This window comes from Bubalus kerabau, chromosome 6 (genome assembly GCF_029407905.1).
Source record: "Bubalus kerabau isolate K-KA32 ecotype Philippines breed swamp buffalo chromosome 6, PCC_UOA_SB_1v2, whole genome shotgun sequence".
Taxonomy (NCBI): Eukaryota; Metazoa; Chordata; class Mammalia; order Artiodactyla; family Bovidae; genus Bubalus; species Bubalus kerabau.
In genome coordinates this window covers 397,633-469,721 of record NC_073629.1, presented here as the reverse complement: position 1 = coordinate 469,721, position 72,089 = coordinate 397,633, and the positions used below count along the sequence as shown (strand labels likewise).

The 72,089-nt window shown below is 44.9% G+C and overlaps 2 pseudogenes; both read right to left on the bottom strand.

Moving 5' to 3' along the window:
• Positions 1-47,778: 47,778 nt before the first annotated feature.
• LOC129656717 (uncharacterized) lies at positions 47,779-47,897 on the bottom strand (annotated as a pseudogene).
• A 1,866-nt stretch (positions 47,898-49,763) lies between these two features.
• Positions 49,764-49,882, bottom strand: LOC129656727 (uncharacterized; annotated as a pseudogene).
• Positions 49,883-72,089: the final 22,207 nt, after the last annotated feature.

Here is a 72,089-nt window from a genome sequence, read left to right as displayed (position 1 = left end):
TGGCAGAAAGTGAAGAGGAACTAAAAAGCCTCTTGATGAAGGTGAAAGAGGAGAGTGAAAAAGTTGACTTAAAGCTCAACATTCAAAAAACTAAGATCATGGCATCCGGTCCCATCACTTCATGGGAAATCGATGGGGAAACAGTGTCAGACTTTATTTTTGGGAGCTCCAAAAGCACTACAGATGATGATTGCAGGCATGAAATTAAAAGATGTTTACTCCTTAGAAGGAAAGTTATGACCAACCTAGACAGCATATTCAAAAACAGAGACATTACTTTGCCAACAAAGGTCCGTCTAGTCAAGGCTATGGTTTTTCCAGTGGTCATGTATGGATGTGAGAGTTGGACTGTGAAGAAAGCTGAGCGCTGAAGAATTGATGCTTTTGAACTGTGGTGTTGGAGAAGACTCTTGAGAGTCCCCAGGACTGCAAGGAGATCCAACCAGTCTATTCTAAAAGAGATCAGCCCTGGGATTCCTTTGGAAGGAATGATGCTAAAGCTGAAACGCCAGTACTTTTGCCACCTCATGAGAAGACTTGACTCATTGGAAGATACTCTGATGCTGGGAAGCACTGGATGCAGGAGGAGAAGGGGACGACAGAGGATGAAATGGCTGGATGTCACCACCGACTCGATGGACATGAGTTTGAGTGAACTCTGGGAGTTGGTGATGGACAGGGAGGCCTGGCGTGCTGCGATTCATGGGGTTGCAAAGAATCGGACACGACTGAGCAACTGAACTGAACTGAACTGAGGAATCTTTTATAATTATGAGGTTACCAAGGTCAGGATTTTCTATTAAGTTAGTGAAACCAAGGCAATAGATAGTGTTAGGGGTTATTTTGTGTAACCTGGGTCTGCCCAGGATGCATTTGTGCTAAGTCGCCTCAGTTGCTTTTGACTCTTTGCAACCCCATGGACTGTAGCCCACTAGGCCCCTCTGTCCATGCGATTCTCCAGGAAAGAATACTGGAATGAATTACCATACCTTCCTCCAGGGGCATCTTCCTGACTCAGAGATCAGAACTCGCATCTCTTATATCTCCTGCATTGGGAAGTGGGTTCATATGGTGCATGTTGGTATGCATATGTCCAGCTTTATAAGATATGGTGAAATACTTTCCATAAGTAGTCCTATCAGTTGATACTAGTGCTACCTTGGAAGTCCAAGTATGCCTGTTCCCAGTTTTGACATCAAGTTATGGGTAAATATGCCCTGGAAAATAAACCTAAGTACCACAGTGTATCTTATATACTTGTAAACAATGTTTTATGGATAAAGTTTTCACTTTCTCAAAAAAGATGATATATTTCAATAGTTTGAATACATCAGTGTTAGTTTTGAGGGGGTAGATGTAACCCAACCAAGTATCATTCTGCTTTGATACAGAGGGATCTACCTTTTCCTAAAGTTACTGCAATGCAAAATAAATAAATCAACTTTGACAGCATCACAGAGAACTCCCCATTCCTTGCTGTCACAAGTAGCTAATGCTGGCTTGTATGGGAACCACAATCAACTTTCCCTAAATGATCTTACTACCCTAGTTTCAGGCTTCCCAGGTGGTGCTGGTAGTAAAGAATATGCCTGCCAAAGCAGGAGATATTAGAGACCTGAATTTGATCCCTGTCAGGAAGATTTCCCCTGGAGAAAGAAATGGCAACCCACTCCAGCATTGTTACCTGGAGAATCCCATGGTCAGAGGAGCCTGGTGGGCTGCAGTCCATGGGGTCACAAAGAGTTGGACAGGGCTGAAGTGACTTTATCACATAGCATCCTAGTATCAGTCCTGAAACATTTTGGTGTAGTTTTATCTCTTTCTGAAACTTTGATGAAAATGTCCTACAGTATACACTATTCTGTATCTGCTACTTTGCTCATGTTAAGTGAAGTGAAGTCACTCAGTCATGTCCAACTCTTTGTGACCCCATGGACTGTAGCCTACCAGGCTCCTCCATCCATGGGATTTTCCAGACAAGAGTACTGGAATGAAATGTCATTTCCTTCTCCAGGGGATTTTCCTGACCAAGGGATCAAACCCAGGTGTCCTGCATTGCAGGCAGATGCTTTATCATCTGAACCACCAGGAAAACTTGCATTTATTTTCATTTTTGAAGGGTTTCCCCCAAATGTGAGGTTTTCATATTTTATCTAGCTACTCTGCTGTTTATGAACATAGCTGTTTTTCATTTGAATGATTTTAAAATGCTCTTATGACATTCTTGTACATTTCTGTTGGATATATGTCTGGGAGTAGGTATGCATATGTCCAGCTTTATAAGATATGGCAAAATACTTTTCATAAATAATTCTACCAGTTGACAGCTCAGTCAATAGTAGATGAGAATTCCCATTATTTTACATTCTAGGCAACTTTGGTACTATTACTGTCTATTTTTTGTACGACTGACCGTTCTGATGGTTGTGTAATATTATATCACTGTGGTTCAGTTTACGTTTCTCTGATTATTAATGTGGTCAGTAACTTTGCATTATTTTTAGGTTCTCCTTTGAGGCTTCTCTTTCATTTTTCTATTGGTTGATTGTATTTTTCTTAGTGGCTGTAGCAGCTCTTTGTTATGGATTCAGATCCTTGGTCAGTTAAGCTTTTACTTTCTTCATGGTGTTTTTTTTTTTTTAAATTATTGTCTGTTTTTATTTTCATTTGTTGTTTTTAAATATTTACAATGTTGTGTTGGTTTCTCCTGTATAATAATACAAATCAGCCATAATTATACATACATCATGTTCCTCCCAAGCGTCCCCCATCCCGTCCCCCCAGGTAACCACAGAGCACAAGACTGGACTCCCTGTGCTAGGCAGCAACTTCTCACCAGCTATCCATCTTACACCTGATAGAATATGTATGTTGACGCTACTTTCTCCATATGTCCCACTCTCTCCCTCCCTGACTGTGTCCTTAATTCCATTCTCTACATCTGTGTCTCCATTCCTTCCTGCAAATAGGCTCATTGATATCATGGTGTCTTTTGATGATTACATTTAATGTAGTCTAAATTATCTGTTGCCTGCTCCTTAGTTTGTGTATTGGGTGCTCTGTTTCAAAGTCTTTGCCTACTCTGCAAGCAACCAGATATCTTCCTCTATTATCTTCAGGAGCTTTGTTGTTTAGATTAAATCTATAATTATCCTTGAAAGAATGTTTGTGAGGCACAGTTCGTATTGTATTATCTATCTGTATAGGTGAGAGTCTGCTGTGTGAATCTCTATTCTACTGTGTGTTTGTGTATCCTTGTAAAAATGCTATCATGCTTAATTATTATTGCATTGTAAAATGTCTTGATGTCTGGAATAGTCTTTCTGCTTTGATATTTTAGAAAATTAATTAATGTTTGGTTATGCTCGGTCTTTGTTGATGCACATGGGCTTTCTCTAGTTGCAGTGAGCAGGGGCAACTCTCTGTGGTCGTGTGTGGACTTCTCACTGTGTTGACTTCTCTTGTTGTGGAGCACAGGCTCTAGGCATATGGGCTTTAGTAGTTGCAGCAAAGAGGCTCATTACTTGTGGCTCATGGACTCTAGATCATACAGGCATCAGTAGTTGTGGCTTTAGTTGCCTACAGCATGTGGCATCTTCCTGGACCAGGAATTGAACTATGTCTCCTTCATTGGCAGATGAATTCTTTATCCACTGTACCACCAGGCAAGTCCCTTTGATTTTTTTTAAAGATTACCTTGGTCATTTTAGACTCTTACATTTTAAAATCAGTTTATCATATCCCACTAAAAGGCACTGGAGCACTTGGGACATCAATTAGAATTTTATCAGATTTAACTGTCAGTTTGGAAAGGAGTGAGTAACTGAGATTCCAAATCCACAATCATAATAAATTTGTTTATATACACCTACATCATTTTTATTTTCTCACTGAAGTGTTTTTTTAATTGAGTTGTTATTGATATATATTAGTTTTTTGCCTTTTATACTGTGGAAAAAAAAAAAAAGATGGTTGAATGGCATCACTGATTCAATGGACATGAAATTGGGAGAACTCTGGGAAATGGTGACGGGCAGGAAGGCCTAGCATGCTGCAGTCCGTGGGATCACAAAGGGTCAGACACAACAATAACATATTAGTTTTAGGTGTATAACATAATGTGATATTTATATAAATTATTAAATGATCACCACAAGTCTAGCTAACATTCATTAACATACATAGTTAAAAAATTCCTTTTTTTCTTGTGATGAGACCTTTTAAGATCTGTTAAGTACAGTTACTTATATTTTGTAACTGTAAGTTTGTACCTTTTCACCATCTTCACCCATTTCACCTACCTTTCACCCCCCACCTCTGGTAACTATCGATATATTTTCTGTGAGCTTCTTGAAAAAAAAAATTCAAGATATAAATGAGATGATATGGTATTTGTCTTTCTCTGTCTGACTTATTTCAGATAACATAATGCCATTTGTCTCAAATGGCAAAATTTTATTATTTTTTTTAATGGCTGAATGTTTCACTGTATATATAGACCACATTTTCTTTATCCATTCATCTGTTAATGGACAGTTAGGATGTTTCCATATCTTGGCCATTGTAAAAATGCTGTTATGAACATAAGAGTACAGATATCCTTTTGAATCTTGCTGTTAAAGTGCTTCCCTCAATATGTCAGCAAATTTGGGAGACTCAACAGTGGCCACAGGACTAGAAAAGGTCAGTTTTCATTTCAATCCCAAGGAAGGGCAATGCCAAAGAATATTCAAACTACCATACAGTTGTACTCATTTCATATGTTAGCAAGGTTTTACTGAAAATCCTTCAAGCTAAACTTCAAGAGTTTGTGAAACAAGAACTTCCAGGCATATAATTTGGGTTTCAAAGAGGCAGAGGAACTACAGATCAAATTACCAATATTCATTGGATCAAGGAGAAAGCAAGAGCATTACAGATAAACATCTGCTTTTATTTCATTGACTACATGAAAGCCTTTGACTCACTCTGTGGATCACAACAAACTGTGGAAAATTATAAAACAGATGGGAGTACCCAGACCACTTACCTGTTTCCTGAGAAACCTGTGTAGGTGTCAAGAAGCAACAGTTAAAATTGGACATGCAATACCTAAATGGTTCCAAATTAGGAAAGGAGTAGGACAAGGCTGTGTATTGTCACCCTGCTTATTTAACCTACCAGGCTGGATGAATCACAACCTGGAATCAAGATTGCTGAGAGAAATATCAGCAATCTTAGACATGCAAATGATTCCACTCTAATGGCAGAAAGTGAAGAGGAACTAAAGAGCCTCTTTATGAGGGTGAAAGAGGAAAGTAAAAATGCTGGTTTGAAACTCAAAAACATAAAGAAACTAAGATCATGGTATCTGGTTCCATCACTTCATGGCAAATAGTTGGGAAAAAAGTGGAAACAGTGGCATATTTTCTTTTCTTGGTCTCCAAAATCACTGTGGATGGGGACTGCAACCACAAAATTTTAAAATGCCTGCGCCTGGGAAGAAGAGCTATTATAAACCTAGACAGCATATTAAAAAGCAGAGATATAAGTTTGACAACAAAGGTCCATATGGTCAAAGCTATGGTTTTTCCAGTAGTCATGTATGAATGTGAGTGTTGGACCATAAAGAAGGCTGAGAGCTGAAGAATTGATACTTTCAAATAGTGGTGTTGGAGAAGACTCTTTAGAGTCCTTTGGACAGCAAGGAGATCAAATCAAAGGAAATCAACCCTATATTTATTGGAAGGAATGATGCTGAAGCTGAAACTCCAATATTTTGGCCACCTGATGCGAAGAACTGACTCATTGGAAAAGACCCTGATGCTGAGAAAGATTGAGTGCAGGAGGAGAAGGGGGCAACAGAGCATTAGATGGTTGGATGCCATCACCAACTCAATGGACAAGAGTTTAAGCAAACTCCAGGAGATTGCAAAGGACAGGGAAGCCTGGTGTGCTGCAGTCCTTGGGGTTGCAAAGAGTTGGACATGACTTAGCAACTGAACAGCAACAACAATTCATTTTCTTCTAATATTCAGAAGTGGAATTGCTGGATCATATGGTAGCTCTATTTTTAAAATTTTTGAGGAGTCTCCATACTGTTCTCCATAGTGGTGGAAGGCTGTTGTTGAATCACGTGAAGACACTGGGATTCTTGGGCCCTGGAAGAGAAGAATTCAATCCGGGGCCAGAATTGAGACTTGGTCGCTCAGAGCTTTTGTGTAATAAAGTTTTATTAAAGTATAAAGGAGATAGAGAAAGCTTCTGACATAGGCATCAGAAGGGGGCAGAAAGAGTACCTGCTTGCTAGTGTTAACAGCAAAGTTATATAATCCAAAGAATGTCTGGAGATTGTAAAGGCCTCATAAGACCTACTCCCATAATTTACATTTTAAGATAACACTGTCCTCAGGCAAGATACATCCTTGTAAAGACCCGGTCTACTCCCATAATTTACATTTTAAGATAACAGAAGGTTTAATCCATAGACTGTCCTTAGGCAGGATACATTATTGTTATATAATCCTAAGGAATGTAGAGAAAGAAAAAAAGTTTGTCATTTCTTCCTCCTTGAGAATTCCAGACCCCTCTCTCCTTGGGGACCCCTAGACTCCCTATCAACCTGCCTAGGAACTGACTCTCTCATTCCCCTCTTTTCTTTTAGGAGAATTATGTTGCCTAGGGAAAAGGGGCGTCATTCTCGTTCCATAACTACTTCCGAGCTGACAAGGGGCGTTGTCCCTAAATTGGTGAGGGAACATATTCTCCTAATCCTCATATTGAGGATATCTGATCCAGGGGCCCCAAATAGTAGTTGGAGGAAGCTACAGCAGTAGCAGGAGTTTGAGCAACCATTTGTAACTTAAAAGCTTTCATGCAGCTGGAAACAAATCCAGTTATACAGTTACAGACGCAGGGAGCAAACAGCAAAAACACAACATTCAGAATCAAAATTAAGTCACATGATGTCCATAAAGTGCAAAGTGTTGCATCAGTCCATTTTAGCATTGATAGATGTCATCAGATGAATAAGAGGCATCACATGTGATTGTTGTCGAAGGTATTTAGACTTGGAGAAAATCTTTTCCTTGAAGTGGAGATGTCCACCACGGGAAGCCTTCCACTGACGAAGAGGGGAGTGCTCCACAGACCCAGCAGTTAGACCGATTGTGGAATGCAGCATAGAAGTGAGCCCAGGACAGGAAGACATTGTCTTGAGGATCCAACGGCAGACTCAGGATATTTGGAGTCAGCAGAAATAGACTCATATAGATTATCAGGCCCATCCGCTGCCCTTTGCTTAACTCTAGAGCTTGGGTCAGGGCCACAAGCTCTGCTAACTGAGCACTGGTTCCCTGGGGGAGAGATTTTGCTTCCAAAACCTGTTCAGCAGTCACCACGGTGTAACCTGCTTTACGCTTTCCATCCTGAACAAAAGAACTGCCATCTGTAAATATTTCCATGTCAGGGTTGTCTAATGGGGTATCCTTTAGATCCTCCCGAGCTGCATAGTTTAAAGTTAGGAATTGAGAACAATTGTGATCAGGTGTTTCATTTTCCTTCTCAGGAAGGAAAGTGGCAGGATTTAAATTTCCACAAACTTTAAGCTTAGTTACTGGTCCTTCTAACAACAATGACTGATACTTAAGAAGCCTACTGTCTGTCATCCAAATATTAACCTTAGAATTTAATATTCCACTCACATCATGAGAAGTCAGTACAGTAAGGTTTCATCCATTAATTATTTTTAAAGCTTCAGGTGCTAATAAAGCCGCTGCCCCAATTACTCTTAGGCAGTGGGGCCACCCACGTGAAACTACATCTAATTCTCTGCTTAGATATGTAATAGGTTGCCGGTGAGGCCCTCGGGGTTGTGTCCCAATACCACACCTTTTCTTTCAGTGACAAACAAATTAAATTCTGACCCTGTGGGCAAGCTCAGAGCTGGAGCTTGCAGGAGAGCAGTCTGAAGAACCTTAAAAGCCTTTTGAGTTTCTGGAGACCAAACCAGTTTGTCGGTTTGGGCCTGCTGAGTTTCAGCTATAAGTTTATATAAAGGCTGGGCAAGTTCCCCGTAACCCGGAATCCAAATGCGACAGTAACCTGTGATTCCCCAAAACCCTCTCAATTGTCTTAAAGTCATAGGTAGGGGATGATTTAGTATAGGTTTAATTCTCTCAGGGCCTATGGCCCTAGTCCCTTCTGATATGATTAGGCCCAGATATCTAACCGATTGTTGACAAAGCTGAGCCTTTTCTTTTGATGCCTTGTAACCACAGCCTGCCAGAAAGTTTAAGAAATCTTCTGAGGCTCGTGAACAAGCTTCCTCTGTCTCAGCACAGAGCAAAATATCATCTACATATTGTAACACCACGGCTTCAGAGCTATTAAAGTTTTGTAGATCCAGTGACAAACTTTGTCCAAATAAGTGAGGACTGTCACAAAATGCCTGGGGCAAAACTGTCCAGGTTAACTGAGAAGCTGGCTGTATAGGGTATTCAAAGACAAATAGAAATTGACTTTCTTCCGCCAAAGGCACTGAATAGAAGGCATCCTTTAAATCAATTACTGAGAAATATTTGGCCTGCTCAGGAATTTCTGACAATAGAGTATAAGGATTAGGCACCACGGGGTGTAAAGGAACTACAGCCTCATTTATTATTTGTAAATCTTGAACTAGTCTCTATTTACCATTCAATTTCTTTATACCCAAAATAGGAGTGTTGCAAAGACTGTTACAGGGAATTAATAGTCCCTGCTCCTTTAAATTTTTGATGATGGGTTTTAACCCTTCCTTAACTTCAGGTTTCAGTGGATACTACTTTTGGAAATATGTGTGGGTCTTTGAGCTTAACAACTACAGGAATAGCATTTTTTGTTCGACCCGCAGATTTTCCATCAGCCCATACTCTAGGATTTACATTTTGTTCAACTAAAGGGAGAGAAAGGAAGGGCTCCATATTCATGAAAACAGAGGCATGGACCTTGCTCAGTATATCCCTTCCCAAAAGGGGTGAGGGAGATTCTGGCACGATCAGAAACTCGTGTGAAAACAGCACAGAATCCCAGTTGCAAGATAAAGAATAACTGAAATAATACCTTTTGGCTCGTCCAGACAGTCCCATTACGGAAGTGGATTGGGAAGAAAGTGGGCCAGGGGCTTCAATAAGCACAGAATAAGTTGCCCCCGTATCTAAAAGGAAATTGACGGATTGGCCCCCCACAATTATTAATACCCGAGGTTCCTCAGGTGTAATTAGGACGGGAGCTTGTGTGGGGACCCCCAGGCACCTTCAGTCCTGATTGTCTTGAGAGTCCGACCCCTGAGACCTACGCCTCTGGGAGCAGTCTCTCTTCCAGTGTGGTCTTTTGCAGACCGGACATGGAGCCGGGGTGGCTTAGAAGCCTGAGGGCAATCCCGCTTGAGGTGCCCCTCCTTTCCACAGTAATAGCAAGCCCATCCCTTTTCACCTGGGCCCCTCTGGGCATTTTTCTCAGGCTGTTTAATAACGTTTTTCATAGCCATGGCAAAGGCTTCCGCCTTTTCCTTTGTCTTTTTTGGCCTTTCTTTCTTTTCCTCATATTCCCTACCATAATAGACTGTCTGAGCTAGTTGTAACAGAGTATCTAAAGACTGATTTGGTCCATACGCCCATTTTAATAGCTTATGGTGGATATCTGGAGCCAACAGAGTGAAGAATCTATCCTTTAAGATCACGTTTCCCTCTTCACTTTCAGGATCAATCTCAGTGAATCTGCGAAGGCCTTCTTTCAGTCTATCTAGGAATTTACCAGGAGCTTCCTTCTCCTCCTGTTCTATGTCTGCCAATTTGCCATAGTTTAAAGGCTTATAATGCACTTGCCTAAGTCCTTCAAGAATACATCTAACAAAATGACTCTGATCCCGTTTTCCTTTAGCTGTGTTGTAGTCCCAGTCTTGGAGAAGGCAATGGTACCCCACTCCAATACTCTTGCCTGGAAAATCCCATGAATGGAGGATCCTGGAAGGCTGCAGTCCATGGGGTCGCTGAGGCTCAGACACCACTGAGCGACTTCACTTTCACTTTTTACTTTCCTGCATTGGAGAAGGAAATGGCAACCCACTCCAGTGTTCTTGCCTGGAGAATCCCAGGGATGGGGGAGCCTGGTGGGCTCCCATCTACAGGGTCGCACAGAGTCAGACACGATTGAAGTGACTTAGCAGTAGCAGCAGTCCCAGTCTGGTTCTATAGTTGGGACCGCCTGATTCCCAGTGGGGAGGGCCACTATCTCGTTCTCCCTCTTCCCTATTGATTCATTACCAAGCCATTCATCTCCATAAGCAACCGCTTTTCCCAAAACTCGAGTCTTTGACTCGGGAGTCAGCGTTTGTCCCAAGATATACATCACATCCTTCCAAGTGAGGTCATAAAGCAGAGTAACACCTTTAAAAGCTCTATTATATTTTTCTGGGTCATCTAAATAGTCTCCCAGATCCTCCTTGGTTCTTTGTATTTCTTGATAAGAAAAAGGCTTATTAACTCTCACAGACTGACTGTTTCTCCCTGTGGGTGTTTCATAAAGAGGCAACAGCTTGTGTGGCTGTTCCTCAGTCTCTCTGGCTGTTCTGCGCATATGATCCCAGGGATAGATTGGAGAAACCTGCTTTTCTTTTTCTCTTTATCTCCTGTCCTCCATCTCATCTCTTACTTTGATGGTCTGAGTTTCTACTGAAACCAGAGTAGTCTGAGGTCGTACTGAGACAGGAGTTGTTTGGACCTCCATGTGGGCAGTTTGAATCCCAGTTTGGAGTCCCAGGTACGGGGTCAAAGTAAGAGGACAGGAGGGAGCTGAAGGTTTCATGCCCAAATCTATACCCTTTAGGACATAAGTCTGGCATATTTCACAGAGAGAAAAGGGGCAACACATATGCTACTTCTACCCATTTCCCTTGTTCCTTACAGAACCTAATAGTAGAACAGTATTATACTTAAGAGACCCTCCAATTGGCCACCGTTCGCCATCCTCCAATGGATACCGTGGCCATGCAGCATCACATAGGAAGACCAGGTGTGTCTTCTTTAAGCCCTGGGGATCAAATCTATCCCAGTTTTTCAGGATACAGTTCAAAGGAGTGAGGCTGGAATTGTTAGCTCCCATCTGTAAGAGAGAAAAAAAGCGACCAGTGCCATTTTTTCTACCGGAGGCATCCCTCCCTGCTCTAGATGGGGGTGTAGACAGACGTTACTCCAAAAGCTTTTCCTTCCTGGTCGGACTTAGTCTGTCCCTTACCAACGCAGGTGCAGTCCACATCCCTCCCGGTTCTACCACCGAGATGGGGTGAGGATGTACCAGAGGTAGACTTGATAGCATCCCTATTTGACGTCCAGCTGTTCACCTTTAACCTTGTTTGCCTCTGATGTCACCGGGGTGAATCAGAGTAACCTTCCGGAATGCCTCCCAAGCTAAGATCACTGTGGGAAGCATTCGTCACCTGAGTGCCTGTGCACGACCCTGAGTATTTCCTGACCACAATAAGATCGACACGAACATAAAACTGAGATGTTCTTTCTAAGCATCACCACACCAGTATAACAGCCTCCTCTGATCCACTAAGAGCTGGCATTACCAAAGAAAAAAACCCATTGCAGTCCCAATCTGAGTAACCTTTAACCTCAGAGATGTTCTGGGAGCTAGAGCTCCATCTAGCTTCCGAACTTTCGATTCCTAGCGAGGCTAGGCACTTTATTGACTACCAATCCAAGTTTGGGACCTAAGCCACAGTACACAATAACAGTATAGATCACAAGTCCCTTGAAAGTCTATGATCTGATAGATTAGGTTAGTACTTCTAATTCTCAAGGAGTTATGAAATGGTCAAAGAGACCTAGAAGTTTGGCCGAGAAAGGAGAGTTTGGTCCACATGCTTTGCCCATTTCTGGTCGGTTCCCAAGGGAGACATTGGGTGCCTCTTGGCATTGGCAGGTCGGTATAATGCCCCGACAGGTTTCTGCCATAAGCCTTATGAGATCACCATGGAACCGCAGAGCAGGGCTCCTTACTTGCTTTACGCAGGGCATGCCATTCATTCACACAAGCACACGGTAGAGTTAGTAAAGCACAGCAGAAAACGTGTTCGCTAAGAGAACAAAGAACTAAAGCTCCAAGCATCCTTACCTTGTCCTGAAGGATCCCAGATGAGCCCCCAAGATGAAAGGTTGTTGTTGAATCATGCGAAGACACTGGGATTCTTGGGCCCCAGAAGAGAAGAATTCAATCTGGGGCCAGAGACGAGACTTGGTTGCTCAGAGCTTTTGTGTAATAAAGTTTTATTAAAGTATAAAGGAGATAGAGAAAGCTTCTGACATAGGCATCAGAAGGGGGCAGAAAGAGTACCCACTTGCTAGTGTTAACAATGAAGTTATATAATCCAAAGAATGTCTGGAGGTTGTAAAGACCTCATCAGACCTACTCCCATAATTTACATTTTAAGATAACACTGTCCTCAGGCAAGATACATCCTTGAAAAGACCAGGTCTACTCCCATAATTTACATTTTAAGATAACAGAAGGTTTAATCCATAGACTGTCCTTAGGCAGGATACATTATTGTTATATAATCCTAAGGAATGTAGAGAAAGAAAAAAAGTTTGTCATTTCTTCCTCCTTGAGAATTCCAGACCCCTCTCTCCTTGGGGACCCCTAGACTCCCTATCAACCTGCCTAGGAAATGACTCTCTCAGTGGCTGCACCAATTTACATTCCCACCAGCAGTGTAGGAGGTTCCCTTTTCTCCACAGCCTCTCTATCACTTATCTCTTGTAGGTCTTGATGATCACCATTTTTAGAGGCTTTGTGTGATATCCCATTGTGTTTTTTATTTGAATTTCTCTGATGATTAGTAACGCTGAGCCCCTTCTTTTATACCTTTGGCCACAGATGTTGTCTTTGGAGAAATGTGTATTTAGTTCTTGTGCCCATTTAAAAAAATGGTTATTAAGTTGTATGAGTTCTTTATTAATTTTGGACATAAACCCTTTATCTGATACATGGTTTGCAATTGATTTTTCCTGTAGGTTGCCTTTGTGATTTTTGCTGTGCAATAGCTGTTAAGTTTAATGTAATCTCCCTTATTGATTCTGCCCCCTGCTTTTTTGGTGCTTTTTGTTTCATGTCTATAAAATCATTTCCAAGGCAAGTGATGAGGAGCTTCTTCCTTATGTTGTCTTCTAGGAGTTCTGTGGTTTCAAGTCTTATATCTAAGTCTTTGACCCATTTTGAGTTAATGTTTCTGAGTGGCATGTGATAGGGATCTGGCTTTATCTTCTAAAATTATTTATTCAGTTTTCCCAATACCATTTGTTGAGGGCACTATCCTTTCCCCACTGCCTGTTCCTAGCTTCCTCATGAAAATGTTAATTAACTCCATATGTGAAAGTTTATTCTGGATTCTCTATTTGGTTCTGTTGGTCTGTGTGTTTATTTCTATGCCACTAAAAGGAAAAGGAGTTCGTCAAGGCTGTATATTGTCACCCTGTTTATTTAACTTATATGCAGAGTACATCATGAGAAATGCTGGACTGGAAGAAACACAAGCTGGAATCAAAATTGCCGGGAGAAATATCAATAACCTCAGATATGCAGATGACACCACCCTTATGGCAGAAAGTGAAGAGGAACTAAAAAGCCTCTTGATGAAAGTGAAAGTGGAGAGTGAAAAAGTTGGCTTAAAGCTCAACATTCAGAAAACTAAGATCATGGCATCCGGTCCCATCACTTCATGGGAAATAGATGGGGAAACAGTGGAAACAGTGTCAGACTTTATTTTGGGGGGCTCCAAAATCACTGCAGATGGTGACTTCAGCCATGAAATTAAAAGATGCTTACTCCTTGGAAGGAAAGTTATGACCAACCTAGATAGCATATTCAAAAGCAGAGACATTACTTTGCCAACAAAGGTCCGTCTAGTCAAGGCTATGGTTTTTGCTGTGGTCATGTATGGATGTGAGAGTTGGACTGTGAAGAAGGCTGAGCGCCGAAGAATTGATGCTTTTGAAGTGTGGTGTTGGAGAAGACTCTTGAGAGTCCTTTGGACTGCAAGGAGATCCAACCAGTCCATTCTGAAGGAGATCAGCCCTGGGATTTCTTTGGAAGGAATGATGCTAAAGCTGAAACTCCAGTGCTTTGGCCACCTCATGCGAAGAGTTGACTCATTGGAAAAGACTCTGATGCTGGGAGGGATTGGGGGCAGGAGTAGAAGGGGACGACAGAGGATGAGATGGCTGGATGGCATTACTTACTCAATGGACGTGAGTCTCGGTGAACTCCGGGAGTTGGTGATGGACAGGGAGGCCTGGTGTGCTGTGATTCATGGGGTCACAAAGAGTTGGACATGGCTGAGCGACTGATCTGATCTGATCATGAAAGTATTTTTTTTTCTTGATTTTATTTTTTAAAATATAAATTTATTGATGTTAATTGGAGGCTAATTACTTTACAATATTGTATTGGTTTTGCCATACATCAACATGAATCTGCCATGGGTGTACACTTGTTCCCAATCCTGAACACCCCCCCACCTCCCTCCCCATACCATACCTCTGGCTCATCCCAGTGCACCATCCCCAAGCATCCTGTATCATGCATCGAACCTGGACTGGTGGTTCACTTCATATTTGAAATTATACATGTTGCAATGCCATTCTGTCAAGTCATCCCACCCTATCCCTCTCCCATAGAGTCCAAAAGACTATTCTATACAGCTGTGTCTCTTTTGCTGTCTTGCATACAGTGTTATCGTTACCATCTTTCTAAATTCGATATATATGCGTTCAGTTCAGTTCAGTCGCTAAGTCGTGTCCGACTCTTTGTGACCCCATGAATTGCAGCACGCCAGGCCTCCCTGTCCATCACCAACTCCCGGAGTTTACTCAGACTGACGTCCATTGAGTCAGTGATGCCATCCAGCCATCTCATCCTCTGCCGTCCCCTTCTCCTTCTGCCCCCAATCCCTCCCAGCATCAGAGTATTTTCCAATGAGTCAACACTTCGCATGAGGTGGCCAAAGCACTGGAGTTTCAGCTTTAGCATCATTCCTTCCAAAGAAATCCCAGGGCTGATCTCCTTCAGAATGGACTGGTTGGATCTCCTTGCAGTCCAAAGGACTCTCAAGAGTCTTCTCCAACACCACACTTCAAAAGCATCAATTCTTCGGCGCTCAGCCTTCTTCACAGTCCAACTCTCACATCCATACATGACCACAGCAAAAACCATAGCCTTGACTAGACGGACCTTTGTTGGCAAAGTAATGTCTCTGCTTTTGAATATGCTATCTAGGTTGGTCATAACTTTCCTTCCAAGGAGTAAGCATCTTTTAATTTCATGGCTGAAGTCACCCTCTGCAGTGATTTTGGAGCCCCCCAAAATAAAGTCTGACACTGTTTCCACTGTTTCCCCATCTATTTCCCATGAAGTGATGGGACCGGATGCCATGATCTTAGTTTTCTGAATGTTGAGCTTTAAGCCAACTTTTTCACTCTCCACTTTCACTTTCATCAAGAGGCTTTTTAGTTCCTCTTCACTTTCTGCCATAAGGGTGGTGTCATCTGCATATCTGAGGTTATTGATATTTCTCCCGGCAATTTTGATTCCAGCTTGTGTTTCTTCCAGTCCAGCGTTTCTCATGATGTAACCTGCATATAAGTTAAATAAGCAGGGTGACAATATACAGTCTTGACGTACTCCTTTTCCTATTTGGAACCAGTCTGTTGTTCCATGTCCAGTTCTAACTGTTGCTTCCTGACCTGCATACAGATTTCTCAAGAGGCAGTTCAGGTGGTCTGGTATTCCCATCTCTTTCAGAATTTTCCACAGTTTCTTGTGATCCACACAGTCAAAGGCTTTGGCATAGTCAATATATATGCCTTAGTATACTGTATTGGTGTTTTTCTTTCTGGCTTACTTCAGTCTGTATAATAGGATCCAGTTTCATCCACTTCAGTAAAACTGACTCAAATGTATTCTTTTTAATGGCTGAGTAATTCTCCACTGTGTATATGTACCATGGCTTTCTTATCCATTCATCTGCTGATGAACACCTAGGTTGCTTCCATGTCCTGGCTACTATAAACAGTGCTGTGATTAATATTGTGGTACATATGTCTCTTTCAATTCTGGTTTCCTCAGTGTGTATGCCCAGTAGTGGGATTGCTGGGTCATAAGACAGTTCTATTTCCATTTTTAAGGAATCTTCACACTATTCTCCATAGTGGCTGTATTAACTTGCATTCCCACCAACAGTGTAAGAGGGTTCCGTTTTCTCCACACCCTCTCCAGCATTTATGACTTGTAGACTTTTGGATAGCAGCCATTCTGACTGGCGTGAAATGGTACCTCATTGTGATTTTGATTTGTATTTCTCTGATAATGAGTGATATTGAGCATCTTTTCATGTGTTTGTTAGCCATCCGTATGTCTTCTTTGGAGAAATGTGTGTTTGGTTCTTTGGCCCATTTTTTGATTGGGTCGTTTATTTTTCTGGAATTGACCTGCAGGATGTGCTTGTATGTTTTTGAAATTAGTTCTTTGTCAGTTGCTTCATTTGCTATTATTTTCTCCCATTCTGAAGGCTGTCTTTTTACCTTGCTTATAGTTTCCTTTTTTTGTGCAGAAGCTTTTAATTTTAATTAGGTCCCATTTATTTATTTTTGCTTTTATTTCCAATATTCTTGGAGGTGGGTCATAGAGAATTCTGCTGTGATTTATGTCAGAGAGTGTTTTGCCTATGTTCTCCTCTAGGAGTTTTATAGTTTTTGGTCTTATGTTTAGATCTTTAATTCATATGATTATCTCAATAGATGCAGAGAAAGCCTTTGACAAAATCCAACATCCATTTATGATAAAAATTCTCCAGAAAGCAAGAATAGAAGGAACATACCTCAACATAATAAAAGCTACATATGACAAACCCACAGCAAACATTATCCTCAATGGAGAAAAATTGAAAGCATTTCCCCTAAAGTCAGGAACAAGACAAGGGTGCCCACTTTCACCACTACTGTTCAACAGTTTTGGAAGTTTTGACCATGGCAATCAGAGCAGAAAAATAAATAAAGGGAATCCAAATTGGAAAAGAAGGAATAAAACTCTCACTGTTTGCAGATGACATGATCCTCTACATAGAAAACCCTAAAGACTCCACCAGAAAATTACTAGAGCTAATCAGTGAATATAGTAAAGTTGCGGGATTTCAAATTAACACACAGAAATCCCTTGCATACCTATACACTAATAATGAGAAAATAGAAAGAGAAATTAAGGAAACAATTCCATTCACCATTGCAATGAAAAGAAAAAAAATACTTAGGAATATATCTACCTAAATAAACTAAAGACCTATATACAGAAAACTTTAAAATACTGGTGAAAGAAATCAAAGAGGATACTAATAGATGGAGAAATATACCATGTTCATGGATTGGAAGAATCAACATAGTGAAAATGAATATACTACGCAAAGCAATCTATAGATTCAATGCAATCCCTATCAAGCTACCAACGGTATTTTTCACAGAGCTAGAACAAATAATTTCACAAGTTGTATGGAAATACAAAAAAACCTCAAATAGCCAAAGCAATATTGAGAAAGAAGAATGGAACTGGAGGAATCAACCTGCCTGACTTCAGGCTCTACTACAAAGCCACAGTCATCAAGACAGTATGGTACTGGCACAAAGACAGACATATAGATAAATGGAACAAAATAGAAAGCCCAGAGATAAACCCTCGCACCTATGGACACCTTATCTTTGACAAAGAAGGCAAGAATATACAATGGAGAAAAGACAATCTCTTTAACAAGTAGTGCTTGGAAAACTGGTCAACCACTTGTAAAAGAATGAAACTAGAATACTTTCTAATACCATACACAAAAATATACTCAAAATGATAGTATTTTTAAAAGCATCTTTAGAGGTTTATTCTGTGTGGTTGGAGAAAACAATTTATTTTCATATGTTGATTTTGTATTCAGAATTTATTATTTCTAATTGCTTTTCTGCCTTCTTTGAAATGTTTATGCATACAATCATGTCATCATGGATACATCATGATACAATCATGAATACATCATGATACAATCATGTCATCATGAATAACAGCAGTTTTATTTCTTCTCCAATCTCTTGTTTGTGTTGTTTGTTCAACAACTTCTAGACTGAATAGGAATACTTGTTAAATGGGTGGATTGGTGATAATGACATTGTTTCCTCATTTCCAAACTAACAAGGACAAACATTTCACCCTTTTATCAGATTAAGCAAGTTCCCGTGTATAGTCATCCCTCCAAATCCATGGGTTTTGCATCCACAGTTGGTTGAGTCTGTGGATCAAAAATACTTGGGAGACAGATGAATGGATAAAGAAGTTGTTGCACATATACACAATGAAATATTACTCAGCCATAAAAAGGAACACATTTGAGTCAGTTCTAATGAGGTGAATGAACCTAGAGCCTATTATACAGAGTGAAGTAAGTCAGAAAGAGAAAAATATAGTGTTCTAATGCCTGTATACAGAATCTAGGAAAATGGTACTGAATAATTTATTTACTGGGCAGCAATGGAGAAACAGACATAGAGAATAGACCTATGGACATGGGGAGAGGGAAGGAGAGTCTGAGATGTATGGAAAGAATAACATGGAAGCTTACATTACCATATGTAAAATAGATAGCCAACGAGAATTTGCTGTATGGCTCAGAAAACTCAAACAGGGGCTTTGCATCAACCTAGAGGGTGGGAGGGGGAGTGAGATGGAAGGGAGGTTCAAAAGGGAGGGGATATATGTATACCTATGTCTGTTTCATGTTGAGGTTTGACAGAAAACAACAAAATTCTGTAAAGCAATTATCCTTCAATAAAAATAATAATAATAATAATAAAAAAAAGCATACTTGGGAAAGAAAATTCCAGAAGTTTCCAAGAAGGAAATTTTGAATTTATTGAATGCTAGTAAAGATTTACATAACATTTCAATTGTATTTACAACTATTTACATAGCATTCACACTGTATTAAGCATTTTAAGTAATCTGGGGATGATTTATTGTATATGGGAGGATGTGCATAGGTTGTAACCTGCACCATTTTATAAAAGGGTTGTGAGCATCCATGTATTTTGGTATCTGTGCGGGTCTTGGAACACAGGACAACTGTATTCCTAGTTTCCTGAGAGTTTCTGTCATAAATGAGTGATATCTTTTATCAAATGCTTTTCTTATTATCTCTACCAAGAAAACTTTTTCTCCTTTATTTTATTAATATGAAATATTACATGGCTTTAATTTTAAATGTTAAGCCTACCTTATCTTCCTTAGAATCAACTCAGATTGTGATATATCATTCTTTTAACGTTTCACAGAATTCAGTGTGCTATTATTACATTGTATATTTTGTTCATCCATGTTCAGGAAGATTCTTGGCCTGTATTTTTCCTTTCTCATAATGTCCTTTTTAGATTTTGCTACCTGGGTTGTGTTGGTCTAAAAAAATATTGATAAGTTGAGGAATGTTCTCTCTTCTTCCTGTTCTCCTTTGGAAGAGTTGGTATAAGATTAATGCTGTTTGTTCCTCTAATATTTAGGTGGAATTTGTCCATCTAGCCACCTGAGACTGAAATGTTCTTTTATGAGGCAGTTTAAAATTTTTAGTTTAATGTCAGTTATGGAACTATTCACGTTCTTCTGTTTTATTCTTCAATTTTTGTAAATTTCACTTTTAAAAATAATTTATTTCATCTAATATTTTTAAATGTTTGGGATAAAGTTCTTTTAACATTTGATTGTCAGTTTTTAATGGCCGTTTCATTTCTAACATTCGTTAATTGTGTTTTTCCCTGATAATTCTTGTCAGAGGTTTTTGATGCTATTAGTTTTCTTTTTTAGAGCACTTCTTTTGAGGTCATTTTATTAGTACTTTTATCTATTTCCTTCCTTTTCTCTTTGAACTATCTTGCTGGGGAATTTTCCCCTCCAAATTCTTGAAAAATTTTTAACCTGGATGTTTAACTTTTTAATTTTTCAAACTTTAAGCACTTTAATATATGCATTGAAACCTAAAAATTGTTAATTCAGTTAGCATTCTTATTACTAATGCTTCATCAGATTTTTTTTAATTTATTTTTTTATTGAAGGATAATTGCTTTACAGAAGTTTGTTGTTTTCTGTCAAACTTCAACATGAATCAGCCATAGGCTTACATACATCCCCTTCCTTTTGAACCTCCCTCCCCTCACCCTCCCCACCCCACCACTCTAGGTTGGTACAGAGCCCCTGTTTGAGTTTCCTGAGCCAGATTTGTTATTATTTCATTTTTCACCTGGTGGTTTAAAAATGGTATACTCTTACCATTATTTTTGTGATGATTTTAAAAATAAATCACATGCTTTAGCTTTATTTTGGTACTTTTACTTGATTACAGGCAAATTCAGTGAATAGAAATAAGCAGTTTACTAGAGAAAATAGTCAAAGCATTGGCAATGAAAATTTTAACTGAATTAGGGGAAAAAATAGATGAATACAGTGAAAATTTTAACAAGGAGCTAGAAAATATAAAAAAGACCTAATCAGAAGTAAATAATTCAACAAGTGAAATTGAAAACAAACAAACAAACAAAAAAGTAGAAGAAATGGAACAGCAGACTAGATGATACAGAAGAATGCATCAATTATCTGGAAAGTAAAATAATGAAAATCAATCAGAATAGTAATGAGAAAAGGAAATTCTAAAAACAGAAAACAGTTTATGAGATTTCTAGGATAACATTAAAAATACTAATATTCACATTGTATGGGTTACAGAGGAGGAGAGAGAGAGAAAAGGAGATCAAAATGTATTTGAGGAATTATGCTGAAAACCTCCTGAATCTGAACAAGGAAACATATACAAGTACAGGAAGAGCAGAATGTCCCAGACAAAATGAATCCAAGCAGACCAACAATAAGACATATCATAATTAAAGTAGGAAAAGTTAAAGAGATAATTCTAACAGCAACAAAAATAAAACAAGGAAGCACATATAAGGGAACCCCTGTAAGACTATCAGCTGATTTGTCTGCAGAAACATTGCAGGCCAGAAGAAAATGGTATGATGTATTCAAAGTGCTAAAAGGGAAAAACCTAGACCCTAGGATACTCTACCCAGAAAGATTGTCATGAAGCAGAGATAAAGAATTACTCTGTCAGGCAAAAACTAAATAATTCATTAATATTAAACCTACCATAAAAAGAAATAGAGGAAAACAACAGAATGGGAAAGACTAGAGATCTCTTCAAGAAAATTAGAGATACCAAGGGAACACTTCATGCAAAGATGGGCTTGATAAAGGACAGAAATGGTATGGACCTAACAGAAGCAGAAGATATTAAGAACAGGTGGCAAGAATACACAGAAGAACTGTACAAAAAAGATCCCCATGACCCAGATAATCATGATGGTGTGATCCCTGACCTAGAGCCAGACATCTTGGAATGTGAAGTAAAGTGGGCCTTAGAAAGCATCACTACAAACAAAGCTAGTGGAGGTGATGGAATTCCAGCTGAGCTATTTCAAATCCTCAAAGATGATGCTGTGAAAGTGCTGCACTCAATATGCCAGCAAATTTGGAAAACTCAGCAGTGGCCACAGGACTGGAAAAGGTCAGTTTTCATTCCAATTCCAAAGAAAGGCAATGCTAAAGAATGATCAAACTACTGCACACTTGTACTCATCTCACATGCGTAAAGTAATGCCCAAAATTCTCCAAGCCAGGCTTCAGCAATATGTAAACCGCGAACTTCCTGATGTTCAAGCTGGTTTTAGAAAAGGCAGAGGAACCAGAGATCAAATTGCCAACATCCGCTGGATCATGGAAAAAGCAAGAGAGTTCCAGAAAAACATCTATTTCTGCTTTATTGACAATGCCAAAGCCTTTGACTGTGTGGATCACAATAAACTGTGGAAAATTTTGAAAGAGATGGGAATACCAGACCACCTGATCTGCCTCTTGAGAAATTTGTATTCAGGTCAAGAAGCAACAGTTAGAGCTGGACATGGAACAACAGACTGGTTCCAAATAGGAAAAGGAGTAAGTCAAGGCTGTATATTGTCACCCTGCTTATTTAACTTCTATGCAGAGTACATCATGAGAAATGCTGGACTGGAAGAAGCACAAGCTGGAATCAAGATTGCGGGAGAAGTATCAATAACCTCAGATATGCAGATGACACCACCCTTATGGCAGAAAGTTAAGAGAAACTAAAAAGCCTCTTGATGAAAGTGAAAGTGGAGAGTGAAAAAGTTGGCTTAAGGCTCAACAGTCAGAAAATGCAGATCATGGCATCTGGTCCCATCACTTCATGGGAAATAGACGGGGAAACAGTGTCAGACTTTACTATTTTTTTGGGCTCCAAAATCACTGCAGATGATGACTGCAGCCATGAAATTAAAAGACGCTTACTCCTTGGAAGGAAAGTTATGACCAACCTAGATAGCATATTCAAAAGCAGAGACATTACTTTGCCAGCAAAGGTTTGTCTAGTCAAGGCTATGATTTTTCGTGTGGTCATGTATGGATGTGAGAGTTGGACTGTGAAGAAGGCTGAGCACCGAAGAATTGATGCTTTTGAAGTGTGGTGTTGGAGAAGACTCTTGAGAGTCCCTTGGACTGCAAGGAGATCCAACCAGTCCATTCTGAAGGAGATCAGCCCTGGGATTTCTTTGGAAGGAATGATGCTAAAGCTGAAACTCCAGTACTTTGGCCACCTCATGTGAAGAGTTGACTCATTGGAAAAGACTCTGATGCTAGGAGGGATTGAGAGCAGGAGGAGAAGGGGACGACAGAGGATGAGATGGCTTGATGACATCACTGACTCGATGGATGTGAGTCTCAGTGAACTCTGGGAGTTGGTGATGGACAGGGAGGCCTGGTGTGCTGCAATTCATGGAGTTGCGAAGAGTCGGACACGACTGAGTGACTGAACTGAACTGAACCATAAAAAGAGTCTTCTCTAAGTGTAAAAGAAGTAAGAATTTATAGGAAAGGGAAAATCCAACTAGGAAAGGCCAACATATAGTAAGAACTGAGGATCAAGTGCTTAAACCAAGTATGAAAAGAAAAACAAAAGAGTGCTAAAATCAACTGTAAGTACAATAAATAGTGATGAGATAAATGTGAAGATCACCAAGATGACATCTAAAACACAAACAGTAGGGGAGGGGAACAAAAAATGTAGATCTTTCAGAATGTGTTTTAACTTACATGACTATCAATTTAAAACAAATTGTTACAGTTACAGGAAAATACATATGAACCCATGAAAGCCACAAATCAAAAGCATATAATAGATACACTAAAAAAAGAAAGAAATACAAGCATGCTACTGAAGAAAACCATCAAACAACAGCCACAGGTGAACTGTAGGTGTAAAGAAATGGATGTGTGCTATACTTTGTGACACCTTTTTACATTTTTTGCCCTCAGTCAAACTTTTGATGTTTGGCAGGAGAATGCACTTGCTGGAATGTCTAGATACACTCAAATACAGACCTTTTGGCCTTGACAGACACTTGAGCTGGGGCAGTGCTGAGAACGGAGAGGGAAGTGCCCAGACTAAAATGATTGCCACATGTAGGGCAGCACATATCCACTCACTTATGGTCCTCGGTGCATCAGTGGGAAGGCAACCATGCCTCCCAGTGAGTAATTGAGACTCTGCTTTAACTACAGGATGAAGGGGATGAGGTTTTCCTGTACAACAGCACTGCCACAGAACCCAGCTCTCCTCTTTAAGTAGAAAAATTTCAGCGAAGCACTCTTAGACTGCCTTGCTCCAGTTACTATCATTTTGTAGTGTGTGCTCTAAACTATCAGTTACAACTCTGAGTTATTTGGGGGTTATTATGGTTAGGTAGTTAGAATAGGGAAACGGGGTTCAAGATGGTGGTCAGAAGGAGCAGTGACTAGAAGGAAAAAAAGAAAAGCCCATGAAAAGGGGAAGCCATGGACCTAAGTGGGAACCTCTGGCAGAAAAGGCACCCAACAGGCTCCCTTCCCTGAAAATATACCCTCTTGCCTGATTGGTTTTGGGTGTATGTATGTACTTTCCCCTATTTGTATAGAGTGTAACCAGTCAGGCCCCAGGAACCTGCTCAGGGGAGGGTACAAGGGAAGAGAGAAGCCGAAATGACAGGGCCACTCCTGGGGGTGTTGTTCTACTCTCAGGCCTACAGAGTGTATTGCTTGTTGCTTGCCCAATACATCCTTCTTGCTTGAGATATAACTGGTGTGTTGTTTCAACTCTTTGCCACAAGGAGACAAGAACTGAAGAAGAAGAACCAACCTGATATTGTTTATAATCCAGTAAAAAGTTAGAGGAAATCTGCTAAAAGAAACTTTCCTTTTTTTTTTTTTTTGAGAAAAATGGGTTTATGGCCCATTTATGTTGCTTTTACACTGTGGTTTTTAATCTTCTGATCTTCCTAGGGTAGGAAGCTTCTGTTTGTTTTCTTTAATAGGAAGAAATGATCCAGTTCAACAAAAGCCAAAGCAGACTTTAAAAATTTAAGAAGTGGAGTAGTGTCAGGGAAGCATGTTCCTATTTTTACTCAGATATATAACTATGGTTTAAGTCATTAAAAGATAATTTTTATTCAGCCTGACCCTTGAAATTCCTTAATACTCACTGCGTGTCTGTTACATATTCAAATATGAGGGGAAAAACAAGGGGTGATAGGGTATGGTTGGTGACTAGGGGCAAGGAACTTACATATCCTACTTGGGAAGATAACATACATTTCTGAAATGTTTAACAGAAACAAAATAGAGAAAATGACAAACATGGCTGGTTGAGAAATCCCACAGGGCAGTTTTAATTGAATTCACAGTGTAGTGACAGTTGGCACAAATACTCAGGGAACTTTGCTGATTACAGTTTGCTCAACTAGCTTCTTTTAGTAAGGCAAAGATTTTGTGTTCATTCTGTAGTAGTGTTGTGTACATATATAACAATTTTTTCTTCCTCTAAACAGGATTTTTTAAAATACAGGAAATGTGTGGTTATTCTAATCAAACACAGATAAAAAAGTTAAGTGCTAAAAGGCAAAATTTTCCAAAAATAAACTCAAAATGGATTAAAGATCTAAACATGAGACCAGAAACTATAAAACTCCTAGAGGAGAACATAGGCAAAACACTGTCCGACACACATCACAGCAGGATCCTCTATGACCCACCTCCCAGAATATTGGAAATAAAAGCAAAAATAAACAAATGGGACCTAATTAAACTTAAAAGCTTCTGCATAACAAAGGAAACTATAAGCAAGGTGAAAAGACAGCCTTCAGAATGGGAGAAAATAATAGCAAATGAAGCAACTGACAAACAACTAATCTCAAAAATATACACAGAACTCCTACAGCTCAATTCCAGAAAAATAAATAAACCAATCAAAAAATGGGCCAAAGAACTAAACGGACATTTCTCCAAAGAAGACATACAGATGGCTAACAAACACATGAAAAGATGCTCAATATCACTCATTATCAGAGAAATGAAAATCAAAACCACAATGAGGTACCATTTCACGCCAGTCAGAATGGCTGCTATCCAAAAGTCTATAAGCAATAAATGCTGGAGAGGGTGTGGAGAAAAGGGAACCCTCTTACATTGTTGGTGGGAATGGAAACTAGTACAGCCACTATGGAGAACAGTGTGGAGATTCCTTAAAAAACTGGAACTAGAACTGCCTTATGACCCAGCAATCCCACTGATGGGCATACACACTGAGGAAACCAGAATTGAAAGAGACACGTGTACCCCAATGTTCATTTTTTTTTTTAAAGAACTATTCTAAATAAATTCTATTTCAGCACAATGAAATTGTTGAAGACTGTCACATCACAAAAGAAAAAAAAATAATGTTTAGGGTTTTTTTTTTTAATTGTTTTAATGGTTAGTATTTGGGAATGAAATTATTGTTACCCTTATAGCTATTTTTTTAAGTCTAACTTATTTTATTCTTCTGTGAAATTTATACTGTTTCATGTAGTTGAATACTATTTTTCAAATGATATTGTCATGTTTTTTAAGGCAAGGACTGAATGCATTTATTCCTCACAGAACAATTTACAATTCTGAAACTCAAGAATGTTCTTGAAGATGTCTGGTTATTCATGTGTTTCCAGACAGCAATGGCTGCCACCTGCCTAAACTTTTTAATTGTTTTAATTTTTTAATTGAAGGACAATTGCTGTACAGAATTTTGTGGTTTTCTGTCATACATCAATAGGAATCAGCCATAGGTATGCCCATGTCCCCTCCCTCCTGGACCTCCCTCCCATCTCCCTCCCCATCTCACCTTTCAGCCTGTCACAGAGCCCCTGTTTCAGTTCCCTGAGTCATACAGGAAATTTCCATTGGCTATCTATTTTACATATGGTATTGTAAATTTCTATGTTATTCTCTCCATACATCTCCCCTTCTCCCTCCTCTCCTCCCCCCATGACCATAGCTCTGTTCTCTGTCTGATTTTCCATCCATCACTGTGCTGAAAATAAATTCATCAGTGCCATCTCTTAAGATTCCATATGTATGTGTCAGTATACAATATTTATATTTCTCTTGATGACTTACTTCACTCTGTGTAATAGGCTTTAAGTTCATCCACCTCAGTAAAATGGATTCAAATGTGTTCCTCTCTATGGCTGAGTAGTATTCCACTGTATATATGTACTACAGATTCTTTATCCAATCATCTATCGATGGACATCTAGGTTGCTTCCATTTTCTAGCTATTGTAAATAATGCTATAATGAACCTTGGGATACATGTGTCTTTTTCAATTTTGGTTTTCTCAGGGTATATGCCTAGGAGTGGGGTTGCTGGGTCATATGGTGGTTTTATTCCTAGCTTTTCAAGAAATCTCCATACAATCTTCCATAGTGGCTGTATCAGTTTACATTCCCAACAGCAATGCAAGAGCCTTCCTTTTTTTTTTCACACCCTCTCCAGCATTTCTTGTTTGCAGAGTTTTTGATGATGGCCATTTTGACTGGTGTAATGTGGTATCTCATTGTAGTTTTGATTTTCATTTCTCCAATAATGAGTGATGTTCAGCATCTTTTCCTGTGCTTGTTAGCCATCTGGATGTCTTCTTTGAAGAGATGTCTCTTCAGGTCCCTTTCCCACTTTTTGATTGGGTTATTTGCTTTTCTGGTATTGAGTTCTATGAGCTGTTTATATATTTTGGAAATTAATTCTTTGTCAGTTGTTTCCTTTGCTATTATTTTCTCCCATTCTGAGGGTTCTCTTTTCAACTTGTTTGTAGTTTCCTTTGCTGTTCAAAAGATTTTAAGTTTAATTAAGTCCTACTTGTTTATTTTTGTTTTTATTACCATTACTCTAGGAGGTGGGTCATAGAAGATCTTGATTTGATTTATGTCATCAAGTGTTCTGCTTATGCTTTCCTCTTAGAGTTTGATAGTTTCTGGTCTTACATTTAGGTCTTTAGTCCATATTGAGTTTATCTTCGTATGGCATTAGGTAGTGATCTAATTTAATTGTTTTGCAGGTAGCTGTCCAGTTTTACCAGCACCACTTATTGAAGAGGCTGTCTTTACCCAATTGTATATTCTGCAGCATGCCAGGCCTCCCTGGCATGCTATCACCAACTCCCAGAGTTTACTCAAACTCATGTCCATTGAGTCGGTGATGCCATCCAACCATCTCATACTGTGTTGTCCACTTCTCCTCCTGCCCTCAATCTTTCCCAGAATTAAGGTCTTTTCCAATGAGTCAGCTCTTCACATCAGGTGGCCAAAGTATTGGAGCTTCAGTTTCAGTATCAGTCCCTCCAGTGGATATTCAGGAGTGATTTCCTTAATGATGGGTGGATCTCCTTGCAGTCCAAGGGACTCTCAAGAGTCTTCTCCAACACCACAGTTCAAAAGCATCAATGCTTCGGTGCTCAGCTTTCTTTATGGTCCAACTCTCACATCCATACATGACTACTGGAAAAACCATAGCTTTGACTAGACAGACCTTTGTTGGTAAAGTAATGTCTCTGCTCTTTAATATGCTGCTGTCTAGGTTGGTCATAACTCTTCTTCCAAGGAGCAAGCGTCTTTTAATTCATGGCTGCAGTCCCCATCCACAGTGATTTTGGAGCCCCCAAAATAAAGGCTATTACTGTTTCCACTGTTTCCCCATCTATTTCCCATGAAGTGATGGGACCAGATGCCATGATCTTCGTTTTCTGAATGTTGAGTTTTAAGCCAACTTTTTCACTCTCTTCTTTCAATTTCATCAAGAGGCTGTTTAGTTCTTCTTTACTTTCTGCCATAGGGTGGTATCATCTGCATATCTGAGGTTATTGATATTTCTCCTGGCAACCCTGATTCCAGCTTGCGCATCATCCAGCCCAGCGTTTCTCATGACATAATCTGCATATAAATTAAATAAGCATGGTGATAATATACAACCTTGACATACTCCTCTCCCAGTTTGGAACCAGTCCGTTTTTCCATGTCCAGTTCTAACTGTTGCTTCCTGACCTGCATACAGATTTCTCAGGAGGCAGGACTGGTATTCCCATCTCTTGAAGAATTTATTCAGTAACCTCTTTGTTACTTAATAACATATTGTTTAATTTCCCTGAGTTTGTGTTTTTGCAGTTTCCCCCCCTGTAGTTGATATCTAGTCTCATAGTGTTGCAGTCAGAGGAAACACTTGATGCAATTTCAATTTTCTTAAATTTACTGAAGCTTGAGTTGTGGCCCAAGATATGGTATATCCTGGAGAATATTCAATATGCAATGAGAAGAAAGTGTATTCTGCATTTGGAGTAAAAGTCCTGAAGACATCAATTAGATCCATTTGGTCTAATGTTTTATTTAAGGTTTGAGTTTCCTTATTGATTCTGTGTTTTGATGATCTGTGCTTTGGTGTAAGCGGGGTGTTAAAGTCCCCTACTGTTATTATGTTGTTGTAGATTTTCTGTCTTATGCCTGTTAGTGTTTGCCTTATGTATTTAGATGCTCCTATGTTAGGTGTATAAATATTTACAATTGTTATGTCTTCTTCTTGGATTGATCCCTTGATCATTATGCAATGTCCTTCTTTGTCTCTTATAATATTCTTTATTTTAAAGTCTATTTGTTTTTCTGAAATAAGGATTGCCCTCTGGCTTTCTTTTGGTTTCCATTCACATGGAATATCTTTTCCCATCCTTTTACTTTCAGTCTGTATGTGTCTCTAGGTCTGAAGTGGGTCTCCTGGAGGAAGCATACAAATAGATCTTGTTTTTGTATCCATTCAGTCAGTGTGTACCTTTTGGTTAGTGCATTTAATCCGTTTACATTTAAGGTAATTATTGATACATATGTTCTTATTGACATTTTCTTGATTATTTTGAGTTTGTTTTTGTAGGTCTTTCTTTTCTCTTGTATTTACTGGCTATGTAAAGTCCCTTTATTATTTGTTTCAAGGCTAGCTTGGTGGTGCTGAATTCTCTTAACTTCTTGTCTGTGAAGCTTTTGACTTTATCAATTTTGTATAAGATCTCTGCCAGGTATAGTAATCTTGGTTGTAGATTTTTCTCTTTCAGTACTTTAAATATATCCTGCCATTCCCTTCTGGTCTACAGAGTTTCGGCTGAAAGATCCACTGTTAATCGTATGAGGTTTCTCTTGTATGTTACTTGTTGCTTTTCCCTTGCTGCACATAATATTCTTTCTTTGTTCTTAATCTCTGTTAGCTTGATTAATATGTGTATCAGTGTGTTTCTCCTTGGGTTTATCCTCTACGGGATTCTCTGTGCTTCTTGGACTTGATTGACTATTTCCTTTCCCATGTGGGGATTCAGCTATAATTTCTTCAAAAATTTTCTCAGTGCCTTTTTTTCCTTCCTCTGGTACCCCTATAACTCGAATGTTGATTTGTTTAATATTGTCCCAAAGGTCTCTGAGGCTATCCTCAATCTTTTAATTCCTTTCCCTTTATTCTGTCCTTCAGCAGTTATTTCCACCACTCTATCCTCCAGCTCACTTAGCTGTTACTTTGTCAGTTATTTTGCTATTGGTTCCTTCTAGAGTATTTTTAATTTCAGTAATTTTGTTGTTCATTTGTGTTTGCTTATTCTTTATTTCTTCTTTGTCCTTGGAGATTGTATTAACTGAGTTAAATGCTTCTTGTACTTTCTCCATTCTATTTTCAAGTCTTCAGAGCATCTTTCAGTATTCTGAATTCTCTTTCAGGGAGATTGGTTATTTCCTCTTCATTTATTTGGTCTTGTGAGTTTCTGATTGCTCTTTCATTTGCACTATACTTCTCTTTCTTTTCGTCACTTTTTTTCTGACTTGCTCCACTTGAGGTCTCCATTTCTCAGGATTTAGGGTTGTGTTACTTCTTCCTTTTGGTTTTTGCCTGTGGAGGGAAATGTTGGTTGGGTTGTTTGTGTTGATTTCTTGTTAGGGGTGACTTGTGCCTGTGTCCTGAAGAGCCAAGCTTCAAGCTGGGCAGGCCTGCCTCTGGCTTGGAATCCAGATATCAAATCTTGTTTTCCCCAAGTTGAATTTTTTCAATTTTATCACAATGTCTGTCTTGGAGGGTCTCCTGGAGAGGCAAGGAGGTGACTCTAGCTCTCTCTGGAGTCATAAAAGCTGATGGCAGACACAGCAGGGGCTTATGTGAACTCTGGCTGGAGTCAGAGGCAGATACTTTGGGCCCCTGATATGGAGACCTGGCTCCACTCAACAGCCTGTAAGTTTCAGTGCTGGGACACCTCAGGCCAAACAACCAACTCGTTGGTAACACAGCCCTACCATCAGCAGACATGGTGCCTAAAATGACTTTCTAAGTCCATAGCCATCTCTGGACACGTCCCTTAATTCAGCCCTTCCCACCCCCTTATAACTATTTTGATAAATGTAGGAAGTTAGTGTTATTATACTAAACATGGCAAAAACAATTAAAACAAACTTTAAGTATGAAATTCTAATGGAAGGAAATGAGTTTAGACATTTTATAGCTGTGTTTCAGTCATCAGAAATCTTAGAGAAATTTCCAGCTGTCTTTGAAAGTTCATGTGCTGAGTGCTATCTCCAATGAGGGCATTCTGAATTGAGAATGGTAAAACATAAACATGAGACACACAACACAAAGCATTCAGCTGCCTACCCATGAGACCTGTTCTCAAGTGAACCCCTTACTTGAATTTGGGAATATTTGCTAGCAGTGTTTTCCCTCTTATGAAGTTTCTCTCCAGAAGCAACCACAGTCAGTGAGCCTAAAGAGCATTTGGCATTTCCTCAGAAGATGTCCTCATCAGCTAGAAACAGATCACACTGACTCTTTCAACTACATAATCATTTTCCTGAAATCATGGGCTCAGTTTCCAAATGCTGTGGCAACCAGGTAGTTGTGGCGCCAGCCAATTTGCTCCATGTAATTTGTCATATTTTAAAGTTTGTACTCCCATTTTGTATCTCCAAGAATGGAGAAAGTGGCATATACAGACTGAAGTAGAATACACCATGAAGACAAAACACTAATATTTTTGTTGTTGTTGTTTTTAAGCAGAACGCTCAATTTTCTACCTTACTTTCTAGTTTTTATATTATAATATTGAAAATTGGAAAGGATATAAATGCTAAAAACTTCTAATTGCTAAGGAGCACTGAGAAAATGGGAGCTAGCACCTAGAATAATAAATACATATATATGATTGGGTATTTTAAAAAAACAACATCATTTATAATCCTCCAAAATTACATGAGTCAGCTTGTTAGCAGTTAGTAGGTTCAGTATTTTAATTCACTACTTAGAACTCTAGGTCCTTTATCAAAGGAAGGTCACATAGTTAGTTAAACTGCACACTACATGTGGAGGAGCATAGTGGGTAGTAACTTTGCCTAATGTTATACAGCTATAATGCATTCCTGTTTGAGCACAAACTGATGGAGATTTGCATCTGTCCACTCACTCCATTGTTTCTAGTGAGCATTTGCTAAGTGGGAACTGGGTTGCACCCTCCTCACATCCCTGTCCCTGTCACTCTTCCTGCCTCTGTGGTGGCTTATTTGATGCCTTGTTTGTTTTACACACTGGTAACTGATGGCATTACATGTTGAAGAGTCTTCAACATTGTAAGGGAAACCATGACCCTGCTTAGCTTGACCACCTGTCCCAGTGGATGGGCCTGTGGTACCTGAGCGGGTTGGCTGTCCTTTAAAAAGTGCAGATGACTCCCAGAAAGTGAGGCAAGTGACATTTACAGCCAAGGGTTCTGAAGAGGCTCAATTAAGTAATTGAGTCTCAAGGTTCTGAATCAAACTGAGTATCTTTAATCAACATGTGCAAACTACATATTGTGCTGGTTGAGGTCAAAAGTCAGTGTTACTACACTGCTACTGGAGGGAGTGGAGCTCCGGCCAATCCATCCCAGTGTTGTAAGTAGCCCCTCACCTGTGCAAAGTTCTTAGATGCACAAACACAGGCACTGGTACTGAAACTAACGGCCTCATGTTCTCAAGAATCTTCACAGCTTCTTGGATGCATTTTCTTTTTAGGAATGAAGGAAAATTCTCCAATTTTTGAGCCATTCTTTTATGTCAGTTCTACAAAGTTGCATGTAACTTCTGGAACCTATTATGCAGAGCGAATTAAGTCAAAGAAAAACACCAATACAGTATATTAATGCATATATATGGAATTTAGGAAGATGGTAACAATGACCCTATATACGAGACAGCAAGAGAGACACAGATGTAAAGAACAGACTTTTGGACTCCATGGGAAAAAGTGCAGGTCAGATAATTTGAGAGAATAGCATTGAAACATGTATATTATCATATGTGAAATAGATCGCCAGTCCAGGTTGATGCATAAGACAGGGTGCTCACAACTGGTGTGCTGGGATGACACTGAGGGACAGGATGGGAAGGGAGGGTCAGGATGGGGAACACATGTACACCCATGGCTGATTCATGTCAATGTATGGCAAAACCACTACAATATTGTAAAGTAATTAGCCTCCAATTAAAAAAATATATATATATATATATTTTTTTTTCTTTTAAAGATAGTGAAAGTTGCTCAGTTGTGTCTGACTCTTTGCGACTGCATGGACTATACAGTCCATGGAATTCTCCAGGCCAAAATACTGGAGTGGGTAGCCATTCTCTTCTCCAGGGGATCTTCCCAATCCAGGGATCAAATCCAGGTCTCCCGCATTGCAGGCAAATTGTTTACCGTCTGAGCTACTAGGGAAGCCCTTTAAAAGGTACAGTTTTGTAAATATTTAATATTATGCTAATTTGATTTTGAATTGTAAATATCAAGTATTGTTTAGGGAGTTTTATTATACTTTGTTAAAAAGGCAAAATCATTCATTTTTAGAATTATTATGAGTAAATTTAATGTACCAAAAATAAAAAAGAAATCAAAGCAAGTAGCTGTTGTGGTAGTTATGTTTGAGTTACACCATGTGGTTTACACAGCTCTTTTCATGTAGCATTTGCCCTGCTCACTCCAGTCCTGTAGAAAGACAAGAACAGGCATTGTTTCTGAGTTACTGGTGAGGACATGAAGGTATTCTAAAGTTAGGAGATGTGTCTGGGATGCAGTTCTGGTTCTATTCTAGGAGTTTTGTCTGCCCCATTTTTTTTTTAACATGGTACAGTTGTTAATAGGTTTAGATATAATGGATTGCTTTACACCTTTGTTTTCCGTTTATTGCACACAAAGTACCCCTATGGTACTTTTGTTAATAAGTAGATGAAAAAAATGAGATCACAACTCCAGCTGCTCTCATGTTGATAAACCATCTCTCTTGCTTTTTCTTTTTATCTGACAAGTGTGTTAATTCAGTAGATATTAAGTGGCTTTTATGGAGTGCTTGGGAATTTTACAGGACTTGTGTACACACTTCATGTGCTGAAGTAGTTCAGGCGGTTAAGGGATGGCAAAGTGTACTCAGAAACGTGTTCAGTCACTGACCTGGATTGCATGCTGTTAACTGTCAACAAGAGGCAGGACTAACATGCTGTGATTTGGGAGTCAGGTGGAGACCCCAGTGGGACTTAATCTTTGGTTAGATGCTGTGCATGGGGAAGGCTAGGTTGGGGCATTCCAGTGGAGTGGAGCTTGATTTAGGACATGTGGGGAGATGAATTTGGGAGGATGAATAGGAGGGTTATAGAAAAAGGACAGGTGGAAGAGTTGACATTTGATTCTTGAAGAACTACAACAGAACTTAGTGCTTGCTTATTCCCTGCTTGTGGAGCCGTACGATGAAAGAGAGGTTTTGTCACCTTACAGGTCTGTATGTGTTCCAGTCCTGGGGTGGAGCTGAAAGACTGCAGGACTGGCCAGGTTTTTTGTGGTTTATGTAGGCTTTTATGGAGAACTTTTAGCAAACTTCATATTTGCTGAATGATGAAATCCTGAGTGAAACCACTTGTCCCCATGGCTGCTGGCACTGACTCTTTTCTGTGGAGCAAATGAAGTCTGAGACTGAGTGGGTTTATTATTAGGATGATGAAGCTCTATAAGTCAGAGTCCCCTTTTTGGGAAACATACAGCTCACTCCCCTGCCAGGTGCTTGGCTGCTCCTTACATGAGAGGTTCACATTTTGTGGATGTGAAGGGAACATTGAGCCTTGATATTGCCTCTTGCCCACAGTCCACCTTATTCTTGCCAGAATGAGGATATTCTCTGATGTCTAATCCCTGGACAGGGATTTGCTGGACCATGTCCATTGAATTCCTTTACTTTTACCAATGAGAGCTCATTTGTAATATCATGTTAATTAAACCCCTTATTTTTCCATTAAAAAGTTATTTCTGTTATTTAGTAGACCTGGTGTCAATCAAGATGTAGGTAAGTGAAAGATGTGACTGGCTGAAGGGTCTACAGTGGGACCCTTCCTGAATGAGACCTCAGAATCTGAGTTCTTGGATAGGGGCAGTGAATGTCCCTCAAGGTGAAGCTTAAACTGATATATACATTGTATTTTACTGTTGACACTGAAGAATATTTTAGGAAATTCTTCAATTAATTTGTGAAGCAACTCTTTGGAAATAGCAATGCCTCTCCATTGGTTGACTCAAGTTAAGTCTCAGCATGGTGTTTACATTATGTTTTTGGTTTTGTTTCTACCACTCAATTACTCTCTCTGCTTTATTTGCTGTGTTGATCAAAAGGTTTAGGGAAATATAACTGTGAGTAAGGAGGATGTCATGAAGAGAACTCAGGGCTTGTGTACATTGGTGCCTGCATCCTGAAGCACCTGTTACCCTGAAATCTTAGCGGGCAGTTTCTGAGGTTGTCTACAGCCTCAGAGTGGCCTCCTTTCTAAGGTTCCCACTTGGCCTCCTGGCACGAGGTGTAGCTATGAGCCTGCTTCTCACTGTCCAGATTCTGTTGGTCTCCATCTGGGAAGAGCTTTCTTTGCCAGATTCCTGTCCAGTTCTTTTTTTCTTGGCAAGTTCACATTTCTTTATAGGTCCTCTCCCAAACTGTTCCCGACCTGGATTGAGGATATTTAGTTTCCTGGGCTTTCTGTTGTTGAAGATGAGGAAGCTGTTTATTGTTCTTGAGTGCCCAGTACTGCCTGTTCTCTGATTTTGCCACAAGTGTTTACACAGATTTCAAAGGGAAATCATATTCCAGTGCATTGAAAATGTTTAGTCAGTGGACTCTGTGACTGAGTGGATTTTCTGACCTGCAGACACACATGGCCTTGTATCTCCAAAGAAAGAGACTTAAATTTTACCATAGAAGTTGAAACACATATGGTTATGAAAGCAAAATGCATGAAAGAAAGTTTATGTGATGAATCTACATTGAATAGTATAAAATGCTGTTTCCTGTTTTATGTATGTTTGCATCTACATATATGCCTACCACACATATATTTATGATAGACATGGTGTTAAAAGTATCAGTTAAGAAGACTCCATTTTTCATGATTGAATTAAAGTAGCTTAATTTTTTTTTAATATAGCTAGATCAACTTTACACCTGGGCTGCAGTTAGTCAACCCACACACACTCACTAGATTATATCGAAGGGCAGTTTCCCAGGAGAGCCCCAGCTGCTTGCCACCATCTAAACCTCCTGATGAAGAACACAGGCCTACGGATGCTGACACAGGTAGGCCCATGGAAAGAGTGTATGATCTGAGTTCAGTTCAGTTCAGTCACTCAGTCATGTCCGACTCTTTGTGACCCATGAATGCAGCATGCTAGTCCTCCCTGTCCATCACCAACTCCCGGAGTTCACTCAGACTCACATCCATCGAGTCAGTGATGTCATCCAGCCATCTCATCCTCTGTTGTCCGCTTCTCCTCCTGCCCCCAATCCCTCCCAGCATCAGAGTCTTTTCCAATGAGTCAACTCTTTGCATGTGGTGGCCAAAGTAATGGAGTTTCAGCTTTAGCATCATTCCCTCCAAAGAAATTCCAGGGATTGTCTCCTTCAGAATGGACTGGTTGGATCTCCTTGCAGTCCAAGGGACTCTCAAGAGTCTTCTCCAACACAACAATTCAAAAGCATCAATTCTTCAGTGCTTAGCTTTCTCCACAGTCCAACTCTCACATCCATACATGACTACTGGAAAAACCATACCCTTGTCTAGATGGACCTTTGTTGGCAATGTAATGTCTCTGCTTTTCAATATGCTATCTAGGTTGGTCATAACTTTTCTTCCAAGGAGTAAGCGTGTTTTAATTTCATGGCTGCAATTACCATCTGCAGTGATTCTGGACCCCCCCCCCCAAAAAAAAAATAAAGTCTGAGACTGTTTCCACTGTTTCCCCATCTATTTCCCATGAAGTGATGGGAGCAGATGCCATGATCTTCGTTTTCTGAATGTTGAGCTTTAAGCCAACTTTTTCATTCTCCACTTTCACTTTCATCAAGAGGCTTTTTAGTTCCTCTTCACTTTCTGCCATAGGGTGGCATCATCTGCATATCTGAGGTTATTGATATTTCTCCCGGCAATCTTGATTCCAGCTTGTGCTTTTTCCAGTCCAGCGTTTCTCATGATGTACTCTGCATAAAAGTTAAATAAGCAGGATGACAATATACAGCTTTTATGTACTACTTTTCCTATTTGGAACCAGTCTGTTGTTCCATGTCCAATTCTAACTGTTGCTATCTGACCTGCATATAGGTTTCTCAAGAGGCAGGTCAGGTGTTCTGGTATTCCCATCTCTTTCAGAATTTTCCACAGTTTATTGTGATCCACACAGTCAAAGGCTTTGGCATAGTCAATAAAGCAGAAATAAATGTTTTTCTGGAACTCTCTGGCTTTTTCGATGATCCAGCGAATGTTGACAATTTGATCTCTGGTTCCTCTGTCTTTTCTAAACCAGCTTGAACATCTGGAACTTCACAGTTCAGGTATTGCTGAAGCCTGGCTTGGAGAATTTTGAGCATTACTTTACTAGCATGTGAGATGAGTGCAATTGCGCGGTAGTTTGAGCATTCTTTGGCATTGCCTTTCTTTGAGATTGGAATGAAAACTGACCTTTTCCAGTCCTGTGGCCACTACTGAGTTTTCCAAATTGGCTGGCATATTGAGTGCAGCACTTTCACAGCATCATCTTTGAGGATTTGAAATAGCTCAACTGGAATTCCATCACCTCCACTAGCTTTGTTTGTAGTGATGCTTTCTAAGGCCCACTTGAGTTCACATTCCAGCATGTCTGGCTCTAGGTCAGTGATCATACCATCGTGATTATCTGGGTCGTGAAGATCTTTTTTGTACAGTTCTTCTGTGTATTCTTACCACCTCTTCTTAATATCTTCTGCTTCTGTTAGGTCCATACCATTTCTGTCCTTAATCGAGCCCATCTTTGCATGAAATACTCCCTTGGTATCTCTAATTTTCTTGAAGAGATCTCTAGTCTTTCCCATTCTGTTGTTTTCCTCTATTTTCTTTTCTTTTTTTTTTTTTTTTTTTTGCATTGATCTCTGAGGAAGGCTTTCTTATCTCTCCTTGCTATTCTTTGGAACTCTGAATTCAGATGCTTATATCTTTCCTTTTCTCCTTTGCTTTTCACTTCTCTTCTTTTCACAGCTATTTGTAAAGCCTCTTCAGACAGCCATTTTGCTTTTTTGCATTTCTTTTCCATGGGGATGGTATTGATCCCTGTCTACTGTACAATGTCATGAACCTCCGTCCATAGTTCATCAGGCACTCTATCTATCAGATCTAGGCCCTTAAATCTATTTCTCACTTCCACTGTATAATCATAAAGGATTTGATTTAGGTCATATCTGAATATTCTAGTGGTTTTCCCTACTTTCTTCAATTTCAGTCTGAATTTGGCAATAAGGAGTTCATGATCTGAGCCACAGTCGGCTCCTGGTCTTGTTTTTGTTGACTGTATAGAGCTTCTCCATCTTTGGCTGCAAAGAATATAATCAATCTGATTTTGGTGTTGACTATCTGGTGATGTCCATGTGTAGAGTCTTCTCTTGTGTTGTTGGAAGAGGGTGTTTGCTATGACCAGTGCATTTTCTTGGCAAAACTCTATTAGTCTTTGCCCTGCTTCATTCTGTATTCCAAGGCCAAATTTGCCTGTTACTCCAGGTGTTTCTTGACTTCCTACTTTTGCATTCCAGTCCCCTATAATGAAAAGCACATCTTTTTTGGGTGTTAGTTCTAAAAGGTCTTGTAGGTCTTCATAGAACCATTCAACTTCAGCTTCTTCAGCGTTAGTGGTTGGAGCATAGACTTGGATTACTGTGATATTGAATGGTTTGCCTTGGAAATGAACAGAGATCATTGTGTCGTTTTTGAGATTGCATCCAAGTACTGAATTTTGGACTCTTTTTTTGACCTTGATGGCTACTCCATTTCTTCTAAGGGATTCCTGCCCACAGTAGTAGATATAATGGTCATCTGAGTTAAATTCACCCATTCCAGTCCATTTTAGTTTGCTGATTCCTAGAATGTCGACGTTCACTCTTGCCATCTCCTGTTTGACCACTTCCAATTTGCCTTGCTTCATGGACCTGACATTCCAGATTCCTATGCAATATTGCTCTTTACAGCATTGGACCTTGCTTCTATCACCAGTCACATCCACAACTGGGTATTGTTTTTGCTTTGGCTCCATCCCTTCATTCTTTCTGGAGTTATTTCTCCACTGATCTCCAGTAGCATATTGGGCACCTACTGACCTGGGGAGTTCCTATTTCAGTATCCTATCATTTTGCCTTTTCATACTGTTCATGGGGTTCTCAAGGCAAGAATACTGAAGTGATTTTCCATTCCCTTCTCCAGTGGCCCACATTGTGTCCGACCTCTCCACCATGCCCGCCTGTCTTGGGTTGGCCCCACAGGGCATGGCGTAGTTTCATTGAGTAAGACAAGGCTGTGGTCCTAGTGTGATTAGGTTGACTAGTTTTCTGTGATTATAGTTTCAGTGTGCCTGCCCTCTGATGCCCTCTTGCAACACCTACCATCTTACTTTGGTTTGTCTTATCTTGGACATGGGGTATCTCTTCACAGCTGCTCCAGCAAAGCGCAGCCGCTGGTCCTTACCTTGGATGAGGGGTATCTCCTCACCACTGCCCCGCCCAACCTTGAACATGGAATAGCCCCTCTAGGCCCTCTGGCATCCGTGCAGCCACCACTCCTTGGATGTGGAGTTGCTCCTCCCGACTCTTTGCGACCTCATGGAATGTAGCCTATCAGGTTCCTCCAGCCATGGGATTTTCCAGGCAAGAGTGCTTGAATGGATTGCCATTTACTTCTCCAGGGGATCTTTCCAACCCAGGAATCGAACCTGGGTCTCCTGCATTGCAGGCAGACGCTTTACCATCTGAGCCACCACAGAAACTGTATGTTCTGAAAGTAACATCAAATATCTGTGAAGCACCTGCTGAGTAGTGAGTCTGGATTTCTCTTCCAACTATTTCTTAGATTATAATCTTCATATAAATCAAGCTAAATCACTGGGAAGCTTGTTAAATTGAAAATTCTTACACCCTATCTTCATAGTTACAGGCACTGGGAAGCTAGAGCTATCCAGTTAGTACTGTGTATACAGAGTTGAGAACCACTGCTTTGGGGTCCAGATGAGGCCCCCACCTGGAAGGAAGCCACCCATTGTATGGGCTGAAAGCTCAGAAGGGAACTTTCTGTCTGTTGGCTTCAGAGGTGGCAGCCACCTCCCCTCCTTCCCTGGCTCTTCCCTTACTACTTTTTTTTGAGCCTTTATTAGTTTTTTTCTTTGCCTTCAGAGATAATTGACAGAGGCAAGATGAAGTTATGCATTCTACTAAATCTAAATTTTAAGTAATTAAAAATAATGTGCACTGTTCAAATATAACATTTTTCTAAAAAATATTTCATGTTGATTGTTTTTTTTTCTTTTTGTCCCTTGTGCTGTCCTAAAGTGTTTTGTGTTGTTTTTGATGTATTTGAAGGTAGCATGACATTAACATCAGCTTTTTATGGAGCCCAAAGCTAGAAAAGCACTTCATTTTATTGAATTAAAAATCACATTTGTATAACAATGTTTTTTTGGTTGTCTTATTCCCTGCTTCCTTTTTCATTTTGGCTTAATAAATCGCAGCTTCTTCTTGGTGGACTGATCAGGAATATTGACATCTGATCCATCAGAGAGGAGTAAATAGAAGGACATTATTACAATTCAGAAATCTCTCCCTCATCAAATTTTCCTAAATGGTATCATAGCATGGTGTTAGAGTTAAGAATTTGGCATTTCATTCCCATTGGCTTATTGAGAGAAAGATGTTGGGTGGACGCCTAGCTGGGACCTCTGTGAAGAGGGTGACAAGGGATTGGGCTCTGCTGTGTATCAGCCTGTAACCTTGGGCAAGTTTGCTAACTTCTGTTCTTGGTTTCTGCACCTGTTAAATGGTAGTAAGGATAACACCTACTGCATAGGGATACTTTGAGAATTATCTAAGTGTGATAGCATAGATTAGCATCCAGAATGCAGTCATATTCCTCATGAGTCCCTTTAAAGCCAACAATGGCCCATACCCTCAGTGACTTTATTTCAGACTACTGTCCAAAGATCTGCAGAGGGGACCTACTGCTCACAGCCTCTGTTTTTTTTACCTCATCCTGAAGTGATGCATTTACTTCTTCTTTCTTTGCACTGAGGCACTGTTTGGGGGCCCACAACCAACCCTGTGTACCCTCTTTTAAAGGCCAATGCTTTTGAAACATAGTGTTTACTTGATGGACTATACTCTCTGAAGTGAAACACAAACAAGAGATGTGATTTGAGAAACATGTTCTGTGTAGGACTTTGACTTTCTTGTGGTACAGAGAACAGTTGATCAAGGGCCGAGGTAGATCTTCAGAGATGAGAGGTTGCTTACATAACACACACACCCCCACCTCCTCCCCCCCCCCAAAAAAAACAAGCATGTAAAACAATTTAGTTTTAAAGGGAAAATTATATAACTTAAAGTATTTATCCTATTAAATGCATTTTTATTTGTTTATGTTAAAAGTTACTTCAGTTCAGTTCAGTTGCTCAGTCGTGTCCAACTCTTTGTGAACCCATGGACTGCAGCACACCAGGCTTCCCTGTCCATCACCAACTCCCAGAGCTTTCTCAAACTCATGTCCATTGAGTCAGTGATGCCATCCGACCATCTCATCCTCTGTAATCCCCTTCTCCTCCTGCCTTCAATCTTTCCCAGCAACAGGATCTTTTCCAGTAAGTCAGTTCTTTGCATCAGGTGGCCAAAATATTGGAGTTTCAGCTTCAGCATCAGTCCTTCTGATGAACATTCAGGACTGATTTCCTTCAGGATAGACTTGTTGGATCTCCTTGCAGTCCAAGGGACACTCAAGAGTCTTCAACACAACAGTTCAAAAGCATCAATTCTTCAGTGCTCAGCTTTCTTTATAGTCCAACGCTCATGTCCATATATGACTCCTGGAGAAACCATAATTCTGACTAGATAGACCTTTATCAGCAAAGTAATGTCTCTGCTTTTTAATATGCTGTCTAATTTCGTCATAGCTTTTCTTCCAAGGAGCAAGTGTCTTTTAATTTCATGGCTGCATTCCCCATCTGCAGTGATTTTAGAGCCCAAGAAAATAAAGTCTCTCACTGTTTCCACTGTTTCCTCATCTATTTACGATGAAGTGATGGGACCACATGCCATGATCTTAGTTTTCTGAATGTTGAGTTTTAAGCCAACTTTTTCACTCTTCTCTTTCACTTTCATCAAGAGGCTCTTTAGTTCTTCTTTTCTTTCTGCCATAAGGATGGTGTCATCTGCATATCTGAGGTTACTGATATTTTCCCCAGCAATCTTGATTCCAGCTTGTGCTTCATCCGGCCTGGCATTTCACATGATGTACTCTACATATAAGTTAAATAAGCAGGGTGACAATATACAGCCTTGACATACTCCTTTCCCAATTTGGAACCAGTCTGTTGTTCCATGTCCAGTTCTAACTGTTGCTTCTTGAACTGCATATAGATTTCTCAGGAGGCAGTAAGGTAGTCTGGTATTCCATTTCTTTAAGAATTTTCTACAGTTTGTTGTGATCTACACAGTCAAAGGCTTTGGTGTAGTCAATAAAGCAGAAGTGGATGTTTTTCTGGAAGTTACTTACTGGTTAGTAAATAGCTAGGTGAAGCTACAGTAGAATCAATCAATTTCATAGAGAGATATTTTAATAGTTGTTCATATCTTGTGTTTTACACCAATGATTAGGGTGATGTTTTCATTGTTTTCATCGCTAGGGTGAACTTCTCAACTTTAACTGAAATATATATATTATCCTCTAAAATTTTAGGGAGGTTTAAAAAAGTTATGAAACATTTTATGTTACTGATTTTTTTGTAAACTGGAGGAACGCTAGACAGAAATTAATTAGTAATAATATGAATTTTAGTTTGGTAAGAGATGATAGTTGGAATTGAGGCTGAGACATTTGCAAACTAATTTTTTTCTTTGTTATTCGAGATAACTTGCAAAATGCCAGAGTAGCAGTTTTTAATATAGCAACTTTTATATTATCTCCTTTTTATATTGTCTCCTTTTAAAATGTGTATTCTTAAAGAGGATGGTGGAGATAAGTAGAAAATAGTTAAATGTAGTGACTTATTTTTCTCCAGCTGATCTGTTAATAAACCCGAGCCCAGTAACTGTTTTGTCCAAAATGGTCTAATGGCCCTTGCTAAAACTTTTCGCACTGTGATTCTGTGGGATTCTGCAGGGCATTCTCATTCTGGGACCAATCACGCTCCCTGTCATAAGCAGGCAAGTGAGGATGTCAGTAACACAGTGAAAACCATGCATAGACCCTACGTTTTTTGAAAAATAAAAAAAAAATAATTGCAAATACTGATAATGTGATTATTAGTAGTGATAAAATATTTCCAGTGCACTTGACTGTGATCTGTGTGTAGTGACTTCACAGCTAAAATTGCTGTTTGTAACATGTGGTCCCTTTCAGCTTTGCTTTAAAGTAAAAGAACTCACTGATTATTTTTCTTTCTGAAGAAGAAAGATGTGGTTCTATCTTAGAAAATTGACAACTTGGTTTTCTTTGACTTTTCTTTGGCCTTTTTGCTCCTCTTTACACTGGTTACGAATCCCCATGTGTGCATGCTGAGTCATTTCAGTCGTGTCTGACTCTTTGCAAACTTATGGACTGTATCCCCCAGTCTCCTTGTCCAAGGGATTCTCCAGGCAAGAATACTGGAGTGGGTTTCCATTGCCATCTTCCCAACCCAAGGATTAAACTGGGGTCCCCTTGTATCCTGCATTGGCAGGTGGATTCTTTACCCCTAGTGCCACCTGGGAAACCCCACTAATCCACATGGCAGGCTAATTCAGATTCGTGGTGCTGACTATTCTCCCTTTCTTGGGGACTGCACTTCTGTTTTTCCACAATCCATTTTGTGAAACTGACTTTCTCCACCTTCATCTACTGGTGAAGAAACAAACCTTCCTCTATGTGAATCTAGGTGCAGAGGCTGCAGTGAGGTCTCAGGGGTTGTGGGTTCTTGGGGATCTTCGGTTCCTACAGTGTCTTTGTGTTTCCTCCACAGAGAAGCCTGAGGTGCTGAGGCTGACCATCTGAAGTCCGTAGAGTGAAATCTCCTAGAAGGACAGGCTGGAAAGGAAGTTAGAGAGTAATGTGCTTGCTCCAGAAGTTTGTAGCAGAAACGTTAATAAGAAGGGATCCTTTCCATTTATCTTTTCTCCTTATCCTCTCTCTCTTCATTTCCCTTTACTTATTTGATGCAACCCACCCCCACCAGAGTGGTTTTTTTGGAGCCTCTATTCATATCTCTATCATGTGAATTACTTAGGTTTAGGTCTGATCTGTATCTACTATCTGTCTTCTGTGTAGACTACTAACATTTCAAGACCTTTGAATACAGTATATACTTAAATATTGAGTGAATAAATGAATATCTTTTGTTGAAAAAGATATAAATATTAATAAAATATCTACTTAGCACATGAATGCAAGTATTATATTTGATGGAATTCTGTGTGTGCTGAAAGAGCCTGAGGACCATTTTAAGGGCTCATCACCAACCTTCAAATGTTACTTTATAGATTTACACAAAGAGAGACTTAATTTTAGTTTTGAATTTGTGGAGAACAGGGTCAAGGTGTGAGAGTGACTTGATCATTCTTGGTGCATCTTTGGAAAATCAAGGCCGTCATCTTCCTTTAAAAAAAAAAATTAAAAGCATATATGTTTATTTGGCTGTTCCTGGTCTTAGTTGCAGCACATAGGATCTTCATTGCTACATGTGGGATTTTTAGTTCCCCAACCAGGGATCAAACCTGGGCCCCGTGCAGTGGGAACACACAGTCTTAGCCACTGGACCACCAGGAAAGTCCCTTTCTTTCTTTGTTTCAATAAATGCTTTCCAAAATTTTAATTTTATTTATTTACTTCTGGCTGGGCTGGGCCTTTGTCACTATGTGCAGACTTTCTCTAGTTGTGGTGCTGGGGATTCTCATTGCAGTGGCTTCTATTGTTGTGGAGCATGGGCTCTAGGCACTCCAGCATCAGTCTTTGCAACTCATGGACTTACTTGCCCCTTGGAATGTGGGATCTTTCTGAACCAGGGATCAAAATCCTGTCCCCAGCATTAGCAAGTGGAGTCTTAACCACTGAACCACCAGGGAATTCCAAGTCCATTATCTTTCTTTAAAAATGTGAATGGTCAAGATATTGAACAGAGGACTGATTTTATTTATTTATTTATTTATTTTTTCTGGATGAACTGCTGGAAAATTTTTCTTTTTCTTTTTTTTTAATTTTTTAAATTTTATTTTATTTTTAAACTTTACAAAATTGTATTAGTTTGTCAGAGGACTGATTTTAGAAAAACAATTTGGGCACAGAGAATCCTGGAGGTAAATATAGAAGGATAGCTGGTGGAAACATGAAAACTTTTTGTATAGGAATCCTAAGACCTGTGTTTACTCACTGGCTGAAAGAATGGTAATCCACCTTGGTTCCAAAAAATATATATAAGCAGCTTATGAATATGTGAGGTATATAAAAAGATGATAGAGGGAAATAGATTAAATTCAAAGGAATTGAGTATAGCACTGAGGTGAACCAGCATGCTGAAATGAATTTCAGAAGAACTTGCAGTTTTTAAAGGTGGTTGACATTTATCCCTCAGGTTTAAGGTAGAAAGGGAAGTGTGAACACAGCTAGATCATGCCCCGTGGCTGTGAGATGAAAAGCAATAGTCTCAGAAGGACAACTCTTCTGTCCTCTAGTAGCCAAAAGAAGTATTTCTATGGCTTCTAAATAAAGGAGCTTCTGTGGGATGAAATATCAGATCAAATCAGTCACTCAGTCGTGTCTGACTCTTTGCAACCCCATGAATCGCAGCACGCCAGGCCTGCCTGTCCATCACCAACTCCCGGAGTTCACTCAGACTCACATCCATCGAGTCAGTGATGCCATCCAGCCATCTCATCCTCTGTCGTCCCCTTCTCCTCCTGCCCCCAGTCCCTCCCAGAATCAGAGTCTTTTCCAATGAGTCAACTCTTTGCATGAGGTGGCCAAAGCACTGGAGTTTCAGCTTTAGCATCATTCCTTCCAAAGAAATCCCAGGGCTGATCTCCTTCAGAATGGACTGATTGGATCTCCTTGCAGTCCAAGGGACTCTCAAGAGTCTTCTCCAACACCACAGTTCAAAGGCATCAATTCTTTGGTGCTCAGCCTTCTTCACAGTCCAACTCTCACATCCATACATGACCACAGGAAAAACCATAGTCTTGACTAGATGAACCTTTGTTGGCAAAGTAATGTCTCTGCTTTTGAATATGCTATCTAGGTTGGTCATAACTTTCCTTCCAAGGAGTAAGCGTCTTTTAATTTCATGCAGTCACCATCTGCAGTGATTTTAGAGCCCAGAAAAATAAAGTCTGGCACTGTTTCCACTGTTTCCTCATCTATTTCCCACGAAGTGATGGGACCGGATGCCATGATCTTCATTTTCTGAATGTTGAGCTTTAAGCCAACTTTTTCACTCTCCACTTTCACTTTCATCAAGAGGGTGAAGTAAATTCTTAACTGATTTCCAGGTTTGTCCTGATGCTTGAATCCATGTTCACTTGAGGAAAAGCAGGGATTCTATAAGGGGCCAGGGGGTGTTATCTTTCAACCTGCCACCTGACTCAGGAATAAAATGCTCTCAAGCAGATCAATCATGTCTCCTGGAGATGATTTTCCATGTTCAGTTTTTGTTAAATCAGCCCACATTCAGTTCAGTTCAATTCACTTACTCAGTTGTGTTCAACTCTTTGCAACCCCATGAACGGCAGCACACCAGGCCTCCCTGTCCATCACTAACTTCCAAAGTCCACCCAAACCCATGTCCATTGAGTTGGTGATGCCATCCAACCATCTCATCCTCTGTTGTCCCCTTCTCCTCCTGCCCTCAATCTTTTCCAGCATGAGGGTCTTTTCCAATGAGTCAGCTCTTTGCATCAGGCGGCCAAAGTACTGGAGTTTCAGCTTCAACATCAGTCCTTCCAGTGAACTCCCAGGACTGATCTCCTTTAGGATGGGCGGGTTGGATCTCCTTGCAGTCCCAGGGACTCGCAAAAGTCTTCTCCAACACCACAGTTCAAACCATCAATGCCTTGGCACTCAGCTTTCTTTATAGTCCAACTCTCACATCCATACATGACCACTGGAAAAACCATTGCCTTGACTAGACAGACTTTTGCTAACAAAGTAATGTCTCTGCTTTTGAATATGCTGTCTACTAACTTCTTCTAAGTCACTTCAGTCGTGTCCGACTCTGTGCGACCCCATAGACGGTAGCCCACCAGGCTTCCCCGTCCCTGGGATTCTCCAGGCAAGAACACTGGAGTGGGTTGCCATTTCCTTCTCCAAATATGCTGTCTAGGTGGGTCATAATTTTCCTTCCAAGGAGTAAGCGTCTTTTAATTTCCCGGCTGCAGTCACCATCTGCAGTGATTCTGGAGCCCAGAAAAAAAAAAAAAAACAGCCACTGTTTCCCCATCTATTTGCCATGAAGTGATGGGACCAGATGCCCTGATCTTAGTATGCTGAATGTGGAGCTTTAAGCCAGCTTTTTCACTTTCCTCTTTCACTTTCATCAATAGGCTCTTTAGTTCTTCACTTTCTGCCGTAAGGGTGGTGTCACATGTGTATCTGAAATTATTGATATTTCTCCTGGCAATCTTGATTCCATCTTGATTCCGCACACAGGCATGGCTGAGAGGAGCCACCCTACGCCCAAGGGGAGGCAAAAAGACGACAGCACCTGGTATTCCCAAGCAGTCTCCTATCCAAGTACTAACCAGGCCTGAACCTGCTTAGCTTCCGAGATCAGATGACATCAGGCCTGTTCAGGGTTGTATGGCTGTAGATAGAGGCGGCTGCCACCAGGCACCCTGAAAGCCTTGTGCTGCATCTCCATTTCACTCTGACCTGCCTGCTGGTGAGGGGAGCCAGGCGCACTTCTCCCCTGACCGTGATCTGTACATGCACCACAGGACCTGCCACCAGACTCCAGCCAGCCAGGGCCGGCAGCCCGGCGGCTGGCCAAAGCCACCCTGCCCCTGCACACTGCCACCCCTGGCAGGCACCTGGGCCTGGAAGGCTTCTGGGACCCACAGCAGGTGGCTGGGCATGCATGCGGTGGCTGGGGGGTTGGATGAGGGGCCCAGAGGTCTCTGTGCTCTCCCAGCCTGGGCCTCTCCAGACACATCCACGCTAGGTGGCTCCAACACCCCCATCCCATTTGCTGCTCAGGGCCCCGTGGCCCCAGAGGTGTCTTGCTTGGCGGCCTGCAGCTCCCTGCGGCCTGCGGTCCTATGAGCCTCCTGCGGGTGGAGATGCAGCCCAGCCAGGCCCAGAGCGCCCATCCTGCCCGGCACCTGCCCAGTGCCCAAATGCTCCAGGAGCCACCAGCTTGGTCGACTGGAGAGTGTCATCTCCGCCCCTTCACCCTACCGAGGTCCCCCTTACCCCGAGCCCCCTCCAAGCACAGGGTCTTCCTGAGAGAGTAGATGAACGACATGCAGGCACATGGACAGTCACTCGCACACACCCTCACCAAGTGAGACAGCCGGCCAGCGCAAGTTCATCAGCGAGAGCCAGAATCATAGCACCTGTGAGAGGCCAGGGCCAGAGGAAGGGACGGGAGGCCCGGTTTCAGGAGACACAGAGCCAGAAAGAGACGAAGGTTCAGAGACAGACTCGAAGATGGCGAGAGGGAGACACACACAAACACGCACACAGACACACACATACACACACACACACACAGAGGGAGGCATAGACAGAGAGAGGGAGACAGAGCCACTGACTGAAGGAAAATGGGAGACAGACACAGGAGAGAGGATGGCATCAGATCCAAGACAGACACGCTGGTACAGAATGTGACATACCTCAGAGAGAAGCCATGCGGATGAAGCAACTTCTCCAAGGGAGGGGGTGTCAGCTTTGGGCCGGGCCCTGGCTGAATGGGGTGCCCTGTGGCTGGCAGTCAACTGTGGGGTCCCCAAGACCTCTTGGCAGCTGAGGTGTCAAAGGTCCCCTTCGGCTTGGCTACCTAAGGCAAGACCCAGCCCATGCCCCCAGGCCAGAGGGTGAGTGTGTGAGTGTGTGTGTGTGAGTGTGTCCCAGGGCGAGGGTGTGGTCAGGCTGACTGGGGACCTGGTGGATATGCAGAATGGAGGAGGAAGGGTGTGGAGGCTGGGAGTTGGGAAGCTTGTGTGGCCCTCTTGCTGTCTCTCTCTCCCTCTTTCTCCGTCTCCCTTGCCTGGGGTTTCCAGCTCTTGACCTGTCTTGGCAGCGGGTGGTGTGTATGTGCATGTGTTTCCCTGGGTGGGAGTGCGTGCAAGCCAGAGTATGCAGTCCTATGCGAGGATTGGGCTTGGGTTGGGGGTGGGGCCTGGGGGGTGCTGGGGGTAGTGTAGCCCCCTGGATTGCCTCAGGCGTTCCAAGGGAGCCCCAGAAGGAGACACGAAGGTCATCTGGTTTCCTGTAAGCCGAATGCAGAGTGGCTTGCGGGCCACATGGTGGGAGGAGTCGGGGCCCCAGCCACCCACCTGGGGAGGGGCTGCAGCTGCGGGGACCCAAGAGTTGGGATGCCGGTGCCTGCAAGGGCCGCCTGCTGGAAGGCAGGCGAAGGCTCTGAGCACAGTGGGGTGTGAAGTGTCGGGGGCAGGTGGGGCTTTCAGCGCCAGCTGCACAGGGGGGCCGGGGGCTAAAGGAGAGGGGAGGCAAAAAAGCCTACAGCATTCGGTATTCCCAGGCAGTCTCCCATCCAAGTACTAACCAGTACCAACCCTGCTTCATTTCCAAGATCAGGCGAGATCGGGCGCATTAAGGGTGATATGGCTGAAGACGGAGGCGGCTGCCACTCTAAGAGCCCTGCACTGTGCCTTCCTTTTGCTCCAACTTGCCTGCCGGCTGGGCCAGCTGGCCGCACCTCTCATGTGGTCATGTGCTGTACTTGAGCCACACAACCCGTGACTGGAATCTGGCCAGCCAGGGTCTGCAGCCTGGCAGCCAGCTGATGCTGCCCCACCCCACACCACCACCACCCTCGGACAGCAGCCGCCTGGCCCAGCCCGTGGGCCCGGAGGGCTTCAAGGACCCCAAGTGGGTGGCTGGGTGTGCGTGCCTGCAGGGGCTGGGACATGGGGTGAGGGGCACGGAGGTCTTGGCCCTCTCGCACACTGGGCCTCTCCAGGCCCACCCCCAAAAGGCGGCTCCGCCACCCCCATCCCATTAGCTGCTCAGGGCTACAAGGCCCCAGAGGTGTCTGGCCTGGCTGCCCACAGCTGCCTGCGGCCCATGGTCCTCCTAGCCTTCTGCTGGCCTAGGCACAGCCCAGCTGGGGCCTGGAGAGCCCATCCTGCCCGGCACCTGCCCAGTGTGAAAACACATGGTGAGCCACCAGTGTGGTCGACCAGAGGGTGTCAGCCCCGCCCCTTTGCCCTACCGTACCCCCCCTTGCCCCACGCCACCCGCCAAGCACAGGACCTTCCTGAGAGAGCAGATGAGCAACAGGCAAGCACATGGACAGACCCACAGACATTCGCACACACCCAGGCCAAGAGACAGCTGGCCAGCACAAGTTCATCAGCAACAGCTAGAGTCATAGCACCTGTGAGAGGCCGGGGCCAGAGGAAGGGATGGGAGGCCCTGTGTCAGGAGACACAGGGCCAGAAAGAGACCAAGGTTCAGAGACAGACTCAAAGATGGAGAGTGGGAGACAGACACTCTTGCACACACACACACACACACACACACAGACCCACACACACACAGGGAGGCATAGACAGAGAGAGGGAGACACAGAGCCACTGACAGATGGAAAACGTGAGACAGACACGGGAGAGAGGATGGCATCTGATCCGAGACAGACACACTGACCACCGTGACACACCTCAGAGAGAGGTCATGTGGAAGTAGCAGCTTCCTCAAGGAAGGAAGCGTCAGCCTTGGGCCGAGCCCCAGCTGGATGCGCTTGCTGCCCTGGGCCTGGCAGTCACCCATAGAGTCCCCAAGACTTCTTCACAGCCGAGGTCTCAAAGGTCCCCTTCGGCTTGGCTACCTTAGGTAAGACCCAGACCCCGTCCCCAGGCCAGAGGGTGAGTGAGTGAGAGTGTGTGTGTGAGTGTGTTGGTGGCCCTGGGTGTGGTCAGGTCGACGTGGGGCCGGGTGGATACCCAGAATGGGGGGGGGGGTGTGGAGGTCAGGGATGGGAAGCCTGTGTGATCCTCTTGATGCCTCTCTCTCTCTCTCCGTCTCTGATACCTGGGGTTTCTGGCTCTTAAGAGCCATCTCGGAGGCGGGGTGTGTTTGTGTGTATTTGTGTCTGTGTGCTCTGCGGGTGTGTGCCTGTGCATGCACCCACAAGCATGCACGGTCTTGTGTGAGGATGGGGCTGGGGTTGAGGGTGTGGCTGGTGATGGGGCAGCCTCTGGGATTGCCTAAGGCTTGCCAAGGGAGCCTCAGACAGAGACCGGATGGTCATCTGGGTTCCTGGGAGATGAGTGTGGAGGGGCTCGCAGGCCACACAGGGGCAACCCAGGTGTGCCGTGGGTGTCAGAGCCCTTGCCACCTACCCAGGGAGGCTTCAGAGACCCAAAAGTAGGGATGCCGGTGCCTTCCAGGCCCGATGGCTGGCTGGATGGCCTGGCTGGCTGGCCGGCTGGCCAATCTAAAGGCAGGCCATAGCTTTGAGCATGGTGGGGTGCTAGGGGTCAGGGGCAGGTGGGATTTGCTGTGCCAAACGTGACTGGGGCCAGGGGCAAAAGGAGAGGGGAAGCAAAAAGACAACAGCACCTGGTATTCCCAAGCAGTCTCACGTCCAAGTGTTAACCAGGCCCGACCCTGCTTAGCTTCTGAGATCAGATGAGATTGGGCCTGTTCAGGGTGGTATGGTTGTAAGGGGAGGCGGCTGCCACCAGGCGCCCTAAAATTCCTGCAATACGTCTCCATTTCGCTCTGACCTGCCTGCTGGTCAGGAGAGCCGGGTGCACTTCTCCCCTGACTGTGTGCTCTACATGCGCCGCAGGACCTGCCACCAGACCCCGGCACCAGGCCCGGGTGCCCAGCGGCCAGCCAAAGGCGCCCTGCCCCCGCATACCACCAACCCTGTCCAGCACTGGGGCCCAGAAGGCTTCTGAGACCCAGGGCACGCGGCCAGGTGTGCATGAGGGAGCTCGGGGTTTGGGTGAGGGGCCCGGAGTTCTCCACACTCTCCCAGCCTGGGCTTCTCCAAGCTCGCCCCTGCTAGGCGGCTCCACCCCCCACCCATGCATTCTCTGCTCAGGGCCACTGTGGCCCCGGAGGTGTCTCTCTTGGCCGCCCATAGCTGCCTGCGGCCAGTGGTCCTCTGAACCTCCTGTGGACAGAGGTACAGCCCAGCCGGGGTCCGGAGTGTCCATCCCGCCCAGCATCTGCCCGGTGCCCAACACACGGGGAGCCACCAGCATGGTTGACTGGTGAGCGTCAGCCCCGCCCCATTGCCCTACCGAGGCCCACCTTGCCCCACGCTGCCTTCCAAGTGCATGGCCTTCCTGAGAGAGCAGATGAGCAACATGCAGGCACATGGACAGTCATTCACACGCACCCATGCCAAATGAGACAGCCAGCCAGTGCAAGTTCATCAGCCAGAGTCAGAATCAGCACCAGTGAGAGTCCAGGGCCAGAGGAAGGGAAGGGAGGCCCGGTTTCAAGAGACACAGAGCCTGAAATACACGAAGGTTCAGAGACAGACTTGAAGATGGTGAGAGGGAGACAGACACTCCTATGCATACACACACACACACACACACACACGGAGGCATAGACAGAGAGAGGGAGACACGACCCATGGAGTTCCACTCCAGTTTCAAGGTGAGACTGGCCTCTTCTTGAGGTGTGATGGGACTGTCGGGATTCCTTTGCCAATGAAGCAGGGGAATGGACACTCATCTCGAGATGAGGAGGGGAAAGTGGGGCTCTTCTTGAGTTGTGGCAGGAAACTCAGTGTTCCTCTCCAGTGCAGACGGGTATGTCGGGGAACTTCTTGAGTTGCATAAAGGGTGTCAAGTACCCTTTTGAGGCTCAAGAGGGAAGGTGGGATTTCTCTCCAGATGCTGTAGTGGACAAGGGCCTCATTAAGCCCTCAAGGGCGTGTTGAGGGGAGAATCTCCTGGTTTTTCTTGAGTTGTGGCAGGAAACTCGGGGTTCCTTTCAAGTTCCGAAGGGGACCTTAGGGACCCACTCGTGTTGCCTCAGGAAAGTCAAGACTCCATTCGAGTTGTGAGGGGGCTCTTCGGATTCCTCTCCAGTTGGTGCAGGGGCATAGGTCCTCATCTCGAGTTGAGGCAGGAACCTTAGGATTCCTCCCCAGTTCAGACATGGATCTTAGATTTCCTATGGAGTTTCAACAGGGTAGTCAGGCCTCGTCTCGTGTTGAGACATGGAACTCCGTTTCTCTCTCGAGGTGGAAAAGGGGTGAGAGGCCTCCTGTTGAGTTGAGGTAGGGATCTGGGGCTATTTCCAGAGGCGCCACAGGGCTCTCAGTCCTCCTTCATGTTGTGAGTTGATACTCGGGGTTACATTCAAGTCATTGCAGGGGAATCAGGCCTTATGTCGAGTGGATGGGGACAAGGTCTTTTCAAATTGTGGCACGACCCGTGGAGTTCCTCTCAAGTTTCAAGGTGAAACCGGCCTCCTCTTGAGGTGTGACGGGAACATTGGGATTCCTTTGCAGATAAAGCAGGGGAATGGACCCTCATCTCGAGAAGAGGAGGGGAAAACGGGGCTTTTCTTGAGCTGTGGTGGGAAAATCAGCGTTCCTCTGGAGTGCAGACAGCTATGTCGCAGAACTTCTTGAGTTGTGTACAGGGTGACAAGTGCCCTTTTGAGGCTCAAGAGGCAAGGTGGGATTTCTCTCGAGATGCTGTAGTGGGCAAGGGCCTCATCTCGCGTTGAGGGGAGAATCTCCTGGTTTTTCTCAAGGTGCAGCAGGAAACTCGGGGTTCCCCTCAAGTTGCGACAGGGACCTCAGGGACCCACTCGTATTGCCTCAGGAAAGTCAAGTCTCCATTCGAGTTGTAAAGGGCCTCTCAGGATTCCTCTTCAGTCGGTACAGGGGCATAGAGCCTGATCTTGAGTTGAGGCTGGAACCTCAGGGTCGCTCTCTAGTTCAGAGATGGCTCTCAGGGTTCCTATGGAGTTTCAACAGGGGAGTCAGTGTTGAGACATGGAAGTCTGCTTTCCTCTCGAGGTGTAAAAGTGGTGTCAGGATTCCTGTTTAGTTGTCATAGGGATCTGGGACTTTTTCTCCCAGTGTCACAGGGCTGTCAAACCTCCCTTCGTGTTTTGAGGTGATCCTCAGGGTTCCAGTGGAGTCAGTGCAGGGGATTCAGGCTTATCTGGAGTGGATGGGGAAATTGGGGTCTTTTTGAATTGAGGCATGACTCCAAGGGATACGCTCAAGTTTCAAGGTGAGACCAGCTTACCCTTGAGGTACGACATGAAGGTCGGGATTCCTTTCCTGATGACACAGGGGAATCAACACTCATCTCGAGTTCAGAAAGGGGAAAACGGGCTTTTCTTGAGTTGGGGCATGAAACTTGGTGTTCCTCTCGAGTGGGGCCGTTATCTCGGGGACCATCCTGAATTGCATAATGGGTATCGAGTACCCTTTGGTGTTTCAAGAAGGAATGTGGGATTTCTCTCGAGACACTGCTCTGGAAAAGGGCCTCATCTCACATTGAGGGGAGAATCACATGGTTTTTCTCGAGTTGGGGCAGGAAGCTTGGGGTTCTTCTTGAGTTGTGACGGGGACCTCAGGTACCCGCTTGTGTTGCCTCCGAGAAATCTGGTCTCTTTTCAAGTTGCAAGGGGCTCGTCAGGATTCCTCTTGAGTGGCTGCCGGCGAATAGGGCCATGTTTAGAAGTCAGTCAGTAAACTCAATATTCCTCTCCAGTGGTGACAGGGATCTCGGGCTTCCTGTCAAGGCTCAACTAGGGAGTCAGGCCTCGTCTGGTGTTGAGGTCTGGAACTCTGATTTCCTCTGGAGCTGTAAAAGGGGTGTCAGGCCTCCTGTCGAGTTCAGGCGGGGAATTTGGGCTTTTTCAAGATGATCAGCAGGGGTGTCAGGGGACACCATCATGTTGTGAGGGGATACTCACAACATGTTCCATTGGAACCGATGCAGGGGAATCAGGAATTATTTAGAGCTGAGGGGGAACTCGGTGTCCTTTTTCCTTGCAGCAGGATCCTTGGGCTTCCACTCGAGGTTCAAGAGGTCAGACATGCCTCCTCTTGTGGTGCCAGGGGAAGTTGGGATTCCTCTAGAGTTGAAGCAGGAAATGGGCCCTCATGTCCACATGAGGTGGGAAACCTGGGGGGCTCTTCTTGAGTTGTGGCGGGAAACTCGGGTTTCATCTCGAGTTGTGACGGGGACCTCTGGGCCCCCTTGAGTTGCATGAAGGGAGTCAAGCCTCCTCTCAAGTTCTGAGAGGGAACTCGGGATTGCTCTCTAGGCTGCAGAAAAAAAGGTCCTCATCTCACATTGATGGGGGAATCTGGTGCTTTTGTTCGAGTTGCGGCAGGAGGTTTGGGATTCCTCTCTAGTTACCACGGGGTACTCAGGGAGCCTCTCGTGTTGCCTTAGGGAAGTCAAGTCTCCTTTCGAGTTGCGAGGGGAGCGCGGGATTGCTCTGGAGTCACGGCAGGGGAATCAGGCCTCAATTCGCATGGAAGGAGGGATCTCAAAGTGTTTCTCAAGTTGTGGCAGGAAGTGTGCGTTTCCTCGAGTTGCGAAGGGGACCTGTGGGAGCCTCTCATGTTGTCTCTGGGAAATCAGGAATCCTTTCGAGTTGTGAGGGGCCTCTCGGGATTCCTCTCGAGTTGGTGCAGGGGACTAGGGCCTCATCTTGAGTAGAGGTGGGAAACTCAGGGTTCCTCTCCAGTTCTGACATGGATATCGGGGTTCCTATGAGATTCCACTGGGGAATCCAACGTTGTCTCGTGTTGAGGCATGGAACTCTGCTTCCCTCTCGAGGTGTAAAAGGGGTGTCAGGCCTCCTGTTGAGTTGAGGTAGGGATCTGGGGCTATTTCTAGAGGTACCATGGGGCTCTCAGTCCTCCCTTCGTGTTATGAGTTGATACTTGAGGTTGCATTTGAGTCGTTGCAGGGGAATAAGGCCTTATGTTGAGTGTATGGGGACATCGTGTCTTTTCAAATTGTGGAACGACCCCTGGAGTTCTTCTGGAGTTTCAGGGTGAGACCGGCCTCCTCGTGAGGTGTGATGGGAATGTCGGGATTCCTTTGCAGATGAAGTCAGGCCTTGTCTCGAGTTGGAGCAAAGAACTCTGCTCACCTCTCGAGTTGCGACGGGTATCTCTTGGAGCCCTTTGAATGGCCTAAAGGGAGTCAAGCCTCCTGTGGAGTTTTGAGAGGGAACTCGGGATTGCTTTCTAGGCCCTGCAGGAAAAGAATGGCCTCAACTTGCGATAACGGGGGATTCTTGTGGTTTTTCTCGAGTTGTAGCGGGAAGTTTGGGGTTTCGCTTGAGTTATGACGGGGAACTCAGGGAGCCTCTAGTGTTGCCCCAGGAAACTCCAGTCTCCATTTGAGTTGCGAGGGGGAGCGGGGAATTGATCTCGAATCATGGCAGGGGAATCGGGCCTCAATTTGCGTTGAAGGGGAAATCTCGAGGTCTTTCTCGAGTTGCGGCAGGAAACTTTGTGTTCCCGCGATTTGCGACGGTGACCTCAGGGAGCTCCTCATCTGTCCTATGGGAAGTCAGGAATCCGTTCGAGTTGTGAGGGGCCCCTCGGGATTCTTCTGGGGTCGGTGCAATGGAAGAGGGCCTTATCTTGAGATGAAGCTGGAACCTCAGGGTTGTTCTCCTATTCTGATGTGGATCTCAGGGAGTGTATGCAGTTTCAGACAGGGAGTCAGGTCTCGACTAGTGTAGAGGCATGGAACTCTGCTTTCCTCTCAAGTTGTAAAAGAGGTTTCAGGCCTCCAGTCGAGTTGAATTGGGGACCTGGGGCTTTTCTCGAATTTGCAACCGGGGTATCAGTCCTCCCTTCGTGTTGTGAGTTGACTCTTGGGGTTCCATTTGAATCGGTGCCAGGGAATCAGGCTTTGTCTCGAGTGGATGGGGGAAATCCATGTCTTTCGAATTGTGGCAAGACCCCCGGGTTCCTCTCCAGTTTCAAGTTGGGACCGGCCTCCTCTTGAGGTGAGATGGGGACGCTGGCATTCCTTTCCAGATGAAGCAGGGGAATCGACCCTCATCTCGAGTTGAGGAGGGGAAAACGGCGCTCTTCTTGAGCTTGGCAGGAAAGTCAGCATTCCTCTCGAGTGGGGACATGTATCCTAGGAATCTTCTGGGGTTTCATAAAGGCTGTCAAGTACCCTTTCAAGTTCCAAGAGGGAACGTGGGATTTCTTGGGAAACGCTGCAGCGTAAAAGGGCCTCATCTCGCGTGGAGCAGAGAATTTCATGGTTTTTGTTGAGTTGTGTTGGGAAGCTTAGGGTTCCTGTCGAGTTGCATGGGGACCTAAGGGGCCCACTCGTGTTTCCTCAGGGAAGTCAGATCTCCTTTAGAGTTGTGAGGGGCACCTCGGAATTTGTCTCGCGTCACTGCAGGGATGAATAGGGCCTCATCTCAAGTTCCGGAGGGAGCCTCAGGGTTCCTCTCCATTTCTGACATCAATCTCGGGGCTTCTGTGCAGTCTGAACAGGGGAGGCAGGCCTTGTCTTGTGTTGAGGCATGGAACTCGGCTTGCCTCTCTAGTTGTGAATGGGGTGTGAGGCCTCTTGTTGAGTTGTATTTGGAACCTGTGGCTTCTTCTGGAGAATGCAACCAGAGTGTCAGTGCCCCTTCATGTTGTGACTTGATCCTCGGGGTTCCATTTGATTCGGTGCAGGGGCATCAGGCCTTATCTCAAGTGATGCAGAAATCGGTGTCTTTGGTATTGTGGCATGAGCCACGAGGTTTCCTCTGGAGTTTAAATATGAGAACAGCCTCCTCTTGAGGTGCGACGGGAACGTCGGGATTCTTTTACCAACGAAGCAGGGGGATCGACCCTCATGTCAAGTGGAGGAGGGGGAAAGTGGGGCTCTTCTTGAGTTGTGGCATAAACATCGGTGTTCCTCTCAAGTGGGGATGGGTATCTCAGGGATCTTCCAGAGTTGCATAAAGGTGTCCAGTACCCTTTTGCGTTTCAAGAGGCAATGTGGGTTCCTCTCGAGAAACTGCTCTGGAAAAGGGCCTCATCTCGCATTGAGGGGAGAATCTTGTGGATTTTCTCGAGTTGCGGAGGGAAGCTTGGGGTTCCTCTCAAGTTGTGACGGGGCCCTCAGGGACCCATTCATGTTGCCTCAGAGAAGTCAGGTCTCTTTTTGAGTTGTGAACAGCATGCCGAGCTTCCTCTTGATTCACTGCCTTCAAATAGGGCCCTGTGCAGAGTTCAGTCAGTGGACTCAGTGTTCCTCATCGGCGTCTCAGGGATCTCAGGATTCCTATCAAGCTTCACCTAGGGAGTCAGGCCTCGTCTGGGGTCGAGGCATGGAACTCTGCTTCCCTTTTGAGTTGTCAAAGGGGTATCAGGCCTCCTGTCGAGTTCAGGCGGGAAATTTGGGCTTCCTCAAGAGGATCAGCATGGGAGTCAGGCCTCCCATCATGTTGTGAGGGGATCCTCGGTGTTCCATTGGAGCAGGTCCAGGGGAATCAGGACTTACCTGGAGCTGAGGGGGAACTCAGTGTCCTTTTTCCTTGCAGCAGAATCTGTGGGGTTCCACTTGAGATTCAATAGGTGAGACAGGCCTCCTCTTGTGGTGCGAGGGGAAGTTGGGATTCCTCTTGAACTGAAGCAGGAAATGGGCCCTCATCTTAAGAGGAGGTGGGAAACATGGGGCTCTTCTCGACTTGTGGTGTGAAACTCAGGTTTCATCTCGAGTTGTGACTGGGTCTCTGGGCCCCCTTGAGTTGCATGAAGGGAGTCATGCCTCCTCTCGAGTCTGGAGAGGGAACTCGGAATTGCTCTCTGGCCGCTGTAGGAGAAAACGGCCTCATCTCACGTTGACAGGGGAATCTCCTGGGTTTTTTCGAGTTGTGGTGGGAGGCTTGGGATTCCTCTCCAGGTACCATGGAGAACTCAGGGAGCCTCTCGTGTTGCCTCGGGGAAGTCAAGTCTCTATTTGAGTTGCAAGGGGGAGCGCGGGATTGCTCTGGAGTCACGGTAGGGAAATGAGACCTCAATTCGCATGGAAGGGGGAATCTCAAGGTGTTTCTCGTGGTGCAGCAGGAAGTTTGGGTTCCCTCGAGTTGCCACGGGGACCTGAGGGAGCCTCTAATCTTGGTTCTGGGAAGTCAGGACTCCTTTGGAGTTTTGAGGGGCCTCTCGGGATGCCACTCGAGTTGGTGCAGGGGACTAGAGCCTCATGTCGAGGTTTGGCAGGGAACTCGTTGTTCCTCTCCAGTTCTGACATGGATCTCGGAGTCCCTATGGAGATTCCACTGGGGAGTCAGACGTCGTCTCGTATTGAGGCATGGGACTGCCCTTCCCTCTCGAGGAGTAAAATGGGTGTCAGGCCTCCTGTTGAGCTGAGGTCGGGATCTGGTCCTATTTGTAGAGGTGCCACGGGGCTCTCAGTCCTCCCTTCGTGTTGGGAGTTGTTACTAGGGTTTGCATTCGAGTCGTTGCAGGGGAATAAGGCCTTATCTTGAGTGGATGGGGAAATTGGTGTCTTTTTGAATTGTGGGATGACCTCTGGAGTTCCTCTGGAGTTTCAGGGTGAGACCGGCCTCCTCTTGAGGTGTGACGGGAATGTCGGGATTCCTTTGCAGACGATGCAGGGGAATGGACTCTCATATCGAGATGAGGAGGGGAAAATGGGGCTCTTCTTGAGTTGTGGCAGGAAACTCGGTTTTCCTCTCGAGTGCAGACGGTTATGTTGGGGAATTTATTGAATTCAATAAGGGTGTCAAGCACCCTTTTGAGGCTCAAGAGGGAAGCTGGGATTTCTCTCAAGATGCTGCAGCAGAAAAGGGCCTCATCTTGCTTTGAGGGGAGAATCTCCTGGTTTTTCTTGAGTTGCAGCAGGAAACTTGGGGTTCCTCTTGGGTTACGATGGGGACCTCAGGGACCCGCTCGTCTTGCCTGCAAAATGTCAAGCCTCATTTGAGTTGCGAGGGGCTTCTCGGGTTTCCTTTTCAGTCGGTGCAAGGACATAGGGCCTCCTTGAGTTGAGGCCGGAACCTCAGGGCTGCTCTCCAGGTCTGACATGGCTCTCGGGGTTCCTATGGAGTTTCAACAGGGGAGTCAGGCCTCATCTCGTGTGAAGACATAGAACTCCGCTTCCCTCTCAAGGTGTAAAATGGGTGTCAGGCTTCCTGTTGAGTTGACATAGGGATCTGGGGCTTTTGCTTGAGGTGCCACAGGGCTCTCACACATCCCTTCATGTTTAGATTAGATCCTCGGGGTTACAATCGAGTCAGTGAGGCAATCAGGCTTATCTGGAGTGGATGGGGGTAGAGGGTCTTTCTGAATGGAGGCACGACTCCCGCGGAGGCACTTGAGTTTCAAGGTGAGCCCGGCCTCCTCTTGAGGTGCGACGGGAATGTTGGGATTCCTTTATCGACGAAGCAGGGGAATCACCATCTCGAGTGGAGGAGGGGAAAACGGGGCTGTCCTTGAGTTGTGTCATGAAACATGGTATTCCTCTCCAGTGGGGATGGGTATCTCAGGGATCTTCCTGAGTTGCATAAAGGGTGTCCAGTACCCTTTCGCGTTTCAAGACGCAACATGGGATTCCTCTTGAGACGCTGCTCTGGAAAAGGGCCTCACCTCGCATTGAGGGGACAATATAGTGGTTTTTCTCGAGTTGCGGCGGGAGGCTTCGGGTTCCTCTCGAATTGAGATGGGGCCCTCCGTGACCACTCTTATTGCCACAGAGAAGTCAGGTCTCTTTTTGTGTTGCGAGGGCCATGTCGGGATTCCTCTCGAGTTGCTGCCTGCAAATAGGGCCCTGTCTAGAGTTCAGTTGATGGACTCAGTGTTCCTCACCAGCGTCAACAGGGATCTCGGGCTTCCTATTAAGCTGCAACTAGCGAGTCAGGCCTCGTCTGGGGTCGAGGCATGGAACTCTGCTTTCCTCTCAAGTTGTCAAAGGGGTTTCAGGCCTCCTGACGAGTTCAGGCGGGAAATTTGGGCTTCTTCAAGATAATCAGCAGGGGAGTCACAACTCCCATCATGTTGTGAGGGGATCCTCAGTGTTCCATTGGAGCTGGTGCAGGGGAATCAGGACTTATCTGGAGCTGAGGGGGAACTCGGTGACCTTTTTCCTTGCAGCAGAATCTGTGAGGTTCCACTCGAGATTCAATAGGTGAGACAGGCCTCCTCTTGTGGTGCGAGGGAAAGTTGGAATTCTTCTTGAGCTACATCAGGGAATGGGCCCTCATCTCCAGAGGAGGTTGGAAACACAGGGCTCTTCTCGACTTGTGGCAGGACACTCGGGTTTCATCTCGAGTTGTGACAGGGTATCTGGGCCCCCTTGAGTTGCATGAAGGAAGTCACGCCTCCTCTCGAGTCTGGAGAGGGAACTCGGGATTGCTCTCTGGCCGCTGTAGGAGAAAATGGCCTCATCTCATGTTGACGGGGACATCTCCTGGGTTTTCTCGAGTTGCGGCAGGAGGCTTGGGATTCCTCTCTAGGTACTATGGGGAACTCAGGGAGCCTCTCGTGTTGCCTCAGGGAAGTCAAGTCTCTATTCCAGTTTCGAGGGGGAGTGCGGGATTGCTCTGGAGTCATGGTAGGGGAATGAGGTCTCAATTCACATGGAAGGGGGAATCTCAAGGTGTTTCTCGAGGTGCAGCAGGAAGTTTGGGTTCCCTCAAGTTGCCATGGGGACCTGAGGGAGCCTCTAATCTTGGTTCTGGGAAGTCAGGACTCCTTTGGAGTTGTGAGGGGCCTCTCGGGATTCCTTTCGAGACACTGCTCTGGAAAGGGCATCATCTGGATTGAGGGGAGAATCACGTGGTATTTTTCGAGTTGCAGTGGGAAGCTTGGGGTTCCTCTCGAGTTGAGACGGGTCCTCAGGGACTGCTCTTGTTGCCTCAGAGAAGTCAGGTCTCTTTTTGAGTTGCGAGGGGCAGGTCGGGATTCCTCTCGAGTTGGTGCAGGGGCTAGGGCCTCATGTCGAGTTGAGGCGGGAAACTCAGGGTTCCTCTCCAGTTCTGACATGGATCTCGGAGTTCCTATGGAGATTCCACTGGGGAGTCAGACATCGCTCATACTGAAGCATGGAACTGCGCTTCCCTCTCGATGTGTAAAAGGGGTGTCAGGCCTCCTGTCGAGCTGAGGTCCGGATCTCGTCCTATTTCTATAGGTGCCAAGGGGCTCTCAATCCTTCCTTTGTGATGTCAGTTGATACTCGGGGTTGCATTCGAGTCATTGCAGGGGAATCAGGCCTTATCTTGAGCAGATGGGGACATCGGGGTATTTTCAACTTGTGGCATGACCTCTCGAGTTCCTCTGGAGTTTCAGGGTGAGACTGACCTCCATTTGAGGTGAGACGGGAACGTCGGGATTCCTTTGCAGAGGAAGCAGGAAAATGGACACTCATCTTGAGATGAGGAGGCAAAAATGGGGCTCTTCTTGAGTTGTGGCGGGAAACTCATTGTTCCTCTTGAGTGCAGACGGGTATATCAGGGAAATTTTTGTGTTGCATAAAGGATGTCAAGTACCCTTTCAAGGCTCAAGAGGGAAGGTGGGATTTCTCTCGAGATGCTGCAGCAGAAAAGGGCCTCATCTGGCGTTGAGGGGAGAATATCCTGGTTTTTCTCGAGTTGCGGCAGGAAACTTGGGGTTCCTCTCAAGTTCCGACGGGGACCTCAGGGACCCGCTCGTCTTGCCTGTGAAAAGTCAAGCCTCCATTAGAGTTGCGAGGGGCTTCTCATGATTCCTCTTCAGTTGGTGCAGAGGCATAGGGCCTCCTTGAGTTGAGGACGGAACCTCAGGGCTCCTCTCCAGGTCTGACATGGATCTCGGGGTTCCTATGGAGTTTCAACAGGGGAGTCAGGCCTCATCTCATGTGGAGACATGGAACTCCGCTTCCCTCTCAAGGTGTAAAATGGGTGTCAGGCTTCCTGTTGAGTTGACATAGGGATCTGGGGCTTTTGCTTGAGGTGCCACAGGGCTGTCACACATCCCTTCATGTTTAGAGTTGATCCTTGGGGTTACAGTTGAGTCAGTGAGGCAATCAGGCTTATCTGGAGTGGATGGCAGCATTGGGATCTTTCAGAATGGAGGCACAACTCCTGTGGAGGTGCTCGAGTTTCAAGGTGAGCCTGGCCTCCTCTTGTGCAATGGGAACGTTGGGATTCCTTTACCAACGAAGCAGTGGAATCGACCATCTCAAGTGGAGGAGGGGGACAACAGGGCTCTTCTTGAGTTGTGTCGTGAAACACGGTGTTCCTCTCCAGTGGGGACGGGTATTTTGGGGATCTTCCTGAGTTGCATAAAGGGTGTCCAGTACCTTTTCGCATTTTAAGAGGCAACGTGGAGTTCCTCTCGAGACAGTTCTCTGGAATAGGGCCTCATCTCACGTTGAGGGGAAATCTCGTGGCTTTTCTCGAGTTGCAGCGGGAAGCTTGGTGTTCCTCTCGAGTTGAGACAGGGCCCTCAGTGACCGCTCTTGATGCCTCAGAGAAGTCAGGTTTCTTTTCGAGTTGTGAAGGGCACATGGAGATTCCTATTAAGTCACTGCCTGCGAATAGGGCCCTGTCTAGAGTTCAGTCGGTGGACTCAGGGTTCCCCATCGGCATTGACAGGGATCTTGGGCTTCCTATTAAGCTGCAACTAGCGAGTCAGGCCTTGTCTGGGGTCGAGGCATGGAACTCTGCTTTCCTCTCGAGTTTTCAAAGGGGTGTTAGGCCTCCTGTCGAGTTCAGGCGGGGAATTTGGGTTTCTTCAAGAGGATCAGCATGGGAGTCAGGCCTCCTATCATGCTGTGAGGGGATCCTCAGTGTTCCATTGGAGCTGGTGCAGGGGAATCAGGACTTATCTGGAGCTGAGGGGGAACTCGGTGTCCTTTTTCCTTTCAGCAGAATCCGTGGGGTTCCACTCGAGATGCAATAGGTGAGTTAGGCTTCCTCTTGTGGTGCGAGGGGAAGTTGGGATTCCTCTTGAGCTGAAGCTGAAGGGAATGGGCCCTCATCTGAAGAGAAGGTGGGAAACACGGGGCACTTCTCGACTGGTGGCGGGACACTCGGGTTTCATCTCCAGTTGTGACAGGGTCTCTGGGCCCCCTTGAGTTGCATGAAGGGAGTCACGCCTCCTCTCGAATCTGGAGAGGGAACTCGGGATTGCTCTCTGGCCACTGTAGGAGAAAATGGCCTCATTTCACATTGATGGGGGCATATCCTGGGTTTTCTCGAGTTGTGGTGGGAGGCTTGGGATTCCTCTCCAGGTACCATGGGGAACTCAGGGAGCCTCTTATGTTGCCTCAGGGAAGTCAAGTCTCTATTCGAGTATTGAGGTGGAGCGCAGGATTGCTCTGGAGTCACGACAGGGGAATGAGGTCTCAATTTGCATGGAAGAGCGAATCTCAAGGTGTTTCTCGAGGTGCAGCAGGAAGTTTGGGTTCCCTCGAGTTGCCACGGGGACCTGAGGGAGCCTCTCATCTAGTTTCTGAGAAGTTAGAACTCTTTTGGAGTTGTGAGGGGCCTCTTGGGATTCCTCTCGAGTTGGTGCAGGGGCTAGGGCCTCATGTCGTGGTGAGGCGGGAAACTCAGGGTTCCTCTCCAGTTCTGACATCGATGTTGGGGTTCCTATGGAGATTCCACTTGGGAGTCAGATGTCATCTCGTACTGAGGCATGGGACTGCGCTTCCCTCTCGAGGTGTAAATGGGGTGTCAGGCCTCCTGTCAAGCTGAAGTCCAGATCAGGTCCTATTTGTAGAGGTGCCACGGGGCTCTCAGTCCTCCCTTTGTGACATGAGTTGATACTGGGGCTTGCATTTGAGTTGTTGCAGGGGAATCAGGCCTTATCTTGAGTGGATGAGGACATCAGGGTCTTTTCGAATTGTGCCACAACCTCTGGAGTTCCTCTGGAGTTTCAGGGTGAGACCGGCCTCCTCTTGAGGTGTGACGGGAACTTCGGGATCCCTTTGCAGACGAAGCAGGGAAATGGGCCCTCATCTTGAGATGAGGAGGGAAAAACGGGTCTCCTCTTGAGTTGTCGCGGGAACCTCGATGTTCCTCTCAAGTGCAGACGGGTATGTCGGGGAAAGTCTTGAGTTGCATAAAGGGTGTCAAGTACCCTTTGAGGCTGAAGAGGGAATGTGGGATTTCTCTCGAGATGCTGTAGTGGAAAAGGGCCTCATTTGGCGTTGAGGGGAGAATCTCCTGGTTTTCTTGAGTTGTGGCAGGAAACTTGGGGTTCCTCTCGAGTTCTGACTGGAATCTCAGGGACCCGCTCGTCTTGCGTGCAAAAAGTCAAGCCTCCATTTGAGTTGTGAGGGGCTTCTCGGGATTCATCTCCAGTAACTGCAGGGGCATAGGGCCTCCTTGATTTGAGGCCGGAACCTCAGGGCTCCTCTCCAGGTCTGACATGGCTCTCGGGATTCCTACGGAGTTTCGACAGGGGAGTCAGGCCTCATCTCATGTGGAGACATGGAACTCCACTTTCCTCTCAAGGTATAAAATGGGTGTCAGGCTTCCTGTCGAGTTGTATAGGGATATGGGGCTTTTGCTTGAGGTAAAGAGGGCTTTCACACCTCCCTTCATTTTTTGAGTAGATCCTTGGGGTTACAGTCGAGTCAGTGAGGCAATCAGGCTTATCTGGAGTGGATGCTGGCATTGGGGTCTTTCTGAATGGATGCACGACTCCTGTGGAGGCACTTGAGTTTCAAGGTGAGCCCGGCCTCCTCTTGTGCGACGGGAACGTTGGGATTCCTTTACTGATGAAGCAGTAGAATCGACCGTCTCGAGTGGAGGAGGGGGAACAACGGGGCTTTTCTTGAGTTGTGTCGTGAAACACGGTGTTCCTCTCTAGTGGGGATGGGTATCTCGGCGATCTTTGTGAGTTGCATGAAGGGTGTCCAGTACCTTTTGGCGTTTTAAGAGGCAACGTGGGATACCTCTTGAGACACTTCTCTGGAACAGGGCCTCATCTCGCATTGAGGGGAAATCTCGTGGTTTTTCGCGAGTTGCGGCAGGATGCTTGGGGTTCCTCTCGAGTTGAGAAGGGGCACTCAGTGGCCGCTCTTGTTGCCTCAGAGAAGACAGGTCTCTTTTTGAGTTGCGAGGGGGCACATCTGGATTCCTCTCGATTCACTGCCTGAACATAGGGCCCTGTCTAGAGTTCAGTTGGTGGACTCAAGGTTCTTCACTGGCATCGACAGGGATCTCGGGCTTCCTATTAAGCTGCAACTAGCGAGTCAGGCCTCGTCTGGGGACGAGACATGGAACTCTGCTTTCCTCTCGAGTTATCAAAGGGGTGTCAGGCCTCCTGTCGAGTTCAGGCGGGAAATTTGGGCTTCCTCAAGTGGATCAGCATGGGAGTCAGGCCTCCCATCATGTTGTGAGGGGATCCTCAGTGTTCCATTGGAGCAGGCGCAGGGGAATCAGGACTTATCTGGAGCTTAGGGGGAACTCGGTGTTCTTTTTCGTTGCAGCAGAATCCGTGGGGTTCCACTCGAGATCATTAGGTGAGAGAGGCCTCCTCTTGTACTGCGAGGGGAAGTTGGGATTCCTCTTGAGCTGAAGCAGGGAATGGGCCCTCATCTGAATAGGAGTTGGGAAACACGGGGCTCTTCAGACTTGTGGTGGGAAACTTGGGTTTCATTTCGAGTTGTGACTGGGTCTCTGGGCCCCCTTGAGTTGCATGAAGGGAGTCACGCCTCCTCTCGAGTCTGGAGAGGGAACTCGGGATTGCTCTCTGGGCGCTGTAGGAGAAATGCCCCTCACCTCGCGTTGACAGGGTAATTTCCTGGGTTTTCTCGAGTTGCGGAGGAAGGTTTGGAATTCCTCTGCAAGTACCAAAGGAACTCAGGGAGCCTCTTATGTTGCCTCAGGGAAGTCAAATCTCTATTTGAGGTGCAAAGGGGAGCGCAGGATTCCTCTGGAGTCACAACAGGCAAATGAGGTCTCTATTTGCATGTAAGGGCGAATGTCAAGTTGTTTCTCAAGGTGTGGCAGGAAGTTTGGGTTCCCTCGAGTTGCCACGGGGACTTGAGGCAGCCTCTCATCTTGTTTCTGAGAAGTCAGGACTCTTTTGGAGTTGTGAGGGATCTCTCCGGATTCCTCTCTAGTTGGTGCAGGCACTAGTGTTTCATGTTGATGTGAGGCGGGAAACTCAGAGTTCCTCTCCAGTTCTGACATGGATCTCGGGGTTCCTATGGAGATTCCACTGGGAAGTCAGACGTCTTCTCGTATTTAGGCATGGGACTGCGCTTCCCTCTCGAGGTGTAAAAGGGGAGTTAGGCCTCCTGTCGAGCTGAGGTCCAGATCTGGTCCTATTTCTAGAGGTGCCAAGGGGCTCTCAGTCCTCCCTTCTGACATGAGTTGATACTCGGGGTTGCATTCGAGTCATTGCAGGGGAATCAGGCCTTATCTTGAGTGGATGGGGACATCAGGGTCTTTTCGAATTGTGCCACGACCTCTGGAGTTCCTCTGGAGTTTCAGGGTGAGACCGGCCTCCTCTTGAGGTGCGACGGGAATGTCGGGATTCCTTTGCAGATGAAGCAGGGAAATGGACCCTCATCTTGAGATGAGGAGGGAAAAGTGGGGCTCTTCTTGAGTTGTGGAGGGAAACTTGTTGTTCCTCTCGAGTGCAGACGGTATGTGGGGGAACTTGTTAAGTTGTGTAAAGGGTGTCACATACTCTTTCGAGGCTCAAGAGGGAAGGTGGGATTTCTCTCGAGATGCTGCAGCGGAAAAGGGCCTCATCTGGCGTTGAGGGGAGAATGTCCTTGTTTTTCTCAAGTTGTGGCAGGATACTTGAAGTTTCTCTCGAGTTCCAACGGGGACCTCAGGGACCCGCTTGTCTTCCCTGCAAAAAGTCAAGCCTCCATTCGAGTAGCGAGTGGCTTCTCTGGATTCCTCTCAAGTTGGTGCAGGGGTATAGGGACTCCTTGGGTTGAGACTGGAACCTCAGGGCTCCTCTCCAGGTCTGACATGGCTCTCGGGGTTCCTATGGGGTTTCAACAGGGGAGTCAGGCCTCATCTTGTGTGGAGACATGGAAGTCCGCTCTCCTCTCAAGGTGTAAAACAGGTGTCAGGCTTCCTGTCGAGTTGTATAGGGATATGGGAATTTTGCTTGAGGTGCCACAGGGCTGTAACACCTCCCTTTGTGTTTAGAGTAGATCCTTGGGTTTACAGTCGAGTCCGTGAAGCAATCAGGCTTATCTGGAGTGGATGGGGGCATTGGGGTCTTTACAAATTGGAGGGAGAACTCCTGGGAGGCACTTGAGTTTCAAGGTGAGACTGGCCTCCTCTTGACATGCGATGGGAACGTTGGGATTCCTGTACTGATGAAACAGGGGAATCACCATCTCGAGAGGAGAAGGGGGGACAATGGGGCTCTTCTTGAGTTGTGTTGTGAAACACAGTGTTCCTCTCCAGTGGGGATTGGTATCTCAGGGATCTTTCTGAGTTGCCTAAAGGGTGTCCAGTACCTTTTTGCGTTTTAAGAGGCAACGTGGGATTCCTCTCGAGATACTTCTCAGGAAAAGGGCCTCATCTCGAGTTGAGGGGAAATCTCATGGTTTTTCTTGTGTTGCAGCAGGAAGCTTGGGGTTCCTCTCGAGTTGAGACGGGCCCTCAGGGACTGCTCTTGTTGCCTCAGAGTAGTCAGGTCTCTTTTCGAGCTATGAAGGGCACGTCGGGATTCGTCTTGTGTCGCTGACTGTGAATAGGGCCCTGTCTAGAGTTCAGTTGGTGGACTCAGTGTTCCGCACCAGCATCGACAGGGATCTCGGGCTTCCTATTAAGCTGCAACTAGTGAGTCGGGCCTCATCTGGGGCGAGGCACAGAACTCTGCTTTCTTCTCGAGTTGTCAAAGGGTATCAGGCCTCCTGTCGAGTTCAGGCGGGGAATTTGGGCTTCTTCAAGAGGATCAGCATGGGAGTCAGGCCTCCCATCATGTTGTGAGGGTATCCTCGGTGTTCCATTGGAGTCCGTGCAGGGGATTCAGGACTTATCTGGAGCTGACGGGGAACTCGGTGTCCTTTTTCTTTGCAGCAGAATCTGTGGGGTTCCACTCGAGGTTCAATAGATCAGATAGGCTTCTTCTTGTGGTGCGAGGGGAAGTTGGGATTCTTCTTGAGCTGAAGCAGGAAATGGGCCCTCATCTGAAGAGGAGGTGGGAAACACGGGGTGCTTCTCGACTTCTGGCGGGAAACTCGGATTTCATCTCGAGTTGTGACAGGGTCTCTGGCCCCCCTTGAGTTGCATGAAGGGAGTCTGGAGAGGGAACTCGGGATTGCTATCTGGGCGCTGTCAGAGAAAACGGCCTCATCACTCATTGACGGGGGAATCTCCTGGATTTTCTCGAGTTGCGGCGGGAGGCTTGGGATTCCTCTCCAGGTACCACGGGGAAGTCAGGGAGCCTCTTGTGTTGCCTCAGGGAAGTCAAGTCTCTATTTGAGTTGCGAGATGGAGTGCAGGATTGCTCTGGAGTCACGACAGGTGAATGAGGTCTCAATTCGCATGGAAGGGCGAATCTCAAGATGTTTCTTGAGGTGTGGCAGGAAGTTTGGGTTCCCTCGAGTTGCCACGGGGACCTGAGAGAGCCTCTCCTCTTGTTTCTTAGAAGTCAGAACTCTTTTGGTGTTGTGAGGGGCCTCTCGGGATTCCTCTTGAGTTGGTGCAGGGGCTAAGGCTTCATGTCAATGTGAGGCGGGAAACTCAAGGTTCCTCTCCAGTTCTGAGATGGATCTCAGGGTTCCTATGGAGATTCCACTGGGGGGTCAGATGTCGTCTCTTATTGAGGCATGGGACTGCGCTTCCCTCTCGTGGTGTAAAAGGGTTATCAGGCCTCCTGTCGAGCTGAGGTCCAGATCTGGTCCTATATCTAGTGGTGCCATGGGGCTCTCAGTCCTCCCTTCTGACATGAGTTGATGCTCGGGGTTGAATTCGAGTCGTTGCAGGGAAATCAGGCTTTATCTTGAGTGGATGGGGACATTGGGGTCTTTTCGAATTGTGCCACGACCTCTGGAGTTCCTCTGGAGTTTAAGGATGAGACCGGCCTCCTCTTGAGTTGCGACGGGAATGTTGGGATTCCTTTGCAGATGAAGCAGGGAAATGGACCCTCATCTTGAGATGAGGAGGGAAAAACGGGGTTCTTCTTAAGTAGTGGCGGGAAACTTGTTGTTCCTCTCGAGTGCAGACGGTATGTCAGGGAACTTCTTGAATTGCATAAAGGGTGTCATGTACTCTTTTGAAGCGGATGAGGGAAGGTGGGATTTCTCTTGAGATGCTGTAGCGGAAAAGGGCCTCATCTGGCATTGAGATGAGAATGTCCTGGTTTTTCTTGAGTTGTGGCAGGAAACTTGGGGTTCCTCTCGAGTTCTGACGGGGATCTCAGGGACCCTCACATCTTGCCTGTGAAAATTCAAGCCTTAATTAGAGTTGCCAGGGGCTTCTTGGGATTCCTCTCCAGTCGGTGCAGGGGCATAGGGCCTCCTTGAGTTGAGGCTGGAACCTCAGGGCTACTCTCCAGGTCTGACATGGCTCTCGGGATTCCTACGGAGTTTCAACAGGGGAGTCAGGCCTCCTCTCGTGTGGAGACATGGAACTCCGCTTTCCTCTCAAGGTGTAAAATGGGTGTCAGGCTTTGTGTCGAGTTGACATAGTGATCTGGTCTTTTGCTTGAGGTGCCACAGGGCTGTCACACCTCCCTTCATGTTTAGAGTCGATCCGCAGGGTTACAGTTGACTCAGTGAGGCAATCAGTGTTATCTGGAGTTGACTGGGGCAGTGGGGTCTTTCTGAATGGAGGCATGAATCCCGGGGAGGTGCTCGAGTTTCAAAGTGAGACCGGCCTCCTCTTGACTTGCGACAGGAACGTTGGGATCCTTTCTCCAACGAAGCAGGGGAATCGACCATCTCGAGAGGAGAAGGGGGACAACGGGGCTCTTCTTGAGTTGTCGTGAAACATGGTGTTCCGCTCCAGTGGGGACAGGTATCTTGGGGATCTTCCTGAGTTGCATAAAGTGTGTCCAGTACCCTTTAGTGTTTCAAGAGGCAACGTGGGATTCCTCTGGAGACACTGCTCTGGAAAAGGGCCTCGTCTCACATTGAGGGGAGAATCTTGTGGTTTTTCTTGAGTTTCGATGGGAAGATTGTGGTTTCTCTTAAGTTGAGACAGGGCCCTCCGGGACCACTCTTGTTGCCTCAGAGAAGTCAGGTCTCTATTCGAGTTGCGAGGGGCATGTTGGGATTCCTCTCGAGTCGCTGCCTGCACATAGGGCCCTGTCTAGAGTTCAGTCGGTGGACTCAGGGTTCCTCACGAGCATCGATGGGGATCTCGGGCTTCCAATTAAGCTGCAACTAGTGAGTCAGGCCTCGTCTGGGGATGAGGCACGGAACTCTGCTTTCCTCTCTAGTTGTCAAAGGGGTGTCAGGCCTCCTGTCGAGTTCAGGCGGGAAATTTGGGCTTCCTCAAGAGGATCAGCATGGGAGTCAGGCCTTCCATCATGTTGTGAGGGGATCCTCGGTGTTCCATTGGAGCAGGTCCAGGGGAATCAGGACTTATCTGGAGCTGAGGGGGAACTCGGTGTCCTTTTTCCTTTCAGCAGAATCCGTGGGGTTCCACTCGAGATTGGTAAGTGAGACAGGCCTTCTCTTGTAGTGCGAGGGGAAGTTGGGATTCCTCTTGAGCTGAAGCAGGAAATGGGCCCTCATCTGAAGAGGAGGTGGGAAACACGCGACTCTTCTTAACTTGTGGTGGGAAACTCGGGTTTCATTTCGAGTTGTGACTGGGTCTCTGGCCCCCCTTGAGCTGCATGAAGGGAGTCAAGCCTCCTCTTGAGTCTGGAGAGGGAACTCGGGATTGCTATCTGGGCGCTGTAGGAGAAAAGCT